Source organism: Zea mays, chromosome 5, assembly GCF_902167145.1.
Source record: "Zea mays cultivar B73 chromosome 5, Zm-B73-REFERENCE-NAM-5.0, whole genome shotgun sequence".
NCBI classification, from domain to species: domain Eukaryota; kingdom Viridiplantae; phylum Streptophyta; class Magnoliopsida; order Poales; family Poaceae; genus Zea; species Zea mays.
This window is the reverse complement of record NC_050100.1, coordinates 31723910-31795998: the sequence shown is the minus strand read 5'-3', so window position 1 is coordinate 31795998 and position 72089 is coordinate 31723910. Positions and strand designations below refer to the sequence as shown.

The following is a 72089-nucleotide window of genomic DNA, read 5'->3' as shown; positions in this document are numbered from 1 at the left end:
GAAATTTCGGCAGCATAACCCCGCTGTTCTCCAATCGCACGCCTAAAAATGGTGCAATTGGAGAACAGAGGGGTTATGCTGCCGAAACTAAGCAGGAGCACATGCCTTTGTCATAAACACGGACTCTGTCGGTCACCCCGAGGCTGTCCAATAAAGGGACAATTCCGGCCCAACATACCTCACATGCGTCGCATGTAAGGTGTGTTGGGCCGAAACGGGCGACGCCTAGGTTTCGTTAACTTAATTAGTTATGATTACTAATTAACCACACTAATACAATAGCCACTAATTAACCAAACTAATACAATAGCACTATAAAAAATCATTTCACGGGACCCTAAATCAAATAAAACAACCTTATTTCTGAGGGCTTAATAATTACCCTCGGAAATTAAAAGTTTAAATTATATAGCCACTAATAAATAAATTAAAACAAGCTAATTTAATTGCATAATTAAATTAAGCCGTCGGACATAACAAAACTAAACATTGCTACTAGCAAACAATGTATATTTATACACAAAATTATACTAAAATTTTTAAAATTGCTCACTTTGTCGGACGATGAACCGGTGAAGCGAGCTCCGGAGGGGTCGGGGCGGGCGCCGGTGGCGTCGGGGACGGGGGCAGAGGCTACGGCGGCCGCGGGCTGCGTCGGGGCGACTCCGGTGGCATCGGGGCGGCTCCGGTGGCGTCGGGCTTCGTCGGGGTGGCTTCGGTGGCGTCGTGCTCGGACTGCACGTCGGGGCGGGAGGAGAGGTCGTCGGGCACGGGCTGTGCTTGGGCGGTGGTGCCTGGCGGCGGCGGCGTAGTCACGGCGACGGCGTCACGGCGGCGGCTTGGGTGCATATGGCTGCGCACGTTAGAATGAAACGATGCGCGCTCGGGTGGCGTCGGTTAAATCTCCTTATTTCCGACGGTGCCCAGGAGGCCGACGGCTGTTAGACGGGCCGTGGGAGATAAGGTTATGTCCGACGGCCAATCTGACAGCCGTCGGCTGTTTGCTGTTATTTTTGACGGCCGCTGTTGGCCGTCGGAAATAAACTTATATCCGATGGTGGCCTAGGGTGCCGTCGGATATAACGTGGCCGTCGAACGTTTCCTCTTTTACTGTAGTGTACGTACTCCAGCTCGAAGCAGACAGAGCGCCTAGCTAGCTAGTTAGTTAGTGGCAAGAGCGTCCGTGACCTGTGACCTGTGAGAACTGTGAACCGACCGAGTGAACGATCATGGCGGCGGCGTCTCTGCTAGGCCCGTACACCGGGGGCAGCGGCTTGGGCGGGAGGCTCGTCCACGCCAGGAGCGGCGGCCGCCGGCCAGCTGCTGCGGTGAAGCGGCTGTGCTGTCGAGGTTGAGGCGCTCTTGGAGAAGACGCGCGGCGCGGCCGAGGCGAACCGCGGTGAGGTTTGGGTATGACCTGCATAGCTACTACCAGAACTTCGACGACGGCACTGCCTCCTGCGCCCACCACCGCTTGTAGCTGTAGCTCGTGCAGCAGTGCTTATGTTTGCTACAATACTAATTGCCGGTGACTATTACTAGCTCTAGCTGTTGCAGCCATAGACTCACTCACTGTACAGGATGATGCTTTATTGTGGAGCTATATATTTGAAGCTTGGAATAGAAATGTGTTTCTGTATATTATTATTATAAACTGATTCCGAGGGCTTTCGTCCTGTGTTTAGTCTCTGCCCCTCGTCCCCTCTACACTCATACGGCTCTCCAATCAAACAAAAAAAATGAAGAGGCTCTGTTTTTTTTCACTCATATAGCTCTCCAATCAAACAAAAAATAGAGCGGCTCTATTTTTTTAAATACAGAATAGAACGACTCCATTCTTAAATTCTTGAATTTAACCACTCCAATCTATTTGACTCTCCAACCAAACGCACCCTAAAGCCATCTACAGCAATACGCGCAACGGATGTGTGTAGATGCACTATTTATAAATTTAGTTTTAAATGAGGAGTGAGACAGTAAGACTGTTAAAGATAGCCTAATGTCGTTGCCAACAAATCGTGCATTGCTCTATAAACAACACTAGTTATATGTAAACAGTGTTGTTTGAAATAAGAGAGCAAATAAGATACTAGTACAAAAAAGCTCTATAGAGACAGTTCATAACTCATTTTCATTGACTTTTTTCACCACTTGTGCTAGGGATCAGTAGAAAGTGAGCGATTCTCTTTACTCAACTGAATGTGGAAATAAATTTCCACTAACGTTCTCTTATAACAACCGCTAGTGAAAATATTTTCAACTCTTTTTAAACTTAGCCGCTAGTGGTTATTTTTCTGTTTTTTACAGATTTCCCACCAAACCCAATTTTATATATATATATATATATATATATATATATATATATATATATATGGGCTTCCAATAGTTAAAGGAAGCCCAGGCCGACTACCCCTGTAACTTGGTTCAACCTAGCGCGACAACTCAAGCAGGCTGTCGGGTGCGCCACCCGCGCCACGTCTATGTGCGCAAAAAAGTAATGCATGCATGAGTCAAATATGTTCTCTTGCATGCGCGTAAATTTAAGAAAGATATGTGTGGCGGTTTCTATTTTAAAATGTTTTATTTCCTCCATAAATTTAGTATCGCTGCAACAGTCAAGCAGCTAGACTCGTAAGAACCATTTTATGATATATACTGATACTAAATATGCTACAATGTGTAGATAATTATGCAATTCGGTATACTGCGTAAAAATCTGTTACCAGCTGCATGCACACGAATTTATGATGGAAAGAATGTGAAATGAAAGAAAATGAATTGGCATGCATAGAAACAAAAAATCATATTTAATATTTTATTTCCTTCATAAATATAGGATCCCTTCAACAACCATGCAACTAAACACGTTAGAACTAGTTTATGATATATATTGATACTAATTATACTACACAGTGTAGGTTTGTTTCCTTCTGCATGCGCACAAATTTAGGATGACAAGATTTGCGATGAAAGGAAATCGATTGGTATGCATGGAAACAAAAAACTTATTTAAATGTTTTATTTCCTCCAACAACCATGCAACTAGGCTCGTTAGACCAGTTTATGATATATACTTATACAAATTATGCTACACGATGTAAGTATCTATACAACGCGGTACACTGCATAAAAAATCTGGCATGTTGTTCACTGGTGGACGCATCTCCGGGTTGAAGCGTAAAAACCTTAAGTTTTGAGCATAAAACCCCTCAATTATAAGCGTAAATATCGAGCCAATGTGAGAGGTTGATAGCTCTAGTAGGTTGTTATTACGATTCTATGTTTATGGTAGATCTGAAAAACATGGCGCCGCATGCATGAAGTTTCTGTTTTTATACAGATCCAAAAATTATGACAAATCGTGGGAGTTTCCATTGCATGTGTGTAAATTTTGGATTATATTTTTCTTTCCAGTGCATGCGCGCAAAAAATTAGATGACATGAGTCAAATAGAGCATAAATTCTTATACAACATCGCATAAATACTTACACCGTGTAGCATAATATATCGGTTCAACTAAGAACGCCAATGGAAATTAGGGACGGTTTTATGGTAGACGTAAAAATCTGGCATTTACGAACATAAGTGATTTGATTTGATTTTTTATGATAATTACCAACATGCGGGAATTAGGGATAATTTTATGACAGACGTACAAATCTGATATTTACGAAAATAAATGATTTGATTTCTTATGATAATTACGAACAACATGAATTAAGGAATTGCTTTTCCAATGTGCATGCAAAAAATATGCATGCAGTAAACTGATATACGAACTCCATGTTCAAGCATAAAATCGTACAATTTTTAGCGTAAATAATACATGTGGTAGTCATAAAACACAATAATCGAAAAGAAAACATGAATCGGAGGAGGTAGTGGCCGGAGGACGTCGTCGATGACACAAGCACAAATGTAGGTCATCACTCGGGTCACCCAAACTGCGCTAGATCGGAGGATGTCACGCGCGATCATCGCTGCGCGCACATCGCGCCTCCTGTGACGCCGCTCGCTCGAACCTTGCGCTTCATGCGTCGCCGTCACTACTCGCACGTCGAGGGGCACCGCTTGCTCGCCGGCCCTGGAAGTGCCGCCGCCTCGGGATCCCGGAGACGCCGCTACTTGCCCGCACAAGGGCCCCGCTGTCGCTCGCCATCTGGATCGGGGAGCCGCCGCCACCGACCTGGGAACCGCCGCCACTACTCCGGATTGAGGAACCGCCGCCACTGCACATCGAGGTCAGGGAGCCGCGGCCACCGACTGGGGGTCCATCGCCGCGCACGCTCTCGGGCAAGCGTCGTCGTCGCACACGCCGTCGCTAATGAATCAGTGTGGAGCGTAAAAAACCGAACCCTAGCACTCCAAATCTTGTTTTATAGACGTCCGGACCTAGGCTTCCTCTAGTTATTGGAAGCCCAGGGCTCTTTATATATATATATATATGAAAGGGATATTGGAAGCCCTAGGCTTCTAATGTTGATGGGAAGCCCCAGCCACCCCCTGGTCGGTCAGTGCACCATGTCAAACCTTCCCACGGGCACCAGTCAAACCCCTGGTCCAACACTCAATCCTCCACATGGGACACACGCTATAATTTGTTGTTCTATTTTTTTGTAAATAACATAAATAGTTCATAGAAATATCATAAATGGTTCATAGAGATAACATAAAACCGCGACTAGCCAGTGGACCACTTCCAACGCCGCAGGCGCATGCATACATATCCTATTTTTTATGGTAGTTCCGATAATTATGGAAGATCGTGTGAGTTTTCATCGCATGTGGGATAATTTTGGGTGGCATTTTTGTTTCCACTTCATGAGGCCGGTTTGATTTGAATGCTTCATTTCCTCCATAAATATAGGATCTCTCCAACAACCATGTAGTTAGCCTCATTAGAACAAGTTTATGATATATACTGATATCAATTATGCTACATGATGTAGTTATTTATGCAATGTGGTACATTGCGTAAAAAATTGTTTTCTGTTGCATGCGCACAAATTGAAAGTCGCCTAGAGGGGGGGTGAATAGGCAAATCTGAAATTTATAAAGTTTAAGCACAACTACAAGCTGGGGTTAGCGTTAGAAATATAATCGAGTCCGAAAGAGAGAGCGAAAACAAATCACAAGCAAATAAGAGCGGATGACACGGTGATTTGTTTTACCGAGGTTCGGTTCTTGCAAACCTACTCCCCGTTGAGGTGATCACAAAGACCGGGTCTCTTTCAACCCTTTCCCTCTCTCAAACGGTCACTTAGACCGAGTGAGCCTTTCTCTTCAATCAAATGGGACACTTAGTCCACTACAAGGACCACCACAACTTGGTGTCTCTTGCTTTGATTACAAGTGAGTTGGAAACAAGAATAGAGGAAGAATAAAAGCAATCCAAGCGCAAGAGCTCAAAAGAACACAAAAGTCTCTCTCTCTCTAGTCACTAATTTGTTTGGAGTGATTCCGGATTTGGGAGAGGATTTGATCTCTTTGTTTGTGTCTTGGAATGAAGTCTAGGGCTCTTGTATGAGGTTTGATGGCTGAAAACTTGGATGCATTGAAGTGTGGTGGTTGGGGGTATTTATAGCCCCAACCACCAAAATGGCCGTTGGTGAGGGCTTCTGTCGTATGGCGCACCGGACAGTCCGGTGCGCCAGCCACGTCACCAAGCCGTTGGGTTCCGACCGTTGGAGCTCTGACATGTGGGGCCACCGGACAGTCCGGTGCGCCTTCTGGCACCTGCTCTGACTCTGCACGCGCAGTCGCGCACTGTTGATCACTGTTCACCTTTTGCAGACGACCGTTGGCGCTGTTAGCCGTTACTCCGCTTGGCACACCGGACAGTCCGGTGCTACACCAGACAGTCCAGTGAATTATAGCGGAGTGGCTCCCCAAATTCCCGAAGCTAGCGAGTTGGAGGGAATCCACCCTGGTGTACTGGACACTCTGGTGCGCCAGACCAGGGCAGCCTTCGGTTGCTTTGCTCCTTTCTTTTTTTGAACCATTTCTTTGAACTTTGTATTGGTTTATTGTGAACCTTTGGCACCTATAGAACTTATGATCTAGAGCAAACTAGTTAGTCCAATTATTTGTGTTGGGCAATTCAACCACCAAAATCATTTAGGAAAAGGTGTGAGCTTATTTCCCTTTCAGTTACAGTTAGAGATAAGGCAGCCCAAAACGGTGCAAGATATTTGTTACACTTTAACAAGTGACCTATATTTTATGACATTTTTAAAAAAATAGGACACTTTTGGAGTATATTTTAAAATGTGTGAGCCTATTTCCCTTTCACAAATTTAGGATGACAATAATGTGTGTTGAAAGTAAATGGATTGACATGTATGCAAACAAAAAAACTGATTTAATGCTTCATTTCCTCATAAATATAGTATCTCTCTAACAGGCAAGCAGCTAGACTCGTTAAAAACGTTTATGATATATATTGATACTAATTATGCTACATGGTGAAGGTATTTATGCACTACGGTACAGTGCGTAAAAATCTGCCATGTGGTTCGAATCAATAGCCCCACGTCCATGCGTCCACCATAAATCAAGGAATTCGATTAGATGAGTTTATTAGGAAATTTAATGAGGTGTATTGATTAAGGAATATAATTTTTTTATGGTAGTAGTGGACACCATTAATCAAGGGATTGCATGTGTGAGATTTTATGAAATCATGGCAAATGGCCTTATTTCCGGGAGCGGTTACCTTTTTTGTGAATTTTTGTTTCGTTGTGTAAACGAGTGTGTCGTAAATATCTTATACATATGGCGTAAATGGTAGGAACCCAATATACACACTAGGTTAGGTAATGAGATAATACATAAAATCAATAAATGTTTGCTTAAAATGTGAATAGAAATATTATAGACAAACAATATATGGAAGGGGAGCCATGAACTGAAATATATGTCGTAAACACCTATTGACATTGGTATAAAATATGTATACAAAGTAGCATAAAAATAGGGCCGCCACTCGCGGAATCGCCACCTCGCCTCTGGGTTCGCCACCGCTCGCCGGGGGTGCTCGAAGTGCGCCGGATCAAAGAATGTCATGGGGCCCACGGTGCGGATGGCAAACCCCGCACGCGCCTCTAGGGAGCCGCCACCGCCAGGCATCTAGGAAGCTATCGATGTCGTGCCTCCAGATCGGGGAGCCGCTGTCGCCGTGCCTCTAGATCGAGGAACTGTTGCCGCCGCCGTGCCACCGGGGAGCTACCGCCGTAGTGCCGCTGGATTAGGGAGCCATGGTCGTCACGCACTAATATTGACATTAAATATGCTTAATTTTATCTTCTAATATGTCATATATTTTATTTCCTATAGACGATTCCTTATTTGTGCACAGTGCATCCATGAGTGCTGGGATCGGATGGTGCAAAGGAGGTGCTCCAACGAGTGAGATGAGACACACAACGCTTGTCGGGACCAGCGTTTGATGATGCAAGGTGCCTCCCACCACCAAGGCAGTGGCGGCGTCACCAAATACGCAGAAACATGGTTACACGATTTATTTTATTTAGTCTAGCTTTCGATTATGCATGATTTCTAACTATATCGTTGGTTTTCTCGCTGTCGGCATCACATGGTAGTCAACCTTGTTTCATTTTCTCGTTGTATGCTATGGCCCACAAGGGAAAGGCGACGTCCGACATCACCTACAACCCAGAGGATGGGTCCGAGGCGTACAACAACCTCAACGTGCAAAGACGCCTTAGTGAGTACACTGCCATGGCAAAAGAGTAGGAGGTCCATGGGCCAGAATACGATCTGAGGTCCGAGGACATAGACGGAGATGCCCTCATGAGGGTTGGAGGAGATAGGAGGCACGGACAGTACTGGATTGCCGACGAGGCAATTGACTCATTCTCTATTCCCACTCTATCTCAGGTGCGAGCAAGGAGCACGAGCGCAAGCCCAGCCATACGATCTCGGCAAGACAGCTCACATCATCGCATACAAGAACTCCATGTTAGTGCTTCTATGCCTCGTCAATTCACTGAGTTATATGCCTTCTCTTTACATTATCGTAACATTGGGGTGAAATATTGCAGGCTCAGCTAGAAGAAGAGAGGAGGGAATGTATGGAGATGGAGGCGAGGATGAGGGGCGGGAGGTGGAGCGGGTGACTGGCTTGGTTGATCAGTAGAGGATGGCAGAGATGTTTCAGTACATGCAGACCTTGGTACCACATCAGGTTTTGCTCCACCACCTCCATTATTCCCTGCAGGTGAACCTACTCAGTTTTCTACTCTTATAAGTATGAAAATTTTAGTCATGTATGATATATATTTCATTTGGTCTCACACATAAAATCTCTACTCTATGCAGAATCAATCGGCAGTGTCAAACAACCTTCATGGTTCGCCCAACCCTTCGCCGAATCAGTTCAGCTGGCCACCTCGCTGATGTTCTTCTGAACTTAGTTGTGGGACATGTTTATGGCATAGATTGGATGTTGTGGACTAATTTCTATGAGTACTTGTGAGTTTTGTGAACTATTTTGTGATACATGTGACATCAACCTTTTTGTTATCTTTGTGAAGAAACTTGTGAGATTTGTGGTCTTTGTGAGATATGTACTGTAACGCCCTGAATTTGGGGGTAGAATTTTTTCTTCTTTTCACTCACCAAATTCGGGCGTTACTCTCTTTTCTCTTCCCGTTTCACTCCTTCCTAATTTCAAACCAGTATAGTGACAGGTGTCCGTGTCATGTATAAACAAAACCTAAGTGTCATGGGTGTTGCATCATGTCGAAGCACATTTCTTTGTCTGATGTCGCGTGTTCGTCTCGTTCCGTTTCGGATTTCGGTTCGCGATTGGATTCCATTTAATGGTCGTGCGTGTCATGGGTTTTGATCCGTGGTGTGGCCTAGTCCGGCCCGCGCGCCCCTGGCGCCCCCTGCCCTCCCCATGCGCGCCCCCTCCCCCAGATCCGTTTGGCTCATTTGATTTCTCCCGCGCAGTAACCTCCTTCTCCCTCTTCCACCTCTCTCTCTCTCCCCGTGCTGCCCTAAGGTTTGGAGTCGAGATCGCTGGAGTTTGGATCCCCGGAGGTGAGTTTTTCCCCTCCCCTTCCCTTCTCTCTGTCTCCCTCCCCCTCCCTTTCTTCTTCCCGTAGCCGCGCGCGTCCCGCGCCCTGCTCGCGCGCGCTCCGCGCCCCGGCGAGCCCCCTCGGCCGCGCCCGCGTGCCCTCCCGCGGCCGTGCCGCCCTCGGCTCACACGCCCTGCGCCCCGGCGCCCTCCCGCGGCCTCGCCCGCGCCGCCCTCGGCTCGCGCGCCCCGTGCCCCGCGCCCCGGTGAGCCCCCTCGATCGCGCCCGCGCCGCCCTGGCGTCACGCGCCCCTTCCCCGCCGAGCGCCCCTCCCTGCGCCCGGTGAGCCTCCTTCCCCGGCGAGCCCCGCCCTCGCCGCGGCAACCCCCGCCAAACTGCCCCCACGCGCGCCCTTCCCCTGCCACGCGCCCCTCCCCTACCCGCGCCCTCCTCACCTCGACGAGCCCCCGCCCCCGTCGCGGCCCCCCTCTAACGGCCTCCCCGCGCGCCCTCCCCTGCTCCTCGGCGAGCCCCGCCCCCACGCCGCTCCCTCGACCGTGCCCTGGCCGCGCCCCGCCGTGCCTCGGCCACGCGCCCTCGGCCGTGCGCCCCCCTCGGCCGTGCCCCCTGCCCGCGCCCATGCCCCGGCGACTCGCGTCCCGCGCGTCTACACGGCTCGCGTGCCCTCGGCACGCGCAGCGCGCTCTCGCGCGTGCGATCGTAGTCGCACTGCGCTTAACCCCGTTTTAATCTATTTTAATTTGTTTAGTCGACGTGCTGCGTCGCGCGCTTCGTCGCGCGATGATTCTTTTAATTTATATTTATTGAAGTGCTGCGTTGCGCGCTTCGTCGCGCGATGATTCGTTTAAATGTAGTTCAGTTGACGTAAGCCGTCGTGCATTTCGTCGCGCAACACTTAACGTATTACTTTTAATTAATGCAAGAATCTCGTTGCACGCTCTATCGCGCGGCGAGTCGTTTACTTCTTAATTCAATCTAAATGTTGTGTCGTACGTCTCGCCGTGCGACCACTCCCTTTCATTCATCTTTATCTATCTATAATGATTAAAACATGAAACATGTCTTTACTTTATGCTAAATGTAGTGTCCAAATTAATGCCCTTCTGTTAAGCGAGTGGTTTAATTTATAATTATGTAACATGATCGTTTCTCGACTGTCTTTTCCTTTTTCTCTCTCTTAACCATAGTTGCGATCCCCGCGTGGAACGTCTGTTTATTTATTGCATTCTATTGTATGGTGTACTGTTCTTTTGTATTAAATATGTGGATGTATGTATGTTTGTGCTCATATAGAGAACGATCTGGTTGAAGAACCTGAGGAACCCAAAGGAGAAGCCCCTGAGCAGCAGCTGGTTGGTGGAGGCAAGTGTCCCTTAACCCATCTTTGTCCTATACATTCTTAATTCACCTCCCGCATTTCACATTTATACCTAAGGATTGACTAGCTTTTGTTATCCATGTCCTTGTTTACCCATGTGGGTTGGATTATTATTGTTTAGCTTTATGCTATTGCTCAACTCTAATCAATGAACATGATGAGAATTATTAATGATACGTTGTTTTCTCCTCCTTTATTATGATGTTATACTTGTGGTATTCAAGGGGGGCTCGAGCGGTTTCTCGAGTGCCTCTCCGTAAGGACCTGTTTGTTGGATGACCGCCCGGGAAAACAGTGCAACCATGAGGGTGGAATGGGATGCCCTTAGCTGAATAATTAGAAGAACTGGGGTGTAGTTCGCTTAGCCGTCGTGCCGTTAATGGGGCTCGGTGTATGCGGCTCGCTCTGCCAAGTTTGGGTTCGCCCCTTGGGGAGGAGTGCGGTGCATTTAGGAAACCTAACGGGCGGCTACAGCCCCGGGAAATCTTTGTAAAGGCTACATAGTGAGGCCCTGCTGGGTCACCTTGGTAGTGATCAATGGAGAGTCATGATCTCCGGGCAGAAAGGGAATCACGGCTTGTGGGTAAAGTGCACAACCTCTGCAGAGTGTTTGAAAGTTGATATATCAGCCGTGCTCGCGGTTATGAGCGGCCAAGTGAGCTCCAGTGATTAGTGGTACTTGATTAGAGATGTTCGGATTGCAGGTGGCAATGAGATTGATGGTTCTTGGTATTGACTCTGGTAATGGTAAGTGGTACCCTTTCCGTTTGGAAAGGAGTACATTTGGGTTAATAACGTGGGTTAATTCTAAAACCTGGCTTTCTACTAGTAATAATAACCTGACCAACTAAAAGCAACAGCTTGACTTAACTCCACATAAAGCTAGTCCACCTCAGCCAAACAGGACATTTGCTAAGTATGTTGATGTGTACTCACCCTTGCTCTACACACCAAACCCCCCCCATCCCCAGGTTGTCAGCATTGCAACCCCTGCTCAGGAGAGGATGAAGCTGTGGAAGGAGACCACCAGGAGTTCCAAGATTACGACGGGTTCTAGGCGTGGGTTAGCGGCAACCCCTAGTCGGCTGCCTGTGAAAGCCGCGTTTATCTATGTTTCGTTTTCGCACTTTGATTATTGTAAAGACTATGTGGATGTCTCAGACATATGATGTAATCGATTATTATTCCCTTTTTTAATACTATTTGAGCACTGTGTGATGATGTCCATGTTATGTAACTGTTGTGTACGTGAATTGCTGATCCTGGCACGTACATGGTTCGCATTCGGTTTACCTTCTAAAACCGGGTGTGACATGTACTGTCTATGATGTATGTGATGATTCTGTGATATCTGCAATATACATGTGATGATTATGTGATATATCTTTTATTTGTTTGGATGGAATAATAAAAACAAATAAAAATGGGGACTCTAGTCGCTTTGCTGAATGTCACACTCGACAAAGAGTGCCTTTGCCGAGTACAATGACCATAGCACTCAGCAAATAAAGCACACCTAGGAATTAGTAAAGCTTCTTTGCCAAATGTTATGGTCCTAACACTCCGCAAAGAAGTTACCTTTACCGAGTGCCAGACCGCACACTTGGCACACAGACTGGCGTGGGGGGCACTGGAGTTCCCTTTGTCGAGTGTCAAGTCAGCAGACACTTGGTAAAGACTTCGTCACCGTCGCTTGAATAAACTGTTCGTCGAGTCCTTTTTACTGAGTGCTCGACATAAAGTACTCTGTAAATAGACCGTTGTCGATAAACTGTTCATCGAGTCCTTTTTACCGAATGCTACACTCGATAAAGCTTTTGCCGAATGTTATGCGTGGCAAAGTACTTTGTTCTAGTAGTGTAAACTTTAGACCATAGAACACCCCCTTAAGACTCGCCACTCACACTAGTACACAGAAGCTCTATAGTGGCGGTCCTAGAGCTATTTGCACTGGCGTTTTTCAGTGCCGCCAGTGCTAGGGGCCAATAGAAATCAGTCTTTTTTCACAGGCGGTTGTTTGCCAACCGCCATTGTAAATATCATTAGCACTGGCGGTTTTCTTTAGCAGCCCGCCAGTGTAAATATCATTAGCACTGGCGGTTTGCTTAAGAAACCGCATGTGGAAATATTATTATCACTGGAGGTGTCTTAAGTAGCCCGCCTATGAAAATGTTGTCTCCACATGCGGTTTCTTAAGAAAACCGCCAGTGCTAATATTATTAGCACTAGCGGTTTTCTTTAGCAGCCCGCCAGTGTAAATGTTGTCTTCACATGCGGTTTCTTAAGAAAACCGACAGTGCTGATAATATTAGCACTGGCGGTTTTCTTAAGTAGCCCGCTAGTGTAAATATATTTAGCACTGGCGGTTTGGTTAAGAAACCGTATGTGGAAACATCATTTTCACAGGCGGGCTGCTTAAGACACCGGCAGTGGAAAGATTATTATCACTGGCGGTTTTCTTCAGCTTCCCGCCAGTATAAGTTTCCTGCCTTTTTCAATTTTTCAAACAAAACTGAATTTTCACTGGCGGGCTGCTTAAGAAAACGCCTGTGGAAACATTATTATCACTGGCGGTTTTCTTTAGCAGCTCGCCAGTGGAAATAATATTAGCACTGGCGGTCTGCTTACCATTTCAAACAAAACTGAATTTTATACATCAAAACTGAATTTTATACACAGATCTGTTTACAATATATTGTTTACAACACATATTTTTCTGTTTACAACTATACATTTTCAATCAATCAAAACTTAATTAAATTCGATACATTCTATACATCAAAACTGAACATATAAGTTTTCACATATGCTCTAGCTAGTAACTATCTCGTTTAAGAGATAGTCTACTAACTTCTGTTAATATTCTAAACTCTGGTATAGCTAATGTACTGGAAGCGTCGTGATATTTCCCTTCAGCTGGAATGACCTCTTTTAATATGAATGTGCATAGGTCTTCAACTATACCATGCAATGCAGCTTCGGTCAAGTTCTCCGGATTTCCTTTTTGAAATTCCTGTAAAGGAAGCTTATAAACATCATCTATTCACATTTGCATCGTTAATTTACAAATACAAACATGACTATTACTAATAATACCTTGCTAGGGTTTGTGATGTATCGTCCGTTCATTCTCATAAACTCGCACGCATAGAACCCACATAGGACCGATCCTTGTGGTTGCTTGTGGCACTACATACATAACAGGAGAGATTGGTTATTTGGTTGCAGCATTGTGTATGATATGTATTCATAAATTCACATACTTACCGGCCAGTGATGATGGATGTCTAGTGGAACACATTTTTTGGTCTTGTCGTACTTTCCACCTTTAAACTTATAGAACCTAAATGCTCTGTGATCTCAAGTAGAATCTCCATGTTATTTCAAAATTTTCTCAACGATATAAGTATGCATGCATGCATAGAAAAGACTTACTGCTCTAAGATACTAAGGAATTTTGCATAGGTTGAAGGGTCATAGTTCAAGGAGTCGAGCACCAGCACCTTTCCAACCTTAGGATAAATGAGGAAGCATATCCAGTGGTCCCTGTATGAATAAAATTAATTTGTGATGCATGTGTATTGAAATTATTATTTTTTATGCAAAATCACACTTAATTAAAGTTGTAGGGGGCCATTATAGCTTCCCTGTCTTGAAATTTAAGCACTGCATTTGCTATGTAGGTGGCGTATCTTGCTTCAAAATCATTCTTCATAGTATTTATGCGATGCTCAACTTCTTCGTCCGTCTTTCCCGTTAACACTTCATTGTCTTTGCCGATTCTGAAAGTGTGGCTTTCCTCACATATCAGTATTGGGTTCAGATACTCAATCCTTTTACCGGCATTAGCATCGGGCTTGGTACCGTACAGGATCTCTTGTTGGTCATGTTGCATTCTACAAGTCACACGTGCATGTGTCAGATATTGAAAATTAATAACACATAATGTGGAAATATGAGCGACACTTACAGTGCAAATAGAGTCACAAGTTGCACGTCTAGTTTCTGAAGGTTCATCATTAACCACATATCCTCGAATGCAAGAAAGGTCTTTTGGTCCGAACCAATAAAAGCATGGTCTGGTATATGCAAATGGCGTCAATGCCAACTGATGATGCACGCATGTACCAGTCATGTAACCTTTTAATACCAGCAGGGACCTTCCTCAATTTCTCAAGAGTTAGTAGAGGTCTGGCCAGCACATAATGTTTAGGCACATTTTTATAATCTGCCTTAGTTGGGATCTTTATCTTTGCTGCCATTGCCTTAGCCTTTTCTGCAGACTCCTCGTGCTCGGCCAAATCAATAGTACGTGGCGTGAGGTCCCGTCCAATCCCTTTCAAAAATCGAGCTGTGCCAGCAGTAGTAGCTTTACTCTTCTTTTTCTCGAATGTGGACACCAATTTTGGTAGAGGGAATTTAGATTTCTTTGATTGTCGTGAATCCCTTGATGGCTGTGGAGAAGGTGGTGGTGTCCTAAATGTTGATGCCTGTGGTGGAGACGGTGGATTAGAAAGAGGATGAGGAGCGGCATGGGAAGATTGTGGAGGTGATGATGGATGTAAAGGTACTAAAGTTTGAGGAGGCGGAGATGGTTGGGGATGAGATGACGACGGCGTTGGTGGATCAACCAATTCGACATCCCTTCGAGGCCAAAGGATGAAATTTTTGATGGCTTGTCCAAGTGTCTCGATTCCTTCGGGCCTAGGGATGTCTAGCATGTCATTCTCAGATCCTTGGATGACCATCGTCACTTCTACCCTGCAATAATCATCCGGTATGTCGCTTCCATGAAACTTACGTCCTGGGATCGCAATGTCTGTTGCTATCTGCCCTCGTGCCTCCATTTTAATGTATTAAATCACTCTTCTTTTTCGGCGCAGTTCGTGCATAAGTTTGCCCAATCTGGCACATTCATTCACTGATTCTTGTTCCCCGGAACCTGCACGTGACAAGAGAACTGCACCTATTCAGTACAACCTACGCAAGAAGCGTGCCAAAACCACTTCCATGGTAAGTTCTTTTGTGCATAACTTATCTTGTTTCTTATGTCATCTGTTTCAGAAATTATTAAATGTGTCTTTGTATTCATTGACTTACAGCAAGTTCTTATCTTGTTTCTTTAACCACGACAAGTTCTTGTTTCTTTTACTACATGTCCTCTGTTCCAAATAGTTACGTGCATGTGCAACTTGCCCACAGATGAGTTCGTCGGACCGTGCCAGTTGGGATCCGATGACAACTAAAACATTCATTGACCTATGCATCAATCAGAAGAACCTTAATAACTTCAATAGCATGGGCTTAACTAAATATGGATGGCAATAAGTGTATCGCAGCTTTAGAGAGCAGACTGGTCTTGATTATGACAACAAAAAACTGCAAAACAAATTGAACTTGCTCCGAAGGTCTTTCCAGCAGTGGCAATACTTGCAGAACCATATTGGGCTTGGCCTTGAACCAAGGACTGGTGATATAGCAGCAGATGATTCGTACTGGGGACCCAGGAAGGGGTACATTGTTCATGAATTGATTACAAGTTTTTTTATGGACCAATACTAAATCTGCACTATGTTCAAACGCAGGATCCTAGTCCTCAGGGCAGTCGAGGAAAACCACCACCCTTTCTTGATGAGCTTTACACTTTGTTTAGTTGAACCACACACGACAGGGGCAATTTGATTAGTGCTGGAGGTGTCCGTGAACCCTTGCGAAGCTATGGCAGCCGCGGTACTCCTGATGACGGTGTGGGTTGCTCGTCCAAAAGGATCAGAGAAGCCACAGTGGATAGCCCCCTAAGGCAAAAAGGATGAGTTTGGAAGATCACATTGCTAATATTTCTGATTGCATTAGCATCAGAAGCCAGCTGGACTTGAAGAAGACTCTTAATCGTGGAAACGAAGAAGTTGTCAAGGTTGTGCGACTTTTAAAGGAAGATGGAATTGAAGAAGACTCTGATTTGTACTGCATGGCAAATATTCTTTGCAAAAATGATATAAATAGGAAGTTTTTTCTTCAACTGACAAGCAAAGAGGGACGCCTCCATTGGATTAGGTTCCAATGGAATCATATTAATAACAAGTAGCTTGTCTGTGTGGTGTTGTAATAATGCTTTGATACACTGTTAAGTTTTCTCGTCTAGTTTTGAATGTGTGTGTTGTAATCACTCTGGTATTATTTGATGTTTGCGGACATATTGTAGTTCAATTTAATTTATGTGCTTGTGCACTTTAGTTTTATAACATTGTATGTTAAGTATTGTATTTCGATCTGTTTTGAATGGTCTATAATCAAATTGGTGAGTATTGCATTTCTGTTAAATGTAGGCAACTCCGAGATGAGTAGTGCAGAAGACTCCAGCCATAGCGACACGGCAAGTGATGATAGCTCCAACATATTCCAACAAGCTGGTGCAGCGGCGGTTCTAGCTGCTTTCGCTTCTAGTTCGTATACTCTTGCTCCTATGATCAATCTTCATACTCCATTGCCGCACGTGACAGGACGGCAATGGGTGGAACTTAATATGAGGGACTCTAGGAGGTGTCACGACAATTTTTGTATGACTCCAGATTATTTTAGAGAATTGCATGATACTTTAGTGAGGTATCATGGGTTAAGGTCAACACAAGAGGTGGAGTCATGTGAAGCATTAGGGATGTTCTTATGGGCATGTGGGACACAACAAGCAACACGACAAATTAGAGACAGATTTAAAAGGTCTTTGGATACCATCCATAGAAAAATGGCTATGGTGGCAGATGCACTGTATAGTTTTGCACAAACCACTATATGTCCCAAGGATCCAACATTTTCTAAAGTGCATAACAAGCTTAGACCTTATGCCCCTTTCTTTGATGGGTGCATAGGAGCCTTAGATGGCACACACATTCCAGCTCATGTATGTCATGAGTCGAGGCTTGAACACATAAATAGAAAAGGGTGGCCTAGCTACAATGTATTAGCTATAGTGGACATGGATATGCGGTTCACTTTTGTAGGTGCTGGGTTGCCTGGTTCTTGCCATGACATGGCAGTACTCAGGAGTTGTATGGGAGAAGCGAACTATCCACACCCACCAGCAGGTATGGTCGCATGCATGTTTTGTTGGCGCCATTGCATACATGCATTACGATGTAGTAAATCTTTTTTTGGGTTTATTTTTTTGTACAGGGAGGTATTATCTAGTGGATGTGGGTTACTCAATTCGCGAAGGTTACTTGCCACCATATCGGAATCAGAGACATCACTTAGAAGATTTTAATCAAACAGGAGTAGAGAGTGTGCAGGAAAAGTTTAATTTCCACCACTCGAGTCTACGTAATGTAGTTGAACGGGCTTTTGGACTACTCAAATCAAGGTGGCATGTGCTACGAGGACTCCCATTTTACGAAAGAAGCATGCAAGTTAAGATTATAATTGCTTGTTTTGCTTTGCATAACTATTTGTTGGACCGAGGCCACATAGGAGGATCAGGGAGTAGTTCGCATGGCCAAGCTGATTACGTTGTAAATGCAAGTCTAGAAATGACATATTTGAGAGATTGGATCGCTGCTGGAATATCAATGATGTAGTGTATGTAATGAAGTAGTTAGATGTAATGAAGTAGTTAGTGATATATTGTTTATCTCAGATGTATTGATCACCTCTCTGGTATTGATGCAATGTATTGGGGGTACCGATCACTGAGTAATCACGCAATGTATTGGGGTATGGAATCCTCTCTAGTACCGATTATTCATGCAATGTATTGACGGTTTCGATAATAGGGTGTTTGGTTTGAGGAATTAGCTAATCCATCATCTTCTCACTCCTCACTATTTTTGTTTGGTTTGTAGAATGGAATGAGTTGATCCATCACCACCTCATTCCTCATAATTAGTTAGTTAGAGTGTGTTTGGTTTGAGGAATGAAGTGATACATCTTATTCTCACTCCTCACTTTTTTATTTGGTTTGTGGAATAGAATGGGTTGATCCATCACCACCACATTCCTCATATATAAGCTAATAAATTAGTATATACATGAGGAGTGGGTTGATTCCACCAAAATTGATGGAATGAATTTATGATGCATCACCTCATGAAGCATAGAGTGACTCCACAAACCAAACACACCAGTGTATATGAATTAGTACTAATATGAGGAATAGGGTCATCCCACCAAATTTGAGAAATGAACCCATGATGCACCACCTCAATTTGGATGTAGTGATTCCTTAAACCAAACACCCCCTAAGTGACTGCCAGTGTATATACATCCTTCACACTGACGGTGTACTTTATACAGCCGCCAGTGTATATGATATTTTCACTGGCGGCGTACTGTATACAGCCGCCAGTGTATATACATCCTTTACACTGACGGTGCACTTTAATCAGCCGCTGGTGTATATGATATTTTCACTGGCGGCGTACTTTATACAGCCGCCAGTTTATATACATCCTTTACACTGACGGTGCACTTTATACAGCCGCATGTGTATATGATATTTTCACTGGCGGCGTACTTTATACAGCCGCTAGTGTATATATATCCTTTACACTGACGGTGCACTTTATACATCCGCCAGTGTATATGATATTTCCACTGGCGGTTTACTTAATATAACCGCCAGTGTAAATGCATCCTTTACACTGACGGTTATGTTAAGTGAACCGTCAGTGTATATATATTTACACTGTCGGTTCGTTAAGGCGGGCCCTGTTTTTTTCACTGGCGTGTTGTAACTGAAACCGCCAGTATAAATTTCTACGTGCCGCCACCTTAGAGCTCTTTTCTACTAGTGTCATCCTTGTACCATGATGACTTGGATGATTTGTACTACCACAGTCCCCTGCATATATCTGTCGATTATCCGTTCAAGCTGAAGACGAGCGCAAGTAAGTAGAAGCTTCGCTTCTCTAAGAAAAGCCTAGAAGCTTTTGTCTTTTCTAGAGATTTTCGCTTTAGCATAACACTAGTGCGTTCCCTTTCCATTTCTTTAGGATGTAGAAATTCATTGATGACTCAGCTCGACGACATCTTTTCTCTTTTTTTGGAGATATCAGAAGACCATACATCATACATGCATGTTCCAGCTGTAAAAAAAATGTCCACGTCCTAAGCTTAGTCATCTTCAGTGCAAGGCTAAGATTATCCAGAAATAAACAGTGATTACCCGTTATTATTATCCATAGTGAGTGGTTTGGAGTGCTCTTTGCGCGCATCCTTCCTCACTGGAGACTGAAACCCACCACCCATCTTTGATAACATCGTATCTTAGATCCCTAGCTAGATCATTGTTGCAAATTTTACCTCTGTGTAATTTAATATAAAATTCAGCGTCAACAATAAGTCAATAATACACTGGTTGGAGAGTCAACTAGAATGGAGTGACACCATTCCGGTTTTTTAGAATAAAACCGTTTTATTTCGCGTTTGGCAAATAGAATAGAGCTGCTCCATTTTTTGTTTGGTTGAAATTTCGTTGTAGAGCCATATAAGTGTAGATGGTAGAAGAGTGAGGAGAGCGATCGCATCCGGTCGTTCTTTTAGAGCGGGAGCATTATAAATTATTTATGGTAAATTTTCATATGAAGACCGCTCTTCTTTTATTTGAAACCAAATTAACATCCAAAAAATAGGAATAAAACCATTCCATTCTTCTCCATTTCTCAACCAAACATACACTTTCTCTATCTCTACTATATTAAAGCATCAGTTTCAACGGTCGCCCGCGTCATTTTTTTTTAAAAAAACTACATTTGTTTAGAATCAATCCGCACTACTATAATCTCTTCTCTACTGCTATAATAGAAGAGTTTATATAAAAAATAAGGTGAAATTATGTATAAGGGAGTATTTAAACCTTAGTTGTTGGCTCTACATTCACAACTACTTAATCAATAGAAAATATATATATTATGCTTTATTAAAATAAAATTTATCCTATAAAAATTGTAGCATTGCACGGACACATAAACCGTAGCATTGCACGGAAATATGGCTAGTTGTCTCTGATTGGACGCTGACTTCTGCACAACTAACATCCATATCCAACCTCGGCCGCATGCATGTGGAACACATCCATGGTGCCGGCGGCCATGGGCCATGTAGCTAGCTAGCTCCCTCCACACATGCGTGCATGCATTGGACACGCCACGTGTCTAGCCGCTGACCTACCGGCCTGTATCTCTACAGTAACAGAGGTGACCATTCACTACCGGAACCGACGGCTTTGCCGAGTGCCTGAAACACTCGATAAAGCCTTAAAAACACTCGGTAAACGCTTTGCCGAATGTCGCATTCGACAAAAGGGCTCGGCATACAGTGCATCGGTAAAACCGTCTTTGCCGAGTACTTTTTCGGGCACTCGACAAAGTGGTTTGCCGAGTGCCAGAGAGCACTCGGCAAAGAAAAGCATCCGTTACGGCGATGGGTGACGGAGACGGAGTCTTTGCCGAGTGTCCCAGGCAACACTCGGCAAAGAAGTTACCTTTGCCGAGTGTGTGCCTAACAGCACTCAGCAAAGAATCCGCCAGAGAGGTCCCCATGTCAGGTACTTTGCCGAATGCCTGGTATGGCACTCGGCAAAGTGTGCTTCTTTGCCGAGTGCCAGAGCCACTACACTCGACAAAGAACTTATACTGGTGCTCAGGTCTTGGTTTTTTACCGAGTGGTATAGTTCCGAGTGCTATACTGGTGCCCGGATTCCGGTAGTGACTCCGAGTCCGACATGCATGATCCAGCGGCAAGACGGGCAGGAAGCCGCCGACCTTATCGGCAGGACGGATAGGAAGCAGATCAAGTGAGTAGGCGCCGCCAGTTGCCATGGCCAACCTTTGATCCTCTAGCTGGCTACCGAGGTCCGATTTGCGTCACTAAAGCAAATATGCACGTGCGTCCGTTGTTGCTAGTTGACAGTTATGTTTCTTTCGACTGCACGGCGGCGACTTACATAAACATGCATGGAGCTGCTTGGACCTTTCAGATGATCGCCGTAGTGGATGCCTCGTCGTCACCATGTACGTGAGTGCGTGCTGGTGGGACCGGGTGGCGCACTAGTAGAAAAGAGCTTAAAGCCTGCGACACGTTCAACTTTTCACTGGCGGTTTCCGTTATCAAACGTCAGTGAAAGAAACAGGTGGGCCCGGCTTAAGAAACCGCCAGTGGAAACCTATTTCCACTGGCGGTTATCTTAACACAACCGCTAGTGGAAATAGGATGTTTCCACTGGCGGTTGTGTAACACCAACCGCCAGTGAAAATTGATTTCCACTGGCGGTTATCTTAACTTAACCGTCAGTGGAAACATCCTATTTCCACTGGCGGTTGTGTTAAGATAACCGCCAGTGGAAATAGGTTTCCACTGGCGGTTTTTAAAGCCAACCGCCAGTGAACTGTCTGTTATAAATACCCCTCTTCTTCCCCCGACAGTGAACTGTATGCTCGCAGCCAACTTCCATTGGAGGCGATTTTGGAGGTCCAGATTTCACAAAATACATGGGGAGAGGTTTTGATCTTCATTTTTTGGAAGAAGATTGCTAAGAAAGGTTGGTTTATGTTGCTAATGTCAATTTTTATTCATTTTTGCTCAATTTTAGCCACATTTTGGATCTAGGGTTTCACCATTTGAGAGAAAGTGTATAGCTAGGTTATTTTCTCTATTCTCTCAAATAAAGTTGTTTAATATGGTTAGATTTTGTCTATCCTCTCTCCTTTTTCATGTTTAGTTCTCAAATCAGTTTATCCATGACATATTAAGTTGTTTAATGAATGGTTCATGTGTTGTGTGGAGAGAGAAGAAGATAGGTTTGGTAATTAAGATTGTTTTTATTATTAGTTGCTATGAAAGGTTGGTTTAATTATGTTTTAATTGCCAATTATTGTTCATCTTTGCTCAATTTTGGAACTAGGCCTTCACCATGTGTTAGAGAGAAGAGTATGGCTAGGAAAGTTTGGTTTTATGTTCCTCTTGCTAATTTTTGTTCATTTTCCTCAAATTTAGCCACATTTTGGATATAGGGTTTCACCCCTTCATCCTTCCCGACAAGAACTATAGCTCGCAGCCCAACTTCCATTGGAGGGCCAGATTTCACAAAATACAAGGGGGGAGGTTTTTATCTTTATTTTTGGAAGAAGGTTGCTAAGAAAGGTTGGTTCTTGTGTGTTTATGTTACTTTTTTACAGGTGGTGATGGAGAGGACATCCTGGATGTATAACTTATCAAGGCTAGATCCATCATACATATCTGAGGTCCATAGGTTTATTGATGTCGCTACGAACCATGCTTGGAGAACAAAGACAAAACACATATATTGTTCATGCATGGACTGCAAAAATGCTGCTGTATTTAATGACACAGAACAAATCATATCTCATCTGGTATGCCGAGGATTTATGAAGGATTACACAATTTGGACAAAGCATGGAGAGGGTAGCTCTTCGCCTTATACGACTGGAAACCCTGAGAACATCGACGACAGATTTCAATTCGTTCACGAGACACACCAACCTCTTCCACAGAGCGAACATGTAGTGCAAAATGTTACTGATCATGGTTACGCTGGAGGAAATGAACATGATAGACCTCATGTTCTGCCAAGTGTTATGGATGAGGAAGATGCAGAGTTGCTAGAGGCAATGTTGCGTCGTCATACAGATCAATCGATGTTCTTCATGAAAGGTATGGAGTCCCTGAAGAAGGCAGCAGAAGAGCCTTTGTACGACGAGTCTAAGGGTTGTACCAAAGAGTTCACGACGCTCCGGTCTGTGCTAAAGCTGTTGATGTTAAAAGCTAGATATGGTGTGTCTGATGCTGGCTTCGATGCGTTCTTGAGTATTATCGCAGACATGCTTCCAAAGGAGAACAAAGTGTCTGCTAACACGTACTATGCAAAGAAACTAATCAGTCCGCTCACTATGGGTGTGGAGAAATCCACGCGTGTAGAAATCACTGCATCCTTTATCGAGGTGATGATTATAAAGACTTGGAGAGCTGCCCAAAGTGCGGTGCAAGTAGGTACAAGACGAATAAAGACTATCGAGAGGAAGAGTGTGTTGCATCCGTGTCTAAAGGGAAGAAGCGAAAGAAAGCCCAAAAAAAGACTTCAAAATCCACGAGCAAAGAAAAAGAAGTAGACTATTATGCGCTCAAAAAGATTCCTGCTTTGGTGATGTGGTACCTCCCCGTCGTCGATCGATTGAGGTGTTTGTTCGCTAATCCTAAGGATGCCAGACTTATGAGCTGGCATGCTTCTGATGAGCACAAAAACGATGGGAAGCTTCGACATCCAGCCGATGGGAAGCAGTGGCAAGATTTCAATGACAACCACCGAGACTTTGCCGATGAACCAAGAAATGTTAGGTTCGCACTGAGTACTGATGGAATGAACCCATTTGCTGAGAGGAGCAGCAAGCATAGCACATGGCTGGTGATCCTCACCATATACAACCTTCCTTCATGGTTGATGCAGAAACGGAAGTACATTTTGCTAACCATCCTTATTTCTGGACCTACACAACCTGGAGTTGACATGGATGTATTTTTGGAGCCCTTAATGGAGGATATGAAAATATTGTGGGAAACGGGTGTTCAAATGTTGGATGAGTATCGTAAAGGTTCATTCACGCTGAGAGCAATTCTTTTTGTTACGATCAACGATTACCCTGCTCTCTTCACATTATCAGGCCAGTTTAAGGGAAAGGTTGGTTGCACAGTATGCATTGATGGAACTGCTTACGTATCCCTTGCTGCATCTAAGAAGATAGTTTACATGAGGCACAGACGCTTTTTATTGGAAGGACACAGGTACCGCATGCGAAAGATGGATAAGTACTTCGACAATAATGGTGAACTACATTCTACTGCTCCATCGGGTAACAATAGAGGTCATAGAGTTTTTGAAATAGTCAGGAATATCAAGTTTGTTTTCGGGAAGAAGACAAAAGACGGAAAAACAAGGAAGGATGCCAAACCAGCTCCGGGGGCTATATTCAAGAAGAAGTCTATTTTCTTCGAGTACTTGCCTTACTGGAAAGAGTTAGATGTGCGGCATGCGATCGATGGTATGCACGTTCAGAAGAACGTGTTTGAAAGCATAATGGGCACCTTGCTAGACATAAAGGGCAAAACAAAAGAAGGGCTCAATTCACGCATGGACTTGGTAGATTTAGGCATAAAAAAGGAACTACATCCCGTTCTTCAAGAAAATGGGAAGTACCATCTCCCAGCAGCAAGCTACAATCTCAATGTAGATGAGAAACATGCGATGTGTGTTTGGCTCAAGAATTTGAAAGTCCCATCTGGATTCTGCTCTAGCATACGGAGTATTGTGTCAATGAAAGACCTGACAATCACCAACTACAACTCACATGATTGCCATGTCATGCTGACTACATTCCTACCTATTGCCATCAGGGCTATAAATCCTTTGTTTTTAAAGATGGCAATCACACGGTTGTGCTACTTTTTCAACAGGATTTCACAAAAGGTAATTGGCCGTGATGAGTTGGCATCTCTTCAGGAATTCGCAGTGGAGACAATATCACAGTTTGAGATGTGTTTCCCTCCATCGTTCTTTGATATTATGGTGCACCTTGTGGTGCACTTGGTGCCACAAATAGAGGCATTGGGTCCTATGTACTTGCATGAAATGTGGACGTATGAGCTTTTCATGTCAATACTGAATGGCTATGTATCAACCCGTGCTTGTCCCGAGGCATCCATGATCAAGAGTTCTCCGATCAAGGACCAAGGATTAGTGCCCGACCACATGGACAAGAGTGTTGCTCAAGAACAATCCAGCAGTGAAGGATATGAAACGCCTAGCGACCCTTTTCCTACCACTAGCATAGATAGGGCCGCTCTCCGTGAGTTGCAACGTGACCCTACTTATGATCCACGAGAAGCTGAGGTAAAAGTACGCATCTTTAGCTTCGTATGTGTACCCTACTGATTTCACATGCATGATCTCTTGTGCATTTTATTACATGAATAGAAGGTCGTGTCTGAATTTCGTGCGATACTCGAAGAAGCCGTGGCACGATATGAAGACGTACCGGAGCCGACCCAAGACGCACCGGAACAGACCAAGACAACAACCGAGACGTCAAGGAAAAGGAAGCAGAGCGATCAAAAAAGAGGTGACAGGGGGCTGAACAAGTTTCCCGACAAAACATACAAAATCTCAGACGTGAGCCCGAAAGGTCAGCCCCTAGCTCCAGAAGAGGCACTACCTAAGTTCCGGAATGCACTTGGGTTTTTAGTTAGAGATAATCTTGACATAACAATACGACAGTGGAGAGATGTGTCAGATGATGTCAAGAATCAAATATGGAATAAGCTATTAATGAGGTTCGTTCTGCCTCGGGGTTCAGAAGAACTCGTGAAGGAATACACGATGAAGCAGCTTGCAATCAATTTCCGAAACTGGAGGTCTGAGATGAACACAAAGTTTGCAAAGAAAGGTCTGGAACCGACCAAAAAATATAAAATCTCAGCAGGTCAGTGGGCAGTATTTCTAGAGCAGAGGAGCAGCCCTGATTTCATATCTCTAAGTGAGGCAAATTCGGAACTATCAAAGAAGAACAAGTACCGCCACCACCTAGGCACAGGTGGTTACAAGCGTCAGGTTCCTAAATGGACACAAGAAGACGCCGAGAAGAAGGCCGTAGGGTTGCCGACGTTGTCCGAGCAACTTGGTGAAAGGGCGGCAAATTGGCTCCGTGCTAGAAAACCAAGGGAAACCGAGACCGGTGTATCTTTTGATGATCCCATTGTCGAAGAAGCGGCAAAAAACATATATACAATGGCAGCTAAGCAGAGCCAAGGAACTTTTAAGCCACAAAGGGAAAGAGACATCCTAACGGCTGGTCTCGGTAACCCTGAGCATCCTGGTCGTGTACGAGGAATCTCGTCTAAGGAAGGATGGAAGGAAGGATTCAGACCACAGTGGGAAGGTCTGTACAAGAAACGTGATCGATACAAGGAAGAGATGGCGGATTATTTTAAGGAGGAGGCCAAGAAAGAGTTCAAAGCCATGATGTCTCAAATGCTATCGAATCCTCCTCCAGAATTGATGCAACAGTTGGCGAGTGCGATGTCTGTTCAACAGATGACCACTCCACAGATACAAATAATTCCAGCAGCTCAACCGCCGGCTTCCACCGATTGTACGACATTCCCAAGCTCTGTTGCTTCAACGGGAAATAAGGTCAGTTATCCAGTTGATGACATCACAAGGCCTGTGGCGTGCACACTGGTTATAAGATATGGTATTAACAATAAACGTACAAAGAAAGTAGCCACAGGCCTTGCGATCCCAGGACGCAAGTTCCATGGAAACGATATTCCAGATGATTATTGCAAAGTAGAAGTGACGACGGTCGTCCAAGGATCCGAGGACGACATGCTAGACATCCCTGGGCCCGAAGGTATCGAGAAACTTGGACAAGCTATCAAGAATTTTATCCTTTGGCCTCGAAGGGATGTCGAATTGCTTGATTGGTCGAATTCGTCACAGGCCCAACCGTCTCCTCCTTCTCAAATTGATGTTCCTATTGTACATCCATCATCACCTCCTCAAACTTCACATGCTGCTCCTCATCCTTTTTCTGACCCACTGTCTCTGCCACAAGCATCACCATTCAGGGCTCCACCACCTTCTCCTCCCCATCCTCTTGGTGACCCACTGTCTACGCCACCATCAAGGGATCCACCTTCTCCACAGCCATCAAAGGATCCACGGCCATCAAAGAAATCTAAACTTCCTATACCAAAATTGGTGTCCCCGTATCAGAAAAAGAAGAGTAAAGCTAGTACTGCTGGCACAGCTCGATTTTTGAAAGGGATTGGACGGAGCCTCACGTCACAAACTGTTGATTTGGCCGAGCACGAGGAGTCTGCAAAAAAGGCTGAGGCAATGGCCGCAAAGATAAAGAAGCCAACTAAGGCAGATTACAAAAACGTGCCTAAAAAATATGTGCCGGGCAGACCTCTGCTACCTCTTGAGAAACTAAGAAAGGTCCCGGCTGGTGTTAAAAGGTTGCATGACTGGTACATGCGGGCATCATCGGTTGGCATCGACACCATCAGTGTGCATATACCAGACCATGCTTTTATTGGTTCGGACCAAAAGGCCGTTGTTACATTCGAGGACATGTGGTTAATGATGAACCTTCAGAGACTCGACGTGCAACTTGTAACGATGTTTGCATTGTAAGTGTCGCTCATACTTCCACATATGTGTGTTATTATTAGTGAGCTGTATAAAATTTCAATATCTGACATGCACGTGTGACTTGCAGAATGCAACATGATCAGCAGGAGATCCTTTACGGTACCAAGCCCAATGCTAGTGCCAGTAAAAGGGTTGGGTATCTCAACCCAATACTTATATCCGAGGAAAGACACACTTTTAGAATCGGGAAAGACAACGATGAAATACGGGGAAAGACGGACGAAGAAGTTGAGAAGCGTATAAAGGACATGAAGAAGGATTTTGAAGCTCGATACGCCACCTACATAGGACATGCAATGCTTCAATTTCAAGACAGGGAAGCCATAATGGCCCCGTACAACTTTAAGTAACTGTGATTTTGCATAAATAAAATTAATAATTTCAATACACATGCATCACAAATTTGATTCGTACAGGGACCACTGGATATGCTTCCTCATTTATCCTAAGGTTGGAAAGGTGCTGGTGCTCGACTCCTTGAACTTCGACCCTTCGACATATGCAGAATTCCTCAGCATCTTAGAGCTGTAAGCCTTTTCTATGCATGCATACTTTTATCGATTAAAATTTGAGAATAACATGGTGATTCTATTTGAGATCACAGGGCTTATAGATTCTATAAGATGAGAGGTGGAAAGTACGACCTGTCGAAACAACGCGTGCCACTAGACATCCATCATCACTGGCCGGTAAGTATGTGATTTTACGAATACATATCATACACAATGTTGCAACTAAATAACCAATCTCCCGTTATGTAGTGCCACAAGCAACCACAAGGATCGGTCCTATGTGAATTCTATGCGTGCGAGTTCATGAGAGTGAACGGACGATACATCACGAACCCTGACAAGGTATTATTAGTAATAGTCAAGTATGTATTTATGTCATTAAAGATGCAAATGTGTTATTATTGAGTATAAATAGATGATGTTTATAAAATTCCTTTACAGCAATTTCAACGAGGAAACCCGGAGAACTTGACCGAAGCTGCATTGTATGGCATAGTCGAGGACCTCTGCACATTCATATTGAAAGAGGTCATTCCCGCAGAAGGAAAATATCACGATGCTTCCGGAACATTAGCTTTGCCAGAGTTTAGAATACTAACAGAAATTAGTAGATTATCTCTTAGCCGAGATAGTTATTAGAGCTTAGGTGAAAACTTATGATGTGTAGAATGCATGAAGCATATATGGTTGTAAAAAGAATACTTTGATGTATATAAATGTATGATAGAATTTAATTTCATGTTGCTTTCAATATCAATATAGATCTATATATATATATATGTTTGTGTGTGTGTAAATAAATATATATATATAATTCAGTATTGTTTGAAATTTTGAAAAAAGGCGGGAAAACTTCCACTGACGGCTAAATAAAGAAAACCGCCAGTGAAAAGTGCATTTCCACTGGCGGTTTTATAAAGCAAACCGCCAGTGGAAATTCTATTATCACTGGCGGTTTCCTTAAGAAAACCGCCAGTGGAAATTCTATTATCACTGGCGGTTCCAAAATAACCGCCAGTGGAAATGCTGATTTCCACTGGCCCCTAGCACTGGCGGTACTGAAAAACGCCAGTGTAAATAGGTTTAGAACCGCCACTATAGAGCTTCTGTGTACTAGTGGCGGTTGGATCGACACGTGTCGGAATGCTCCCAGCATCCGAGCTTATAAAGCTGCGGGCATGGAGTATCGTTTTGCTTGCACAAGATCTTCAGAAGCTACACTGCAGCACACAGCAGATACCTACGACGCCAGCTCGGAGCAGATAGAGCACCTAGCTAGCGCTAGCTAGTTAGTCGCAACGTAAGAGTGTGTGACTTGTGAGAACCGAGTGAACGATCATGGCGGCGTCTCTGCAAGGCCCATAGATCGGGGGCAGCGGCTTGGGCGGGAGGGTCGTCCACGCTAGGAGCGGCGATCGCCGGTCAGCTGCGGCGGTGAAGCTGCTGCTGTCGAGGTTGAGGCGCTCTTGGAGAAGACGCACGGCGCGGCCGAGGCGAACCGTGGTGAGGTTCGGGTATGACCTGCATAGCTACTACCAGAACTTCGACGACGGCACTGCCTCCCGCGCCCACCACCGCTTGTAGCTCGTTGACTCATTGTACCGGAACCCTCACTTGTAGAAAAATAACTGAAAGTCTATGGTGAAGTTTAATTTGTAGTACGGTTTCAGTTATCATACGTTAGTGTTATTTCTATTGGTAGTTTTTTTTTTAAAAACCGTCATTATAAATCATATTTCTATATTGTTCGGCTGACTAGCAGCCAGCAATATTGTAGCTATTCGGACTGCTGCACCTGCAAACATGTATGGAGCTGCTTGGACTTATAGATATCCAAATGGTCCGCTCCGGCCCGGCCCATTCGGGGCGTGCCAGGCACGGCACGGGTAACATCTGGATCGTGCCGGGCTTACCTAGCGTGTTGACCCTTCGGTCTAGGCACGACTCGCTTGCTACTCAGGTAGGTCATGCCGTACCGTTGGCTTGGATAGCTCATTAGTACAGGGGCGGGTCTGGCCCGAAAATCACATATATATTGGTATATAACAGAATTCACAAAAAACACTAAAGGCCACACAAGAATTGAATGACAAAATATTATTTGAGTTGTTTATGCAATGTCGCCTTATTAGAAACCTTCCTAGATAAAAACTCACACCTTGTGAGAAAACCCTAAAAAGGGAAAAAGGTACAACCAGCTCAAAGTTATAACGTATGCAACTGTGTTCAGAGTTCAATACAACAATTCACCAGAGATAGAGACAGAGGACAATATTACAAGTTACAATAATTCACTCGTTCACCCTTAACTCTTGAGTCCTTGATTGGCTTTCTTCGTCTCCTCCTCCATCATTGTTCAATCTTTCAAGGACAATTCTATTTCTATGTGTCATTCTCAAGATTGTGTTGCTTGTGTAAATCTGCTAACTCCCGGTCTTTGATACATGATAGAACCTCCACCATGTCCGGTATGAGCCGTCGACGATGTTCCTCAATAACCCTGCCAACCAAACTAAAAGTAGATTCTAGAGTAATAGCAAATATTTTATCACTTAAACCACACTCATCAGCAACCATGTTAACATGTTCTGCTAAATTATTACCAGAATGTTTCACATATATGACCCTAAGACCAATCAATCTTTTTTCTAGCTCCCAATTGGAATTCAAAAAGTGAGCAACAACATAAATGTAGTCTTCTTTAGCTTTAACATTCCAGATATCAGAAGTTAGAGCAACAGATGAAACAGATTGAAATGACTCAATAAGCTTAAGCACACGTTCATTGTAAAGCTTAATTAGATCTCAAGTTGTGGTTTGCCTAGAAGACTTCACAAATTTAGGATTATGTGCTTTAGTAATGTACTCTTGAAAAGCATCAGATTCACCAAACCAAACAATTAATGAACAGAAGACAAATGAACAATAGATCTATGCAAAAGATCTGTGTCATGATAAACAGAAATTGCATATCTACTTATAGTGCTTCCCACAACTGGATTTGAAGAACATGAACATACGTGCGTGGTGCACTTCCCAGAAACCTAATTTCTCAACGCCCGTGCAGGTCGTCAAAATATCTGTGTTGGTTCGAATACACTGGTCTTCCTTGATTTGTTGCATGGCAGACGCAGGGACGATAGAGTAGAGAAGCGGTAACACATAAAGTTCAGAATGAGAAGACGAGTAGGTTGATTGTTGTATGCCTTTCGTCTAAAGGACATCTCCCCTTTATAGAAGAGTCGCCGCAATTGTTCCAGATTCGATCTACTAAATTCCAGTAACCGTCCTCTCAAATCTCTCTAAGTACAACCGCACGGAGTTCACGCAGTGCGCGCCTAATTACTCTCGATTGACATGGCAGTCTAGCTAGGTGTGGTACTTGATAACCAAATAAATAAAAGACAAAAAATAAACTGCTATTTAGAACATGTCACGACGCGATCATTCATCATCGCAAGTCACAAGCCACGCGTTAATTTCGTGAAAAACCTGAAATGCGAGTGAGCGCGTGTGTCAGTTCATACCAGTCTCCACAGCCCTTTGTGTGTCACATGTGAAGAGTAGTGCACACCCTCACGTTTAAATTGGTTATCTCTTACCTGGATAAGTAATGTACGACTAAAGTCCCTGATGCTATCCCTACACAGCACCTTGGATTTCTTATATGAATTGGACCACCCATAAGTGGGCTAAAGAGGCCAAATTCCAATAAGTATTACGTAATGCATTTAAAGTTGCTCTAAGTTAAACTATTATAAGATTCACATTTAAAGTTGCTCTAAGTTAAACTATTATAAGATTCACCAAGTTTATAGAAAATAAGTATTTTTTTAGATAATGGAACAAAATCCGGCTTTCGCCTCTTTCGAGGGTAGGGCCAAAGTCAGACACCAAATAACAACTCCAAGTACTCGCATAATAAGGCAAAAACATTTAGCCTAAAAGACTTAAACTCTCCCTTACTCCTCACCGATTCAACACTCACTTAAAAAGGAAAACGATCAATACAATGTAATCCTATTAGAAAACCTCCAACCCCGATAAGCAAAAAAGTGCATGGCCATCGTCTCCAGATGTCGACAAGCTCTTCTTAACAGATTCGCTGAATCGTCACTTCTTTGCAGCTGCGTCCAAAGTCTGAGCCAATGAGTTCCTCTGAATAGAACCTGCAAATAAGTAAACATTTGTGCTCTATTAAATACTAAGTCATTTCTACTTATCCAGATAGCCCAACACAATGCTGAGACACCTGTAATAATGAGATTCTTAGTATTTAAATCCACCCCCATCAACCAGTTCCCAAAGAAATGTTTAACAGATCTAGGTCCTGGTAAACCAAAACAGATTGATATCAACCGCTACATAAAGTGAGCAACATGACAGTCAATAAATAAATGCTGATTGGTTTCATCCAAATTACAGAAGCCACACTTACTGCTACCTTGCCAGTTGCATTTTGCTAAATTATCTTTCGTCAGCACTACTCCTTTTAATAAGTACCACATAAAGATTTTAATCTTAAGTGGCAGTTTAAGTTTCCATATTTCCTTATGGTTAAAAACATTCCCATTATTAATAAGACTCATATACATAGATTGAACTGTAAACTGCCCAGAATTAGTTAAACTCCATTTAAAAATATCCCTATCGACACTCAACTGAACATGTAATATACTTGCCACTAAATTATACCACAAAGTGAGGTTTTGACCGACAAGCACCCTACGGAATGATACATTTAAAGGTACTGTAGCCAAAACTGTAGCAACCGTGGCACTTTTATGTCTTACAATATGATAAAGAGACGGGTAACAAATCATAAAGGATTGAGTACCCATCCAAATGTCCTGCCAGAACCTTATTTGTTCCCCATTTTTAATAATGAAATTTCCTAGGTTAAGGAAGGTATCATTTACTTTCATTAACCCCGACCAAAAATGTGAATCACCATGTTTAAGTTTCACATTCCACAACGGATATCTCTTAAGATATTTGTTACGCACCAATTGTTGCCACATCCCATCCTCATTAATAAGCTTAAAAAGCCATTTGCTTAGCAAGCATTTATTTTGAACTTCTATGTTCTGAATTCCTAACCCTCCTTGATCCTTAGGTTGGCATAGGATGTTCCATTTGGCAAGTCTGTACTTCTTCTTATGATTCCCTCCTTGCCAAAAGAACCTAGACCGAAAGCAGTCTATTCTCTCGAGAACCCCTCTGGGTATCTCGAAGAAAGATATCATAAACATAACTAAACTGGTAAGCACTGAATTTATTAGGACTAATCTGCCTCCAACAGACATAAGCTTCCCTTTCCATCTGCTGAGCTTCTTTTCGAATTTTGCCTCTACTATTTTCCAATCACTATTGTTTAACTTCCGATAATACATTGGTATCCGTAAATATTTAAACAGATAGTCCCCATTTCTGCATGCAAACAACAATTGATATTGATCCTTAACATCGGAGGCCTGACCAAAGCAAAAAATCTCGCTTTTGTGATAGTTAATTTTTAACCCTGAGACTTGCTCAAAAGACAGGAGAAGTAATTTCATATTCTTGGCTTTCTCCAAGTCATGCTCCAAAAACAGGATAATATCATCTGGATATTGCAAGATAGATAATCCGTCCTCCACTAAATGAGGCACCAATCCTAATAGAAAATAAGTATATTGAATGGAATTGTGAAATATATTTCTGTAATGCAAATACTCGTGTATATAAATTTGGTAAAATTTAGGATAATTTGATATAGAACAAACTAATTAAGTATGCAAGTACTAGAAAGTAGAAGTTTATTGTGTGTGACCTTATAAGCCTACATAATTTCTCAAAAAGCTTCATATAGTTAGCCAGGATTACTTGATCGGCATCTTTATGAAATTTTCTAGAGTCTATGTTAAAGATATTCTCTAAATCATCATTTAAAGAGTTATTTTTATCAAAAAATTTATCACTATCAATTATAACACTGCTAGATTACTGGATTTGAACTCAATATCTTAAGGTTCCATCGAGCTTCTATACCGGTTAAGCTATATAATAGTTGTCACTATACAACCGATACTATTTTTCAACTACAATTTTTTTAAATATTGTATTGTATATTTAATATTATAGATGATCTTGAATAAAGAAGTCATTAACTGAAAAGTTGTAGATGCGGAAGAGAGTTTTTTTAGACGCTTGAAAGTTAAATGGAGCTACTGATATCAAGACAAAAAGTAAAGGCAAACTGGCATCGAGTAAGGCGAAACCTCACTCATCGGGTAAGGCGAAACCTCACACGTGTGTTTGGTTAGCGTGATGATGCGGGTTGGAAAGGATTTAACCCACAACAATCCATGTTTGGTTCAAAAGTCTCGTGGATTATGTTGGTTCTGGATCGAAATACTTCTTGAAAATGTGGGTTCTACGGATTCCTCAAAAACAAGCGAACTATTTCGACCCACTTGCTCTCCAGCCTTCTGTCACCCATGCTTTATCCACTCGAGACCAGCACAGAGCAAGGTTTTCAAAAGCCAGCTAATAGCAGCTATTTAGCCGGTTATAGCCTTTCAGGAGATCTGGAGCTAAGAGATGCATTATTTAGCGCTGATCAAAATTAGCCGCTAATAGTCATATTTAGCCCGCTAAATACACAAAATTAGCTCGATTTAGTTGCTAAACCTGCACTCCTTTTACTGGTCGAACCTTTGAAGCATTGAGACCCAAAAACAAGTTATGGGTAGGCCCTTTAACTTATTGTTTATGAGTTTGTTAGATAATGTAACATCCCAAAATCCCACCCAAGGTTTGAAACCCTAACCTCCTAATTCCCCCCCCCCCTTATTTTACCTTTCCCCCTTAACCCTACCCTTAGAACCCCTTCTCATGTGCATACACTTGAAATAATTAGAGCACCTCACATAGACTATGTTTCTCACTCAAGATCACTTAGAAAATATTTTTGGTCTCCAAAGAAAAAGAATCAAAAAGAAACAAAAATAGAAAAAGGAGAAGAAAGGGATTAGAATTAGAAAAAGAAAAAGAAAAGCTTCCCCCCCTCCCACGGCTAGGCCGAATTCCAGCCCAACCCGCACGCGCCCACACTTCCTCCCCCTCTCTCCCCGGCCCAGGCGGCCCAACCCGCGCGCGGCTCCCTCCCGCTGACACCCGGGCCCCGCCCATCAGCGCCTCACCCCCTCCCTCTCGCGCAGCTTCCTCTCGCTGGCAGCCAGGGCCCACTCGTCAGTTCCATCCCCCTCGCCCATCCCTCACCGGCGCGTCCGCCGCCGAGCGCCCCCTCGCCTCGTCGCCTCGCCATTAATGCTCGCCAGCCTCCGCGACAACCCCGCCACTGTGCTTGAGCCGACCCCTCACCCCCCAGCCTGCCCGAGCCATCGCATCGGCGTTAGCACCATTCCCGCCATCATGGCGAGCTCGCCGGTGCTCGCCGTCTCCCCCATCCCCCTCCCTCCCCCGAGCGCCTATAAAAGGACCCGCCCGAGCCCCGTATTCGCCACACAGCTCCGGCCACCCCCACTGCCCTCCTCCCCGAGCCGTTCAAGCTAGCGCCGCCGTGCTCCCTTCACCGCTCCGATGAGCTCCCCTCTCCCTCTCTAGCGATCTTCCGTTCAATTAAGTTATGCCAAGAGCTCCGCCATACTCTCACGGTCACGACACGCCACTTCCCCCACTCTATTGTGGCCGGAAACCTCACCGGCGGCATCACCGCCGCGGGCACCCGCCACCGTGCCGCGGACCGGCCGCCATAGGCCCCCGCAGGCGAAATTCGCCCCACCCCCGTGACCCCTATCAACCGCCCATGCTCCGCCACCGCTTCCCCACCGCAAAACTGGACCGACGGCGGAGAACCGCCGCGGGGCTCGCCGCCGACCGGCCCTGGTCGAGCCCTCACCCCCCTCCGTGCCGTTAACGCCGTTCCCTCCCCCCTCTCTCTGGCGTGCGGGCCCGCACCGCAGCGCCGTTCCCCCGCCGTCGCCCCGCGCGGCTGGGCCAAGTGGGCCGAAAGCACGCCCGCCCGCTCGCGCTGGCGCCTTTTGGGCCAAAATCCCCCCCGGCCCAGTTGGCTGGAAAATTCTTTCTCTTTTTCTTTTCCCATTTTCACATATATATTTAGATGCTAATATTTTATGCACCAAAAATTGTCTAAATAAATTATTAGGGCACAAAAAAAATAAAGTATAAAAATTTGCACACCCCACAAAGGTCACTATGTTTGATGTATTGTTATTATCTATGTTTAATTAGCGGAAGAGGGATCCGATCCTCCGGAACTCTTAGCTCCAGAAGAAGGGCAAGAACCCGACCCGTCCGAGATTAACCTCTTATGCCAGGAAAGCTTCGACGAAGGCAAGTTCATCCTTCCCTTGATGCATTATTTACCTATTTCTCTCTACCACTGCCTAAGCCTGGATTATGGGATGGGAATCGAATTGCATGGTGAGCATGAGAGAGCCCGCATTAACTATTACTTTGATTAAAAGATATGGGGCAAGTGAAAAGGGTACAAGTGGAATGTTTTCCAAAAGTGTGCGATGAAGGGTACTCACCCTCATCACCTGGTGAGTAGGATGATCAGGGACTCCCTGGTTTAGGGGAGGGCCTAAGGTGTTGGCTCAGCTGGTTTAGGCATGAGCAGAAGGATCGTCCTCTCGTATAAGGACCGGTTTGTCATCTTTCATTACCTGTACTCACAAAAAGTACAACCACTCGAGGCTGTGTGAGCAGCCACTCGATCTAAACTCGTACGGTCCAACCCCAGGGTTATGAAGGCTGGGGTAGCACCGGGAGGATAAGGAGGGGGAATGTTTTGTCCGGTTTGGACATGGCAGTGGCCTGACTCCTTCCGGTATAACCGTTAAGGTTTGGACGTACAAGGAAGGAAAGAGTTTCGGATTCGGGTCTCATTGGCCATGAGATCGCAGAGCCGGACTAGTGGGTAAAGTGTACCCCTCTGCGCAGAGTATAAACCTATTCGAATAGTCCGTGTCCACTGGTATGAACGAGTCTGGAATGGTATGACAATTAGTGTTTCTACTACAACCGGGAACAGGGAAATGTGTGTGTATGTCTGAAAAGAAAGTGGTACCACGGGAGCGGGAAGCTCAGTGGTGGTCAAGCAAGTGTTACTCCTATTGTCTTGGGAAAACCATAAACAACGAATACTGCCTTTCTCTGAAAAAGTATGAGTGACTTCAACTCCACCATAATAAGCATGTACCATATAGGTCACTTTCTCTTTACGGGAGCCGGGTGGGCTTGCGGAATACCTAGTGTATTCACCCAGATTTATTTATGTTTTTCAGCAGCTGAAGACTTCTTTTCTGCTATGCTTGATTGATGGGGTTGTGTCTTCACCCAGTTCTGCCTGTGGCCTGGGCTATTTTATCTTCCACTGCGCTTTATGTTTTTCGGCTCACTTTCGAGCTTGTATCCCCCGGTATTGTAATAACATTATTCAGACTCTGTAACTATTTGAAGTAATGAATGTGGTTACTAGCCTCCTGGGACTAGTAATTATATCACATTTGAGTCCCAAAGGATCGGGACGCTTCAGGTGGTATCAGAACCTATAGGACTGGCCGTAGACCACAACCCTGACCTTAAAAGTTGCCTTAACAAGAAAACACCTCTTACCCCCCAAGAAACACTCTTTCCCCTTTTCCCCGATATTAATAGACCTCTCTTTTCGTCTACCAGATGGAAAACCCCTGGGTGATTAGGACATCCTATTGCTCAGAGGAGGAAGGCTTTCCTCACCTTCTTCGGAGTTGCGCGCTACGCATGGGGATCCGCAAGAAGCCCGAATATGTCTGGAAGGAGTACCGTGAAAATGGAATAGAAAAGTGCTCTATGGCGGTCTACTTGGGAGAAAGCCGGAACTACCCAAACCACCCTCCCTTCCAAATTACCTTCATCGGGCACCGCTTCCCAGACACTTGCTAGAGCGTTGCTCGAAAAGCCCTCAAACAACTGTGCCAAAACTATAGCCGAGAGATCTCTGAGACCCCCCTCCGATATTTCCCACCTAGCAACAAAAACACCCCCACCTGGAGGAAAAGACTCCAGGCTCTGTCAGAAGGAGATCCCACAGAAGATGACCCCACTATCGTCTACATGGCCGGATACCTCCACACCCTCGACAACCACTACGATGAGCTCTCCTCCCACTGCACCCACCTAAACTCTCGAGTGGAAAGCCTAGAGCAGCAAGTCAAAGAGCTTAAGCAAGAGAAGGCATCTCTCCAGGAGAGTCTCGACATAGCAGAAGGCGAGGAAGCCAACACCCGTGAGGCCTATCGAACCTTGAAGATGGACTATGACAAGAAGCTAAAGAAGCTCGCCCCCAAAAAGAAAATCCAGAAGAAGACCACCAACCAAGGATGCCAAACAGAGAAGAAGAAGAAGGCCCCTCTAGCCCTACCTCCCCCCTAGAATAGATGATTGGTCCGACGACGAGGATATATCCCTAGCAAGCCTTGATGATCTTCTCAAGGCATTTGGGGACACCTTAGAGAAGGAGTTCGTTAGTACCTCGGGGAACGCTCTCGTGTAGTCCCACCTGTAGTAGTCTTATGCTTGTAATGTGATGGTGTAATGAATAACATAACTTGGTTGAAAACAATTTGCATGTGCATAATAGTGACTCTCTTCCCTGGCAGATGGCTTCGGATAAAACCACGCCTACCGCCTCCGGGATTGGAGCAGGGTTTCCCCTGAGAGCTGAAGGGGAAGCCGTTAGAGAGGAAAGTGAAACCCACCTCCCCGCACCTCCACCACTACCCTTAGACCTAGCCCAAGTTCTAGCCAATCAAACCTGACTCATCGAGGTCCTCACTCGAAATCTGGAAAATCAACGGCCGAATGGTGGAAGACCACAAGACAGAATGGGGGATTTCCTGAGACTCAAACCTCCCACGTTTGCCGAATCAAGCAACCCCCTCGATGCAGACGATTGGATGTGCACGATCAAAAGAAAACTGGAAGCCATTGGTTGCCCAGAAAATCAGCGTGTTCAGCTGGCTGCCCACCAACTTTCCGGGATGGACTTAGCCTGGTGGGACACCTTCAACATCACCATCAGAGATGCTACCTGGGCGGAATTTGAAGCGGCTTTCCAGGAGCACCATGTGCCCTAAGGACTTGTACAGCTTAAGGAGGACGAGTTCCGAGAATTGACTCAAGACGGAAGATCTGTCAGCGAATATGTACACAAGTTCACAGAGTTAGCCCGCTACACGCCAGATGATGTCAGTACCGAGGGCAAGAAGATGGCCCATTTCCTGAAGGGACTCAGGCCAGAACTCAAGACAATTCTGGCTAGCCAAGACTTCCTCAATTTCTCTCACCTTTCCAACAAGGCCATGCAAGTTGAAAGGCAAAGGAGGAAGAAAAGGGGCATCTCAAAAGGAAGTTCTAGGTTCTCCGGGCACAGCAGCAGGACCGGCACCAGAAGACTCGATCATTTGGGTTTCCACCCAAGGGACCAAACTTCAGTAGACCAGCTGGACCCACTCCGTCACGATTCAGCCAGCAAAGTCAGAGCTCTTTCCATTCCCCCTCAGTGGCAAGCAACCAACCCCCGGCAAATGCATGTTGGCACTGTGGTGATCCCAGTCACTTCAAGAACAATTGTCCGCAGCTAAAGCCACCAGGACCCGCCTACTCCAACTCGGTGAATGGCCCCAAGAATACCTCGGCATCCGCCCCCAAGGCGCCCTCCGCCGTCAGCCAGCAGAACAAGGCTCCGTACCAAGGAAGGGCACGAGTAAATCACGTCGATGCCGAGGAAGCTCAGCAGGCTCCGGGAGTAGTACTCGGTGAGTTCCTTGTTGAATTTACTCCCGCTACCATACTTTTCGATTCTGGAGCATCCCACTCCTTCATAGCCACTAGCTTTGTGGAAAAGTATGGCATTCCCTCTACTCCTCTAGAGATTCCCTTGGTCACCCAAACCCCAGGGTCCGACCTTCTATGCCAGCTCAAATGCTCCCAAGTCAGAATCCTTTTAAGTGGGGTAGTATTCCTAGCAGACTTAACCGTCTTGCCATCCAAAGGAATTGATGTGATCCTAGGGATGGATTGGCTAACTAAACACAAAGGCATCATCAGTTGCGCAGACAAGACAGTCCTCCTCATCGACCAGCAGGGAAAGTTAGTCTCTTGTCAGGCACAGCCACCCGCCAGTGACCCAATGATGTTCAATCTAGCAACGGAAAGTATATCAGTTGTAGAAGAATTCATGGACGTGTTTCCAGAAGAATTGCCAGGAATTCCACCAGAAAGAGAAGTGGAGTTCTACATAGATCTGATCCCTGGAACGGCACCCACCGCGAAGAGACCATACCGCATGGCTCCGATCGAGTTAGCAGAACTGAAGCTTCAAATCGCAGATCTTCAGCAAAAGGGATACATTCGTCCCAGCTCATCACCTTGGGGAGCGCCAGTCCTGTTCGTCTATAAGAAAGATGGAAGCATGAGAATGTGTATTGATTACCGATCGTTAAATGAAGTTACCATCAAGAACAAGTATCCACTTCCTCGGATTGACGACCTCTTCGATCAGCTTCAAGGAGCCAAGTACTTCTCCAAGATAGACCTAAGGTCTGGTTACCACCAATTGAGGATCAAGGAAGCAGACATCCAAAAGACTGCATTTGTCACCCGGTACGGGCAATATGAATTCACAGTGATGCCGTTCGGACTGACAAACGCACCCGCCTTTTTCATGAACCTCATGAATAAAGTGTTTATGGAAGAGCTAGATAAGTTTGTCGTAGTCTTCATTGACGACATCCTTATCTACTCCAAGAACCACGAAGACCATAAGCGTCACCTTTGGATCGTCCTCGGAAAACTCAGAGCACACCAACTTTATGCTAAACTCAGTAAATGTGAATTTTGGTTGGAAAAGATAGCCTTCCTTGGGCATATCTTAACCGCAGAAGGGATAGAAGTGGACCCTTCCAAGGTGGAAGCAGTATCAAAATGGAGGCAGCCAACCAACGTCAGTGAAGTTCGAAGCTTCCTAGGAATGGCAGGGTATTACCGCGGCTTCATCAAAGGATTCTCCAGCATAGCAAGACCGATGACAGAACTTCTCAAGAAAGACCATAAATTTGTGTGGACCCCAAAATGTGAAGGGCGTTTCCAGGTCATAAAGGAGAAACTCACAACAGCACTCGTTCTATCACTGCCAGATATTCATCAAGATTTTGTCGTCTTCTGTGATGCCTCGAGGCAAGGCTTAGGGTGTGTGCTAATGCAAAACGAGAAAGTCATTGCTTACACATCACGCCTACTCAAGCCGCACGAATAGAATTACCCCACCCATGATTTGGAATTGGCAGCCATAGTGCATGCCTTGAAGATATGGAGGCATTACCTAATCGGAAACAAATGCCACATTTTCACCGATCACAAGAGTCTGAAGTATATAATCACTCAACCAGATCTCAACCTCCATCAGCGAAGATGGTTAGAGCTGATCAAGGATTACGACCTAGAAATTCACTATCACCCCGGGAAGGACAACGTGGTAGCCGACGCCCTCAGTCGAAAACCATTCGGAATAAAAGGAACCAACTTTTTAGAAGATTGGAAGAAAGAATCAGCGCAACTAAATGCATGTTTGGGAAACAACGATAGTCTCGAAGTCAAACCAGTGCTGGAAGACCTCATATGCAAAGCTCAACGTCTAGACTCAGAGACAGCAAAACTTGTGGAGAAATCCCACAAGGAACAACTCCCGGACCTCAGGGCAGATGACCAAGGAGTCCTTTGGTTCAAGCACCGTCTGTGTGTACCAAAAGGGGAGGCCCGAGAAGTCCTACTCAAGGAAGCTCACGACTCGGCCTACTCCATCCACCCAGGAACTACCAAGATGTACCTGGACCTCAAAACCAGATACTGGTGGAAAGGGATGAAGAAAGAAATAGCTCAGTATGTGGCCCGATGTGACATCTGCCAACGGACGAAGGCCGAACACCAAAAACCTGCAGGCCTATTACAACCCCTTCCAATACCTGAATGGAAGTGGGAAGAAATAGGCATGGACTTCGTAACCGGACTGCCTCGGATGCAAAAAGGGAATGATTCCATCTGGGTAATAATAGATCGCCTCACCAAGGTAGTCCATTTCATCCCAGTGAAAACTACCTTTGGAGGAGCCACCCTTGCCCGGATTTATCTCAAGGAGATAGTCAGACTCCATGGCATCCCAAGGAAGATAGTGTGAGACAGGGGAACCCAGTTCACATCCAAATTCTGGACAAGCCTTCAGAAAGCTATGGGCACCAAGCTAGATTTCAGTACCGCTTATCACCCTCAGACAGATGGGCAGACAGAAAGAGTCAACAAAGTCCTTGAAGATCTGTTAAGAGCATGTGTGCTAGCTTTTGATAGAAGTTGGGAATCCAGTCTACCCTACGCAGAGTTCTCATACAACAATAGCTATTAGGCCAGCATCAAGATGTCGCCATTCGAAGCACTGTATGGATGGAAATGCCAAACCCCTCTCATGTGGTCCAACGTGGGGGGAAAAGCACTAGAAGGACCTGCCTTTGTCAAAGAGGCGAAAGAGAAAGTTGCACTGATCCGCAGAAGGTTACTCGAAGCTCAGAGTCGACAGAAGAGTTATGCAGACAACAGGCGGAGGGAACTCCGATTTGAGGAAGGAGACTTCGTCTACCTCAAGGTTTCTCCAATGCGTGGTGTCAGGAAGTTCCAAGTAAAAGGGAAGCTAGCCCCACGTTTCGTAGGTCCCTATCCCATCATTGGCAGGGTAGGACACGCAGCATACCGTCTGGAATTACCAGAATCCATGTCCGACATCCACAATGTGTTTCACGTATCCCAGCTCCGCAAATGCCTGCAAGCACCAGAAAGTCACCTCGAAGAAGAGACAGTACAGATTCAGAAAGACCTTCAGTACCGTGAAAAACCAGTGAAGATTCTTGATTCAGCAGTCAGAAAGACCCGCACCTCAGAAGTAAAGCTCTGTAAAGTTCAGTGGAGCAGAGAAGGAGAAGAGGAAGCTACCTGGGAGAGTGAGGACTCCTTGAGGAGGGAATACCCTTATCTTTTCTCAAATCCAGTCTAAATCTCGAGGGCGAGATTCCTTTAAGTGGGGTAGGTTTGTAACATCCCAAAATCCCACCCAAGGTTTGAAACCCTAACCTCCTAATTCCTCCCCCCTATTTTACCTTTCCCCCTTAACCCTACCCTTAGAACCCCTTCTTATGTGCACTTGAAATAATTAGAGCACCTCACATAGACTATGTTTCTCACTCAAGATCACTTAGAAAATATTTTTGGTCTCCAAAGAAAAAGAATAAAAAGAAACAAAAATAGAAAAAAGGAGAAGAAAGGGATTAGAATTAGAAAAAGAAAAAGAAAAGGAAAAGCTTCCCCCTCCCACGGCTAGGCCGAATTCTAGCCCAACCCGCGCGCGCCCGCACTTCCTCCCCCTCTCTCCCCGGCCCAGGCGGCCCAACCCGCGCGCGGCTCCCTCCCGCTGACACCCGGGCCCCGCCCGTCAGCGCCTCACCCCCTCCCTCTCGCGCAGCTTCCTCTCGCTGGCAGCCAGGGCCCACTCGTCAGTTCCATCCCCCTCGCCCATCCCTCACCGGCGCGTCCGCCGCCGAGCGCCCCCTCGCCTCGTCGCCTCGCCATTAATGCTCGCCAGCCTCCGCGACAACCCCACCACTGTGCTTGAGCCGACCCCTCACCCCCCAGCCTGCCCGAGCCATCGCATCGGCGTTAGCACCATTCCCACCATCATGGCAAGCTCGCCGGTGCTCGTCGTCTCCCCCAACCCCCTCCCTCCCCCGAGCGCCTATAAAAGGACCCGCCTGAGCCCCGTATTCGCCACACAGCTCCGGCCACCCCCACTGCCCTCCTCCTCGAGCCGTTCAAGCTAGCGCTGTCGTGCTCCCTTCACCGCTCCGGTGAGATCCCCTCTCCCTCTCTAGCGATCTTTCGTTCAATTAAGTGATGCCAAGAGCTCCGCCACACTCTCACGGTCACGACACGCCACTTCCCCCACTCTATTGTGGCCGGAAACCTCACCGGCGGCATCACCGCCGCGGGCACCCGCCACCGTGCCGCGGACCGGCCGCCATAGGCCCCCGCAGGTGAAATTCGCCCCACCCCCGTGACCCCCATCAACCGCCCATGCTCCGCCACCGCTTCCCCACCGCAAAACCGGACCGACGGCGGAGAACCGCCGCGGGGCTCGCCGCCGACCGGCCCCGGTCGAGCCCTCGCCCCCCTCCGTGCCGTTAACGTCGTTCGCTCCCCCCCCCCCCTCTCTGGCGTGCGGGCCCGCGCCGCAGTGCCGTTCCCCCGCCGTCTCCCCGCGCGGCTGGGCCAAGTGGGCCAAAAGCACGCCCGCCCGCTCGCGCTGGCGCCTTTTGGGCCAAAATCCCCCCCCGGCCCAGTTGGCTCGAAAATTCTTTCTCTTTTTCTTTTCCCTTTTCTTTTTCCCATTTTCACATATATATTTAGATGCTAATATTTTATGCACCAAAAATTGTCTAAATAAATTATTAGGGCACAAAAATAATAAAGTATAAAAATTTGCACACCCCTCAAAGGTCACTATGTTTGATGTATTGTTATTATATGTGTTTAATTAGTGGAAGAGGGATCCGATCCTACGGAACTCTTAGCTCCGGAAGAAGGGCAAGAACCCGACCCCTCCGAGATTAACCTCTTGTGGCAGGAAAGCTTCGACGAAGGCAAGTCCATCCTTCCCTTGATGCATTATTTACCTATTTCTCTCTACCACTGCCTAAGCCTGGATTATGGGATGGGAATCGAATTGCATGGTGAGCATGAGAGAGCCCGCATTAACTATTATTTTGATTAAAAGATATGGGGCAAGTGAAAAGGGTACAAGTGGAATGTTTTCCAAAAGTGTGCGATGAAGGGTACTCACCCTCATCACCTGGTGAGTAGGATGATCAGGGACTCCCTGGTTTAGGGGAGGGCCTAAGGTGTTGGCTCAGCTGGTTTAGGCGTGAGCAGAAGGATCGTCCTCTCGTATAAGGACCGGTTTGTCATCTTTCATTACTTGTACTCACAAAAAGTACACCCACTCGAGGCTGTGTGGGCAGCCACTCGATCTAAACTCGTACGGTCCAACCCCAGGGTTATGAAGGCTCGGGTAGCACCGGGAGGATAAGGAGGGGGAATGTTTTGTCCGGTTTGGACATGGCGGTGGCCTGACTCCTTCCGGTATAACCGTTAAGGTTCGGACGTACAAGGAAGGAAAGAGTTTCGGATTCGGGTCTCATTGGCCATGAGATCGCAGAGCCGGACTAGTGGGTAAAGTGTACCCCTCTGCGCAGAGTCTAAACCTATTCGAATAGTCCGTGTCCACTGGTATGGACGAGTCTAGAATGGTATGACAATTAGTGTTTCTACTACAACCTGGAACAGGGAAATGTGTGTGTATGTCTGAAAAGAAAGTGGTACCACAGGAGCGGGAAGCTCAGTGGTGGTCAAGCAAGTGTTACTCCTATTGTCTTGGGAAAACCATAAACAACGAATACTGCCTTTCTCTGAAAAAGTATGAGTGACTTCAACTCCACCATAATAAGCATGTACCATATAGGTCACTTTCTCTTTACGGGAGCCGGGTGGGCTTGCGGAATACCTAGTGTATTCACCCAGATTTATTTATGTTTTTCAGCAGCTGAAGACTTCTTTTCTGCTATGCTTGATTGATGGGGCTGTGTCTTCGCCCAGTTCTGCCTGTGGCCTGGGCTATTTTATCTTCCACTGCGCTTTATGTTTTTCGGCTCACTTTCGAGCCTGTATCCCCCGGTATTGTAATAACATTATTCAGACTCTGTAACTATTTGAAGTAATGAATGTGGTTACTAGCCTCCTGGGACTAGTAATTGTATCACATTTGAGTCCCAAAGGATCGGGACACTTCAGATAATGATTCAATGCCTTTTATATGTGTCATTGAATTTGCATGTATGTTGATTTATTATTGAACATTTGAACTACTAGTTTGAACTATCAGATTTAAATATTGAACATTTAAACTATCTATAAAGTTATATCATGCTTTTTTTAAACGGCTAAATGGTTTAGCTCACGGCTATAGCCTTTATAACTTATAAAAAGCTCACCGCTAAGGCCCTTAGTCGGACATTTAAAACATTGGCACACGGGCACGTTGCCACGGCCGGCAAGCTGGGACGAGGGACCCCCGCCGACCTACCATCCGACGTTCATCCCCCGCCTACCTCCTGTCGTCAGTCCCTCACTGGTCTGCCCTCCGTCAGCGCCGTCAGACTCCCCCACCGGCTTGTTGCGCCTCCCACCGACAGTCACTCGCTGGCCTGCCCTCTGATGCTGGTGTGTTCTCCAGTAGGCACAACCCGCGAGCCTTGCTAGTGCTGTCGTCGAACAGGTAAATGTCTGTGCTCGTTATTGCCTAGACAAGCCTGCTAGTCATGGCAAATGTTACAAATTCACTGAAATGCATCTTGATGTTGTTGGGAGGTTCCTTTAATTATGGCTGAAATGTAACAATGAGACCTCATCACTAAAAATTTATGACTTGGTTAATATTGGCTTTAATTTATGTATATCTTATGCTTATGGATTTCTCAAATATTAAAATAGTGTCGGTTTCATTTATTTTGATTGTTGTCATCTTATTGAATTGAATGAATTGAAGATACCATCCTGAATGTGGTAATATGACCAGGAAGGAGACCATATTCAGTTCATCCCTCATCGCGAAACAAACAAGAGATGGTACAACTCCAACCCAGTTTAACCCTGTAATCAAACAAGATAATAGGTTTAACCTGTCACTTAAACCAAATAAGGAACGGATCTGACCCAATCCAGAAAAATGGGTCGACTTCGACCGGATCCACGTCGTTCCGAAACCAAACACATGTCAAGTGACTCATGACTCATCCTGATACCATGATGACTTGGATGATTTGTACTACCTCAGCCCCCTTCATATACACTGCCATTCCACGACCGCCATTTTACTGACCATACATTTTCGTGATATTTCCAAAATAGAAGCTTCGCAATATTCCCTAAAAAAGGCTCTCCGCCTTTTCTGTAGATTTTCACTCTAGCATAACACTACTAGGACTAGTATTCCATTTCCCTTTCCTTAGGATGTGGAAATTCATTGATGATGACTCAGCTCGACGACATCTTTTCTCTTCTTTTTTGGAGATATCAGAAGAGCATACATGCATGTTCCAGCTGTAAAAGAAATATCCACGTCCTAAGCTTTAGTCATCTTCAGTACAAGGATAAGGTTATCCAAAAATAAATAGTAATAACCAGTTATTATTAATTATCCAATTTGGTGAGTGGCTTGGAGTGCTCTTTCCAATAATACTCTAGGTTATTAATATAACCAGTTGTTATTATTATGATTCAGCGTCAGCAATACACTCTACTAGGTTCCTAGTCTCGATGTGACGGGGTTCCGAGAGTTCTGCAGAACGAACATCCCCGTCAACCTCTGCCGCATGCATGTCGATTAGGTCGGCCACGCAACAGGCAACACAAACACATTGTGCACGTGGCATGATCCAGCGGCAGGACGGGCAGGAAGCCGCCGACCTTATCGGCAGTTCGGCTATGGACGGGCAGGAAGCAGCTCAGGTGCCGCCGTGTCGCCGGTTGCCATGGCCGACCTCTCTCATCCCTCTAGCTAGCAATCTAGCTGGCGATCGAGGTCGTCGTCACTAAAGCAAGTACACATGCTTCCATTGTTGGTGGTCGACGGTTGTCTTTCTTTGATTCTTTCGACTGCACGAGCATGACGGCGGCTTACAAAAGCATGCATGAAATGAAGCTGCTTGGACCTTTCGAACGATCGCCGTAGTGGATTGCCTCGTCACCATGTACGTGAGTGCGTGCTGCTGGTGGGTCCGAGTGGCGTCTTCGGTCGACGCGTGTCGGAATGCTCCCAGCATCCGAGCTTATAAAGCTGCGCATGGGAGGCTTCGTTTTGCACAGTATCTTCAGAAGCTACAGCTGCAGCACACAGATTCACAGATAGACCTCACCTACCTACTCCAGCTCGAAGCAGACAGAGCATCTAGCTAGCTAGTTGGTTAGTGGCAAAGAGCGTCCGTGACCTGTGAGAACCGACTGAGTGAACGATCATGGCGGCGGTGTCTCTGCTAGGCCCGTACACCGGGGGCAGCGGCTTGGGCGGGAGGCTCGTCCACGCCAGGAGCGGCGGCCGCCGGCCAGCTGCGGCGGTGAAGCGGCTGCTGTCGAGGTTGAGTCGCTCTTGGAGAAGACGCGCAGCGCGGCCGAGGCGAACCGCGGTGAGGTTCGGGTATGACCTGCATAGCTACTACCAGAACTTCGACGACGGCAGTGCCCCCTGCGCCCACCACCGCTTGTAGCTCGTGCAGCAGTGCTTATATGTTCGCTACTGTACTAATTGCCGGTGACTATTACTAGCTAGCTGTTACAGCCATAGACTCAATGTACATGATGATGCTTTAGTGTGGAGCTATATATTTGAAGCTTGGAATAGAAATGGATTTCTATATATTATTATAAGCTGATTCTGAGGGCTTCTGTCCCGTGTTCAGGCTTACGCATGTGCCACACCTGTATCCAACTGCCTGATGTTTTATTTCTTCTCGAACACGACGCGACCAGAAGAGCTCTTTAAAGCCATCTACAACGGAAAAAATTCTGTAGATACCCGATGTAACACCATCTTTTACATACTGTCGGCGTTTCGACCCCGGGGCTCCCTAGACAGACGAGAAAATTGTCGCTGCGTGTCCCAACCCAGATGGGTCGGCGCGAGACGGGACACAAAAGGGGAGAACAGTAAAGGGGAACCCGCGGCCTTCGTGTTGTCCTGCGCCCAGGGCGGATGGATGCGCTTGCAGTAGGGGGTTACAAGTGTTCGCGTGGGAGAGAGCGAGAGCCTTATGCGCCGGCCCGTTCTCCCGCGCGGCCAACCTTCTCATACGAGAGCCCTGGACCTTCCATTTATAGGCGTAAGGAGAGAGTCCAGGTGTACAATAGGGGGTGTAGCAGTGTGCTAACGTGTCTAGCAGAGAGGAGCTAGAGCCCTAAGTACATGCCGTCGTGGCAGTCGGAGAGGTTTTGGCACCCTGTTCATGTGATGGCGTGGCCGTCGGAGGAGAGCTGGAGCCCTGCGGAAGGACAGCTGTCGGGGCTGTCGAATCCTTGCTGACGTCTCCTTGCTTCCGTAAGGGGCTGAGAGCCGCCGTCGTCATGGAGCACGCGGAGCGCCATCATTATTTGTTTACTGGGGCGAGCCAGATGGGACGCCGGTCTTGTTCCCCGTAGCCTGAGCTAGCTAGGGGTAGGGTAATGATGGCCCCCCTGGCGACGTGGCCGGTCCGGACCCGAGTTTGGGCGAGGTGGCGGCTCCTCCGAGGTCGAGGTCGTGTCCGTCTTCCGAGGTCGAGGCTGAGTCCGAGCCCTGGGGTCGGGCGAGGCGGAGTCCGTCTTCCGAGGTCGAGGTTGAGTCCGAGCCCTGGGTCGGGCGAGGCGGAGACCGTCTTCCGAGGCTGAGGCTGAGTCCGAGCCCTGTGTCGGGCGAGGCGGAGTCCGTCGTCCAGCATCGAGGTTGAGCCCGAGCCCTGGGGTCGGGCGAGGCGGAGACCGTCTTCCGAGGCCGAGGCCGTGTCCGAGCCCTGGGGTCGGGCGAGGCGGAGTTCGTCGTCCATCGTCGAGGTTGAGCCCGAGCCCTGGGGTCGGGCGAGGCGGAGCTTCCTATGGCGCCCGAGGCTGGACTTAGCTGCTGTCAGCCTCACTCTGTCGAGTGGCACAGCAGTCGGAGTGACGCAGGCGGCGCTGTTTTCTTGTCAGGTCGGTTAGTGGAGCGGCGAAGTGACTGCGGTCACTTCGGCTCTATCGACTGAAGAGCGCGCGTCAGGATAAGGTATCGGGTGATCCTTGCATTAAATGCTCCTGCGATATGGTCGGTTGGCGTGGAGATCTGGCCAAGGTTGCTTCTCTGCGAAGACTGGGCCTCGGGCGAGCCGAAGGTGTGTCCGTTGCTTGAGGGGGCCCACGGGCGAGACGTGAATCCTCCGGGGTCGGCTGCCTTTGCCCGAGGCTGGGCACGGGCGAGGCGAGATCGTGTCCCTTAAGTGGACTGAGCCTTGACCTTAATCGCGCCCATCCACAACAACACTATGCAACATTTTCGGCGGCCCACCTTATTTTCGGCGGCCGGAGGTGGGCCGCCGAAAATACCACCTTATTTTCGGCGGTCTGACACAGCCACCGAAAATAGGCCTATTTTCGGCGGCCACTGACACAGCCGCCGAAAATAAGCCTATTTTCGGCGGCCTGATCCCTGGCCGCCGAAAATTAGGTTTTTAAAAACTGTCGGCTCCTTCTCTGTTCTGTTTCTTCTCTCTTCTCTCTTCTCTCTCAACACGCCGCCGCTCGCCGTCGCTCGCGCCGCCCCTCGCCTCGCCGCACCTCGCCCCGCCGCGCCGCCCCCGCAGCACCGCCCAACCGCGCCGCCCCCGCCACGCCGCACCTCGCCGCGCCGCCCCGGCAGCGCCGCCCAACAACGCCACCCCGTCGTGCAGCCTGTCGCGCCGCCCCCGCAGCGCAGCCCACGGCCCGCTGCGCCGCCCCACGCCCCCGCAGCGCCCCCCCCCCCCGGCCCACCACGTCACGCCCGACGCACCCGCAGCGCCGCTCGCCCGTGCCGCCGACGTGCCGCCACCAAGCTCGACGCCCCACCAGCCGCGTTGTGCCCCGTTCCATCGACCTTGGCTCCCGTCAACCTCGCCTTCATTAAGGTATTTTATTTTGCGTATTTTATTTTGTATTTTCGGCGGCCTTTTATTTAATTGCCACCGAAATTAATATATTTTTGTAATTGTGTTTGTTGATTTGTGCGTTTGATTAATATTATTGATTAGTGCGTTTGTATATGTGTTATATGTTTAGGGAAGGCATATGTGGTATATGTGGAATGTATTAGTGGTATATGTGTTTGTTGATTAGTGCGTGTGATTAGTATTATTGTTTAGTTCGAGACATATTTTATATGTGGTATATTTGGTTTAGTAAAGGCATATGTGGTATATGTGTTATATGTGTTATATGTGGTTCATTCTTATATTGTTTAGTGGCAGCGAGGTTATGCTGCCAAAATTATTGTGGGTCCTGGTAGCTTGCTGTGGTTTAGAATCTATCCTTGCCTATACATATAGGACCGATACACTTGATGAAATTGAATAATGGTTTCACGATATGGTTCGGTTTAACAGTCTCAGGCATGGCTGAAGACCGTGCATGGATGTACAATGGCTGGAGTAGGAATGGACGTCATTCTGATGAGTGGGTAGCCAAGACCAAAGATTTTGTGGACCACGTATTCGCCTTGTCCTTAACCGGCATTGTCAGATGCCCTTGTAGGCGGCACGAAAATAGTATATTTCTTAATAAGGAAAGAGTTAGCCTAGATCTTTGTCAATTTGGATTTATGCCCGGATATGAGGTGTGGGAACATCATGGTGAGGTAGTACCCAACCGGAATGTAGAAGAGGAGGAGAACAATGATTGGGCTGGCGATGATGCGATGCATGAGATGCTAGATTCGCTACGTCCAGAATTCAACCTAAGCTCCGAGGATCCTGCCACACCAGAGGTTTCCAGATTTTTTAAACTACTAAAAGCCTCTGAAGAGTCGTTACATGAACACACAGATGTGAGTATACTCGCTTTTGTGACTCGGCTCATGGCAAGGCGCATGAAGTTGTGCATTCACTTGGAGGCAAGGCGCATGGACGGTATGAACTTGTGAATTGTTTTCAATAATGTTGGAACTACGACCGAATAGCTAATTTTCTTGTTTTTCAAGATATTCTATGTTTACCGGTGTTATCGATTCGACGGAGTTGCGTTCTCGTGGCGGCTCTTCGTCGCAGGCGGGCTGTGGTAGTAGCAGCCGTAGTCGCCGCTTTGTATCTAGCATGGAGGAAGCTATGAGGGAGCAGCAAGAAAAGTTTCGTGAAGAGCTGCGGCAACAACAAATGGCATTTCTCCAACAGCAATCAGAGTACATGGCTGCTTACAACACACAGGCGCAACAAGCAATGAACGTGAGTGTCTTATTTATTCTCAACACGCTCGATATTGGTTCTATAACTAATATATTATATTTGCAACAGTCTTGGTTTCCACAGCAGGCACAACAGCAGCCATTTGTTTTCCCTCAGTTTCAGCCGCCGATGCCTCAGTGGGGATTACATGCTCCACCACCTCCACCTCAGGTGCTTCAATTTAGTTAAGACTTGTCGTTTGTATCAACCTAATTTCAAATCTTTACTAAACTTGATTTTGTAGGGATCCGGGGTCATGGGCCACAACACGCCACCACCGGTCATACCAGCACCAGGAGGAGCTTATGCAGGGGAGGGAGCTTATGCAGGAGAGGTTAGTTTGAGAAACAATTTGTTTGAATAGTCGTTATACATGTAACCAATGTCGTTATTAATGTCTTTTTTTTCTTTAGGATCCAAACCCGTTACACGACTTCGTCAACCAGTTCTTGGCTTCTGGAGGTAGTGGACACAACTCCAACGACCCCAATGTGTGATTAAGTTAGCTTTGTGACGCACTGTGTTGTAATGAACTATTTGTGGATTTTATGTTTGTATGGACTATTTGTGGACTTTATATTTGTATGGACTCAAGTTTTATGTTGTGAACTCAAGTATGAATTTTCTGTTATTGTATGAAATTTCTGGTATTGTATGAATTTTGTATGAAATTCTGTTATTTTTCGCATTTTTCAATTTTTTTGCTCTGAAATTAGTAATTTTCGGCGGCCTCCCTGGCCGCCGAAAATAGGTATATTATTTTCGGCAGTATTAATTTCCGGCGGCTGACTACGTGGCCGCCGAAAATAACAGTTTATTTTCGGCGGCCAGGTCCTGGCCGCCGAAAATAAAGCCTTATTTTCGGCCGGATTTTTTTGGGGGCCAGACGCCGCCGAAAATAGCTTATTTTCGGCGGTAAAGGGCTCATTTTCGGCGGCTTGGCCGCCGAAAATGCCTGTAGCTGTCGTAGTGATCAGTCCTTTGCAGCTTTGTGCTGATGGGGGTTACCAGCTGAGATTAGGAGTCTTGGGGGTACCCCTAATTATGGTCCCCAACAGTAGCCCCCGAGCCTCGAAGGGAGTGTTGATACTCGCTTGGAGGCTTTTGTCGCACTTTTTTGCAAGGGGACCGGCCTTTCTCGGTTGCATTTCGTTCCGGTGGGTGCGCGCGAGCGCACCCGCCGGGTGTAGCCCCCGAGGCCTCGGAGGAGTGGTTTGACTCCTTCGAGGTCTTAGCGCGTTTCGTGATGCTTCGGTCGGTCTGGTTCTTCCCTCATGCGAACTAGCCGTAGCTCGGGTGCATAGTTGAGTCCCAAGTTCTCGGGCTGGTATGTTGACGTTGTCAACGGTTTGGCCGGAGCCGGGTTTGCGAGAGCAGCCCCCGAGCCTCCCGCACAGAGCGAGAGGACGGTCAAGGACAAACTCGGCTTTTTCATACGCCCCTGCGTCGCCTTTCCGCAAGGAGGAGAGGGGGAAAGCACCATGTTGCCCTCGGAGGGCGCCGAACATGGTGTCTCCAGCGAGTTGCTAACGGGTAATCCGAGTGGACGCCCGTGCCCCATTCGTTAGGGGTCGGCTAGTGGCCCGGAGGCGCGCTCCAAAAGTACCTGCGGGTGATTCGCCGGACCCGGTCCACTTTTGACGGGGTCCGAGGGCTCGATGCCTCCCTCTGGTGGGATTCCGTTACAAAATCGTTCCCGTCGGTCTCGGAAATGTCCTAGGGTACCTCGGGAGCGTAGCCCGAGCCTTGGTTATGTATCGAACGTACCCAGGGTCATCCCTCGCTCTGCGTGCTCTGAGGCGGCTGTCGAACCCTTCGGGGGCCAGCCTACGAACCCCTGATCAGTAGTGGGCGCGGAGCCCGAGTGGCCTGAGGCGGCCGTTGAACCCTTCTGAGGGGTCAGCCTTCGAACCTCTGACCAGTAGTGGGCGCGGAGCCCGAGTGCTCTGAGGCGGCTGTTGAACCCTTCCGAGGGGCCAGCCTTCGAACCTCTGATCAGTAGGGGGGCTCGGGGCCCGCTTCCTTTGCGGAGAAGGATCCCTTTCGGAGTATCCCCTTTACCGGTCCCTGTAGCAAGAGAGAGAAAGAGGAAGTGGAAAAGGATGCGAAATCGAATGACGTGACACACCTTTTTTGACGCGGTCATCATGGCGAAGGTGAAGCGTTGTCTGCTTTGCCTGCCAAAGGTGCCGCCTGTCCTGCCGCAGAGTTAATGCGATGTGACGAGTGGTTCGCGGGGCAGCCGTTGTGCGTGCGCGAGCCGTTCGAGGAACGGAACACGGGCGCGTCGTCTTCACTCCGTGGGACAGGGCTCTCTTGCTGTCCCAGGAGGGGACGTGAGTCTGCAGGCGACTTGACTGCTGCTTCCGCCCGCCTGCCACCGCCATTACTACCGGCCCATTTCTGGCCATATCGACCGTCGCGCCTTCTCCCGCGGCTGACTGACCCGTGACCGATGTGCTCGGTTGGCACTGTTGGGTCATGCGCAGGGTCGCCTCGAGTCGCAGCACCGGTTCCGCAGTCGAGGAGGTGCGGTACTGGCGCGAGTGGCGGTGCAGTTTCTCGCACGTAGTAACTGGCGAGCCGGTTACATGACGTGTGGGCCTGGGCCTCCATGCTGGACGCGTCGAAGTCGAAAGGGTGCGCTCCCTTGGTGCGGTTGCATGCCGCCTGCATGGCGGTTCGCCCTTTCACCCGTTGGTCCGGGCGATAGTGGAGGAATGCTTGTAACCGCTGGGCTGTTGTGCGCTCCGCGCGCGGCGGTTTAGCCTCTTCTGTCCTGGGCCAGCTTGCATGACGCGTGGGACCCAGCCCCCGTGTCGTAGGGGGAGGACTTTGGAGCGTGTTGGAGAAGACTCAGTCCGCGCCGGCTGAGGACGCAGGTGGGGAGAGTCGCCTTTAAAAGGAGGGTGACCCCCTTGGATGGCAACCATGTCTTCGCACTCCCTTCATGCATCGCGTCCTTCCACCTTCCGAGCCCCCGGATGGGGAGCACTCGCGTCGCCTTCGTCTTGTCGTCGTCGGGGGAACGCAACTTCGCGGAAGTTGGTACCTTTCAGCCATCGTTCGGCTTTAAGGATTTTCATCAGGCAGCTCGGCTGCATCCCCTCGCCGGTGGTCACCCAAGACGGTGACCACCAGTTTGATGGTGGGGAGAAGCAAGCCGGGCTGCGACCTCTGCCTCGCCCTCAGCTTCAAGGATCTTCATCATCCTGGCTGGGGCGGAGGCCGGACTGAGCCGGAGCTCTACCTCCCGCGCGGGTTCGTGGGTCACCTTCTCCCTCAGCATTCAGGGGAGAGGGCGCTCACCGGCCTAGCGGGAGGGTCGGACTTCGACAACGCGGGGCTGGTCGGCGGCGAGCGTCGTCTGCTTCAGCGCGTTGGGCTCGCTGGCTCAGCTGGCTCTGGCTCGGCTCCCGGTGCCCCCTCCCGCCGCGAGAGCGGTTGTCGCACCGCGCGCACCGGAGGACCGCCCAAGATGTCGCGCGCTGCTAGGGCGGCGTTCGTGTTCTTGGGCTGTCCTGTCTTTGCTCCGGTACGGCGCCTCTACGCGGAGGTCGGTGCTCGCCCGTCCGGGAGGATTCGAGTGGGGATCTGCCGGTGGGCAGATGGCTTCCGTCGTCGGCGCGGAGGTGGTGGCGGCTGAAGAATTCCTCATCGCCGACGGGATCACCGCCACCATCCGCGCTCCAGGCCTCCGGCTCTTTGGCTTTGATAGCTTGTCCTCGCCCCTCGAGTGGGGACGTGGGCGAGGGCCTTGTTGCAGCAGCGTCCGCCCTGAGGCCATCGCTGTTGTTGTTTGGCCACCTGGAGCGGAGGTCGTTGTCGCTGCTGCCGGAGCGGGCGGCGGTGAGCCACCTGGGGTTTCGTCGCCCCGCAGGCCCTCCAATGTGGGGGGTTGTTCGTACCTGCGGGGGTGGAACCGGAGTTCCGTTTGTAATGGCACCTTGAGTGCCGGTGTCTGTTCATTGTGGCTGTCGGGGCCTGAACATGTGGGTATTTTTGGTGTAATACCATGTTTTTCCTCCTTTCGAGCACTAGGACTCGCCAGTCGGCTAACTGAACCGCTTAACCAAGTGTGAGTTGCCTCGTGCGAAGGTGACGAGTGAGGTATCCGTATCCCGGAGGCGTAGGAGTCCCTCGGCTCGGTCGGCCTTGCCGCCCGAGGCTTCTCTTGCTTAGTTAAAGGAACCCTCGGCCGCTCTGCGATGAGCCGGAGCCAGAGGCAGCGGTGTCAGCATGGACAGAGGCAGAGTTGGCTCGAAAAGAAGACTTCGTCGGCCAGAGCCTGGCCAGGCCGTCCACTGGCGGGACCAGCGCCGGAGTCAGGTTGCCGAGGCCATGAGCCGGGCTGGTGTCCTCGGGGGACAGCTGGCTGAGGCTTCGGGGTGGCCGGCCGAGCCGTCTGCTCGGGCCGGGTTCCTGAAGGAGACCCTGGCGGCGATGGCCCGGGCGTGGTGCTGACGTCGTCCTTCGGAGTGGAGATCCTTCGTCCGTGTTGCCGTCCGAGGCTCGGTCGGACTTCGCCGAAGGTGGAGTTGACGCCGAGGGTGCTGCTGCTCCCCCTCCATCGACGTCTGAGCCTGCAGGACCGGTTCGCCTGTAGTATGCATATGTTTTTTGTGGCCGCTGAGGCCCAAACATACTGTCGTCGCGTTGTAAAGCTGCATTTCTTTTCCTCTTGTTTCGAGTATCAGGGCTTGCTCGTCGGTAGCAGAATCGTTTATCCGAGCTAGAGTTACTTTGTAGCATCCCAAAAATTCAAATCCTGAAACTTTCTCAAACTTGCTCTAAATTCAAAATGAATTTCAAATTTCATTTCAAAATGTTTGTTTGCGAGTTGATATCAACAAATAAAGTATAGTGGTCTATATTCTCTCTAAAATCCTCCTCAAAATATCCTACAAATATTTCCTCAGTGATCCCCCTCAAATTGTTTACAGAAATATTGCCCAGATATTTCCCTAGTGATCCTCTTCAAGTTCTTTCCAGAAATACTGCCCAAATATTCCACCGATATATCTCCAGATATTTTCCTCCTGAGAAATACCTTCAGAATCATTTTTCAAGTCCCTATAAATATTTTCTTCATAACTTTCCTCATGCTCATACGTATACGTATGCCTCCAGTGTCATACGGTGAGCTCTACAAGCTAATTACACTTATACAAGACAAATACATGCTAACCTCCCACTAATCCTCTCATCCTCCCACTAATCCTCTCATCCCTCCCCCTAATCCCCCCCACCATGGCTATAAATAGAGGGGCAAGGGCCTCCTCTCATCCCACCCCAAGCCATTTCATGGCAACTCTCTCCCCCCCACACACACCCACTCCATGTTCCACACAAGCACACACTAGCACAAGGATCGTTCGGTCGTTCTTCGATCGTTCGTCCCCTGTTCTTAGTTTGTTCGTTCGTTCGTCTGATCGTTCGATCGTTCATCCGATCGTTCATGGTTCGTTCGTCCATTCATCCGATCATTCGATCGTTCGTCCGTTCGTTCGTCCAAATAATCTTTTTCCTACCGTTATGCTACCGAAATTCCGATCGTTCGTTCATTCGATCATTCGATCGTTCATCGTTCGTTCATAGTCCCTATTCATCGATTCATCGTTCGTTCATAGTCCCTATTCATCGTTCTTCCAGATAATCTTTGTCCTGCCGTTATGCTGCCGAAATTCCGATCGTTCGTTCGTTCGATCATTCGATCGTTCATCGTTCGTTCATAGTCCCTATTCATCGATTCATCGTTCGTTCATAGTCCCTATTCATCGTTCTTCCAGATAATCTTTGTCCTGTCGTTATGCTGCCGAAATTCCGATCGTTCGTTCGTATGATCATTCGATCGTTCGTCCGTTCGTTCGTCCAAATAATCTTTTCCTGCCGTTATGCTGCCGAAATTCCGATCGTTCGTTCGTCCGATCATTCGATCGTTCGTCCGTTCGTTCATAGTTCCTATTCATCGTTCGTTCAAACTGTTCACTATCACTATTCACCATTACTATTCACCATTACTATTCATCGTTACTATTCACATACACTATTCATCATCGTTACTATTTATCATTACTATTCATCATCGTTACTATTCATCGATGATATCTATAATTTCTTTTCCATCGCCACTATTCATCGTTACTGATCATCGTTACTATTCATCAGTCATCTAGTCATCCCAAATTTCAACTACTCGTACATCATGTTGTCCAGTCCACCTAAGACCAGCCAGACCCATATTCCAGTCATACGAACTCCGGTGACTGTGATTTTTCTTCCAGTAGGGAACTTCCCATCTGGTCACCCATCCCAGGTTTCTCCAAGTTGAGCACGCTTAACTTTGAGAATCCTTCGAACCAGGCTCCCAAACTCAGATTCCAATAAATCTCGTTTCTAAATTCTTATCAAACTATTCCCTACCCAGCCATGTCATCCCTTAAGCATGGTCCATATTCCAGAAAACTCCCAAAATACTCTTGTCCCATATTCTGCCTATAACTCTCCTGTTCATACTAAGTCAGACAATTCATTCGTCACTATTCTCACCAACAGTGAACTTCACTGTGCTACACCACATACACCCAGCTATAAATACACCCAGCTACCCTCTCCCTCTCCACACACACTCAACACCCTCAGCCAAGGCAAACACCCCACCCACTCAGTTACTCTGCTCTGCCGGCTACACACATAGTGTCGCTTCGCCTCCAGTCCACCCTCCTGGTAAGCACCTCCGCTCCACCACCAGTAATATCACAACACCACATGACACAGATTCTACTCAAGACTCTACCCATCCATATATCGCTATTATGACCACTATACTAAATATTTGTTGGTATACTTGTTGGTTTGTATGTTTGCTTGTTCATGTTGCATAGTTATCGGAGCGTTCGTGCCGTCTCGTGGAGGCCAGATCTGCAAGTCTACGCTAGGCGGTGGAGCCAGAAGCCAGTTCCGCGAGCTCCCCTTCCCCCTTCGCCGAATAAGCACGGCAAGCTCACTGGATCCCTTTGATGCATAAATTACCTATGTTTTTCAACCACAACCCTCAGCCTGTTATTTTATGCATGATATGATTTTGTGACAAGTTATTATGGCCACCCAAGCCGCTTGCCGCAATCACTCCTTAATATATTTGTTACAAATGATTTGAGAAAGGGTGTGAGTTTTCAAAAGAAAATGCTTTTCAAAATGTGTATGATGAAGGGTTTTCACCCTTATCACCTTGTGAGTGGGATAATCAGGGACTCCCTGGTTTAGGGGAGGGCCTAAGGTGATGGCTCAGCTGGTTTAGGCGTGAGCAGAAGGATTATCCCCTCGTATAAGGACCGGTTTGTCATCTTCACTACCTGTACTCTTTAATAGTACAACCACTCGAGACTGTGTGGGCAGTCACTCAATCTGAACTCGTACGGTCCAACCCCAGGGTTATGAAGGCTGGGGAGCACCGGGAGGATAAGGAGGGGGAAAGTTTTGTCCGGTTTGGACATGGCGGTGGCCTGACTCCTTCCGGATAACCGTTAAGGTTAGGACGTGCGAGGAAAGAAAGAGATTCGGATTCGGATCTCATTGATCATGAGATCGCAGAGCCGGACTAGTGGGTAAAGTGTACACCTCTGCGCAGAGTTTGAAAACTTATTCGAATAGTCTGTGTCCACAGGAATGGACGAGTCTGGTATGGTATGGCAATTAATGTTTTGTTTTCCAAAAAAAAGAGATGTTTTTGAAAAGTGGTTTTTAAAAGGTTCGGCGGTTGAGCCGTGAGCTATGGTGGACGGGAAGTCCAGTAGCTGTTTTTGAAAATGAAAACCAGTGGGAAACTGCTGAGATACCTGGATGGTTTAGTCCAGGGGATTTTATTATAATACTGAAAAACTCCTGCTCCTTTTGGAGAGGATGCGCTTTGCAAAAATACAAAATGTTTTTCAAAACAACTCTGCATAAAATATTGTTGTTTCTGCAAAATATCCTGAGCTCCACATATTCCATGCATTATATCTGATTTCCTCATTCCGCGGGTGAAGGTGGGCTGCTGAGTACGTTTGTACTCACCCTTGCTTATTTGTTGTTTTTCAGAAAAAGGAGATCGGGTAAGAGTTACGACTGTTCCCAACCTTGCCTGTGGCTGTTGGACCGCTGATTTGCTTCACTGCGTATATCGGGCTGCTTCAGCCCCACTCTGATGATATGTCCCGAGTTGTGGACCAACTCTTAAAGTTGATCGCCACCTTTATAGGTTTGTCTCGTTTAAGTAGATCTGGAATCATCTGATGTATAAATGTGTTTACTAGCCTCCTGGGACTAGTAATTGTATCACATTTGAGTCCTAGAGGATTGGGGACGCTTCAGGTGGTATCAGAGCTGTTAGGTTGTCCGCAGGACGTAACCCTTAGCCTGATCAAAAGTTTTTGAGTCAAAACTATTTTCTTAAAAAAAAATTCTTGCTCTCATCCCTTCATTTCAAAAATGTTTTCCCCCTTTCCTTCTCTCAGAAGTCAGATGGAGGTTCAGTGCCAAACCAGCTTTTGCCAGAATGAAGATGGTTTCCCCAAGTTGCTGAGAGCATGCACAGTTCGCCTCGGAATCAGGAGCCAGCCAGAGTATGATGGTCGTGAATTCGTCGAGCATGGCACAGAGAAGTGTGTCGTGACTATATACATTGGATCCAGTCCACACCATGTGGAATGGAGTGTCACTGCTGCTGGGCACAGATTCAGAGACACCTGCCAAGACGTCGCCCGTAAGGCATTGAGGGCCCTGTGTCAGATCTATGAAGAAGAAGTGGCCGACACTCCGCTCAGATTCTTTCCGCCCTTTCAGAGAGACCGTCCCGCTTGGATGGCCAGGATGCGTGCATTGGAAGGGCAGCAGCTGCTTGAGGATGACCCCACAGTCGTGTACCTCACTGCATACCTGCTCACCCTTGATGCACAGTATGATTTCTTGGCTCGGCACCACCGTCAGATGATTGCCCGAGCAGAAGATGCAGAGAAGCGCAACCGTCAGCTGCATGTGGATCTCACCGCAGCTCAAGCCCGTGTAGCTGCCTTGGAAAGTCGTGAAGTCATTGTTGTGGAAGCCCTGAAGCAAGCCAAGGATGAGCACGTCTAGAAGTTGATGGAGGCCTACTTGGTCACCCATAACCAACGTAGAGCCCTGCGGATCCAAGAGCCCGCTCCATCCAACCCTGTTGAACCCATCAAAACTGAAGACCCCCAGATTCTTGAAGGTCACCTGGTCTCTATCAGAGGAGAGAAGAAGATTTGGGAACTACCGGAAGGAGCCATAGTCTTGGAAGGAATTCCAGTCTCCCCTCAGGCTATGGATAAGCAAGAGCACCCTGAATCCTCCCAAGATCCCCCGCCAGAGTTGTTTGAGCCCCTCACCATGAAGAAGATTCCAGCACCATCCCTTGAGGTCAAGGAAGAAGCTGCAAGCACCCCGCCAGCACCGCCGCCCTCAGAGGAGCTACAAGAGCCAGTCCCGCTTGAAGAAGAGTTCGACCCTGTCCTGCCATCTCAGTCGCCGCCAGAAGAAGTCATCAACGTCAGCTCCCTCTTGACCCATCCAGGAGATGTCTCGGATTGAAGTTGTGTGCCAGCCCTGCCAGAAGAGAAGTTGTCTGGTCTGAAGTTAGTATGCCCAGTCCTCTGCATGCATTGGGTAGTGAAGTTTTTCTTCACTTTGGCTAGAGCCCTGCATGTATGAGAGTTAATCGTGTAGTCCCGTGCTTTGAAAAACTCTATTTGTGTTGCCCCCTAGGGCATTTCAAAATGAATTTCGCTTGATGTTTTCCTCCCTTTTGAGTGCATATGTGATGCTTTAACGTTAGTGCTCATAAGTTGCATTTAGCATAGTTCTCAATTCAGGAGCCAAGCAATAGTAGTTATGCTTAGCCCCCGAATCTGAGTAGTCCGTGCTTTGGAAAAACTCTATTCTTCCCTTATTCAAAACATTCGATTTGTTTGTGCTTATCATTGCTGAGCTTGTGTGTTTTTTAAGAAAGGTTTTCTCTAAAAAACATAGATCACAAATTAGATCTAATCCTCACCTTATGCTTCCATTCTCATCTTAACCCATCCCAAGAGAAAAGTGCCTTACCCAAGAAGATACCGGGAAGCTTACCCTTGAAGCCTGGAACAAGCTACAGAAGAAACCAGTCCAGTCGCTCAGTCAAAAGGACCGACCGTAAGAATCAAAGCACTGCCCCTGAGTCAAAGTAAACAGGAAAAGAGGACAGAAGGAGTTATTACCATACAGAGAGGCAAAGATTCTTGGAACCAGAGACCACAAACATCAGGGTCATTGACCCCACCACTCACCCGTGCCCCTCGCACGCGTGCCTGCCTCCATGCGCACTACCATCGCCCCACGCCCCCTTTGCAGCGCACTACCACCGCCCACGCCACCTTTGCAGCGCACCCACCGCCACCATCATCGCCGGCAACACCAGGCCCCCCTCCCCTTATCGCACCCGCTGCCGCGTAGCACCTACTCCATCACCACTGCTCCGCAACCGAACACCCCCGCTCGCCTATAAAAGCCCCCCACCATCTCCCTCAACTCCCATCTCGCTCAAAGCAAAAGCACACTCCAGATAAATCCCCTCTGCCAAATCGCTAGCAACTCCATTTTTCCACCCCTCGCCCCTGAGATCACAATGCTTGGTGATTCTTGGGTTGAAGACTGTTGTATATGGTTCAACATCTTCGGTTTCCTCCTCTGTATGATGGTAATACTCTTTGATAGAATCCTCGAGTGGGAAGAGCAAAGAGAAAGAAAGAGGCAGTGAAAAGTGAAAAGTGAGAAGAGAAAAGAAGATAGTGAAGAGAAGATGAGAAGAAGGTTGTCCCAGAATAAACCCTGTGTCAGTCATTTCTCCGCAGCCTGCTCAAGCAGCAACAGCAGAAGAAGGCCCCGTAACACCTTTGTTATGAGGTACTTCAAGGAGTTCAAATCCCCAAGATTCAAGAGTTCTACCCTCTTTCTTTTTAAGTGGGGTAGTGTTCCAGTAAGGTTCCTGCTATGGAGAAAAAGATGAAGGCATGTAGCAAGCTTGTGGAGGACCCGATCGTCCAAGCATATAAGTTTCTGGATGAGAAGTGGTCACCCAAGTTTTGTTGATGAAGCACCAGAAGACCAATCAAGGAAGGAATCCATGTGGAAGTTCGCAAGAGAAAGGTTTGCGTGTTGGCATTGATGCTTCTTCAATAAGCTAGCTGCCAAGCGAAACCTAGAAACCTGAAGATGATCTTGAGTAGCGAGAATCAGCGCTTGCAATTAGCAACCGGATGCCCCTCAAGGCCAGATTTTGTTGAAGCTCTATCTCCTCGAAGAGTCTGCAAAGTGAAGATATGTAGCTGAAGTAAAGCTATACCCATAACCCTTCTAAGCCAAATCTCGAGGACGAGATTCCTTTTAAGTGGGGTAGATTTGTAGCATCCCAAAAATTCAAATCCTGAAACTTTCTCAAACTTGCTATAAATTCAAAATGAATTTCAAATTTCATTTCAAAATGTTTGTTTGCGAGTTGATATCAACAAATAAAGTATAGTGGTCTATATTCTCTCTAAAATCCTCCTCAAAATATCCTACAAATATTTCCTCAGTGATCCCCCTCAAATTGTTTACAGAAATATTGCCCAGATATTTCCCTAGTGATCCTCTTCAAGTTCTTTCCAGAAATACTGCCCAAATATTCCACCGATATATCTCCAGATATTTTCCTCCTGAGAAATACCTTCAGAATCATTTTTCAAGTCCCTATAAATATTTTCTTCATAACTTTCCTCATGCTCATACGTATACGTATGCCTCCAGTGTCATACGGTGAGCTCTACAAGCTAATTACACTTATACAAGACAAATACATGCTAACCTCCCACTAATCCTCTCATCCTCCCACTAATCCTCTCATCCCTCCCCCTAATCCCCCCACCATGGCTATAAATAGAGGGGCAAGGGCCTCCTCTCATCCCACCCCAAGCCATTTCATGGCAACTCTCTCCCCCCCCCCACACACACCCAGTCCATGTTCCACACAAGCACACACTAGCACAAGGATCGTTCGGTCGTTCTTCGATCGTTCGTCCCCTGTTCTTAGTTTGTTCGTTCATTCGTCTGATCGTTCGATCGTTCGTCCGATCGTTCATGGTTCGTTCGTCCGTTCGTCCGATCATTCGATCGTTCGTCCGTTCGTTCGTCCAAATAATCTTTTTCCTACCGTTATGCTGCCGAAATTCCGATCGTTCGTTCATTCGATCATTCGATCGTTCATCGTTCGTTCATAGTCCCTATTCATCGATTCATCGTTCGTTCATAGTCCCTATTCATCGTTCTTCCAGATAATCTTTGTCCTGCCGTTATGCTGCCGAAATTCCGATCGTTCGTTCGTTCGATCATTCGATCATTCATCGTTCGTTCATAGTCCCTATTCATCGATTCATCGTTCGTTCATAGTCCCTATTCATCGTTCTTCCAGATAATTTTTGTCCTGCCGTTATGCTGCCGAAATTCCGATCGTTCGTTCGTATGATCATTCGATCGTTCGTCCGTTCGTTCGTCCAAATAATCTTTTCCTGCCGTTATGCTGCCGAAATTCCGATCGTTCGTTCGTCCGATCATTCGATCGTTCGTCCGTTCGTTCATAGTTCCTATTCATCGTTCGTTCAAACTATTCACTATCACTATTCACCATTACTATTCACCATTACTATTCACATACACTATTCATCATCGTTACTATTTATCATTACTATTCATCATCGTTACTATTCATCGATGATATCTATAATTTCTTTTCCATCGCCACTATTCATCGTTACTGATCATCGTTACTATTCATCAGTCATCTAGTCATCCCAAATTTCAACTACTCGTACATCATGTTGTCCAGTCCACCTAAGACCAGCCAGACCCATATTCCAGTCATACGAACTCCGGTGACTGTGATTTTTCTTCCAGTAGGGAACTTCCCATCTGGTCACCCATCCCAGGTTTCTCCAAGTTGAGCACGCTTAACTTTGAGAATCCTTCGAACCAGGCTCCCAAACTCAGATTCCAATAAATCTCGTTTCTAAATTCTTATCAAACTATTCCCTACCCAACCATGTCATCCCTTAAGCATGGTCCATATTCCAGAAAACTCCCAAAATACTCTTGTCCCATATTCTGCCTATAACTCTCCTGTTCATACTAAGTCAGACGATTCATTCGTCACTATTCTCACCAACAGTGAACTTCACTGTGCTACACCACATACACCCAGCTATAAATACACCCAGCTACCCTCTCCCTCTCCACACACACTCAACACCCTCAGCCAAGGCAAACACCCCACCCACTCAGTTACTCTGCTCTGCCGGCTACACACATAGTGTCGCTTCGCCTCCAGTCCACCCTCCTGGTAAGCACCTCCGCTCCACCACTAGTAATATCACAACACCACATGACACAGATTCTACTCAAGACTCTACCCATCCATATATCGCTATTCTGACCACTATACTAAATATTTGTTGGTATACTTGTTGGTTTGTATGTTTGCTTGTTCATGTTGCATAGTTATCGGAGCGTTCGTGCCGTCTCGTGGAGGCCAGATCTGCAAGTCTACGCTAGGCGGTGGAGCCAGAAGCCAGTTCCGCGAGCTCCCCTTCCCCCTTCGCCGAATAAGCACGGCAAGCTCACTGGATCCCTTTGATGCATAAATTACCTATGTTTTTCAACCACAACCCTCAGCCTGTTATTTTATGCATGATATGATTTTGTGACAAGTTATTATGGCCACCCAAGCCGCTTGCCGCAATCACTCCTTAATATATTTGTTACAAATGATTTGAGAAAGGGTGTGAGTTTTCAAAAGAAAATGCTTTTCAAAATGTGTATGATGAAGGGTTTTCACCCTTATCACCTTGTGAGTGGGATAATCAGGGACTCCCTGGTTTAGGGGAGGGCCTAAGGTGATGGCTCAGCTGGTTTAGGCGTGAGCAGAAGGATTATCCCCTCGTATAAGGACCGGTTTGTCATCTTCACTACCTGTACTCTTTAATAGTACAACCACTCGAGACTGTGTGGGCAGTCACTCAATCTGAACTCGTACGGTTCAACCCCAGGGTTATGAAGGCTGGGGAGCACCGGGAGGATAAGGAGGGGGAAAGTTTTGTCCGGTTTGGACATGGCGGTGGCCTGACTCCTTCCGGATAACCGTTAAGGTTAGGACGTGCGAGGAAAGAAAGAGATTCGGATTCGGATCTCATTGATCATGAGATCACAGAGCCGGACTAGTGGGTAAAGTGTACACCTCTGCGCAGAGTTTGAAAACCTATTCGAATAGTCTGTGTCCACAGGAATGGACGAGTCTGGTATGGTATGGCAATTAATGTTTTGTTTTCCAAAAAAAAGAGATGTTTTTGAAAAGTGGTTTTTATAAGGTTCGGCGGTTGAGCCGTGAGCTATGGTGGACGGGAAGTCCAGTAGCTGTTTTTGAAAATGAAAACCAGTGGGAAACTGCTGAGATACCTGGATGGTTTAGTCCAGAGGATTTTATTATAATACTGAAAAACTCCTGCTCCTTTTGGAGAGGATGCGCTTTGCAAAAATACAAAATGTTTTTCAAAACAACTCTGCATAAAATATTGCTGTTTCTGCAAAATATCCTGAGCTCCACATATTCCATGCATTATATCTGATTTCCCCATTCCGCGGGTGAAGGTGGGCTGCTGAGTACGTTTGTACTCACCCTTGCTTATTTGTTGTTTTTCAGAAAAAGGAGATCGGGTAAGAGTTACGACTGTTCCCAACCTTGCCTGTGGCTGTTGGACCGCTGATTTGCTTCACTGCGTATATCGGGCTGCTTCAGCCCCACTCTGATGATATGTCCCGAGTTGTGGACCAACTCTTAAAGTTGATCGCCACCTTTATAGGTTTGTCTCGTTTAAGCAGATCTGGAATCATCTGATGTATAAATGTGTTTACTAGCCTCCTGGGACTAGTAATTGTATCACATTTGAGTCCCAGAGGATTGGGGACGCTTCATACTTCTCACGAAAGGTGATGAGTGAGGTATCCGTATCCCGGAGGCATAGGAATCCCTCGGCTCGGTCGGCCTTGCCGCTTACGTGTACTCTTGCTCGTCTGCGGGATTCTATTATCAACGTAGCCGAGAAAACCCGAAAAACCATTTCGGCAGAAAGTCTTTTGAGCGTTAAGGCTTGTTCGGTCAGCAGGATCGCTCATCTGAACGCGAGTTACTTCTCATAGAAGGCGATGAGTGAGGTATCCGTATCCCGGAGGCGTAGGAGTCCCTCGGCTCGGTCGGCCTTGCCTGCTTACGTGTACTCCGTCGTTTTCATGATCCCACTACCAAAGTAGTCGAAAAGCACGAAAGATATTCTGGCAGAAAGACTTTTTCCGAGGAAAATTTTGACGCGGAGGGGGTTCCCCCCCCCTTCTAGCCCCGGAGGGAGGGTCGGGCTTTGCCGAGGCAAGGCTGACCCTTCCTTGATGGTTAGACTTTATATGTAAACGAGGTATATGAACGGCTTGAAAACATCTTAAGGGTAGAAGCGACGTAGCTGTCGGATGTTCTAAGCGTTGATGTAGACCTCGCCTTGACTGTTGGCCAGCTTGTACGTCCCGGGCTTCAGAACCTTGGCGATGACGAACGGCCCTTCCGAGGGAGGCATGAGCTTGTGCCGCCCTCGGGCGTCTTGTCGTAGTCGAAGTACCAAGTCGCCCACCTGGAGGTCTCGGGACTGAACCCCTCGGGCGTGGTAGCGTCACAGGGACTGCTGATACTGCGCCGAGTGTAGTAAGGCCATGTTCGGAGCCTCTTCCAGCTGGTCCAGTGAGTCTTCTCGGTTGGTCTGGTTGCGTCGGTCGTCGTAGGCCCTCGTCCTTTGGCTCGACTTGGCGTCGTCCTCAGGCTCCAGACCACCAAGGGGAGTTCCTTCATCCATCGCATGCCGAACTTGTGGAGGTCGTTGTAGATCCTCGGCTTGAGTCCTTGCAGAATCATGTCGTTGGCACGTTCTACCTGCCCATTCGTCATGGGGTGAGCCACGGCGGCCCAGTCCACCCGGATGTGGTGATCCTCGCAGAAGTCCAGGAACTTTCTGCCGGTGAACTAGGTGTCGTTGTCGGTGATGATGGAGTTCGGGACCCCAAAGCTATGGATGATGTTGGTGAAGAACGCCACCGCCTGTTCGGACCTGATGCTGTTTAGGGGTCGGACCTCGATCCACTTGGAGAATTTGTCGATGGCGACCAGCAGGTGCGTGTAGACCCCGGGCGCCTTCTGCAAGGGACCGACGAGGTCCAGACCCCACACAGCAAACGGCCAGGTGATGGGTATTGTTTGCAGAGCCTGAGCAGGTAGGTGGGTCTGCTTTGCGTAGAATCGACACCCTTGGCAGGTGCGGACAGTTCTAGTGGCATCGGCCACCGCGGTCGGCCAGTAGAAACCTTGTCGGAAAGCGTTTTCAACAAGGGCTCGAGGCGCTGCGTGATGACCGCAAGCCCCCGAGTGTATTTCTCGTAAGAGCTCCTGGCCTTCGGCGACGGATATGCATCGCTGGAGGATGCCGGAGGGGCTGCGCTGGTAGAGCTCCTTCCCGTCACCCAGCAAGACGAATGACTTGGCGCGCAGCGCCAGTCGCCGAGCTTCGGCTCTGTCGAGGGGTAGCTCTCCTCGGTGGAGATATTGCAGGTATGGGGTCTACCAGTTTCGATTAGGCGTGACCCCATTCCGCTCTTCCTCGATGCGCAGAGCCTCACCCTCGGGGGCCGAGGGTGCCTCGGGCTGAGTCGAGGGCACTTCGGGCAGGGCCGAGACCTTTTCGGGCTCGGGTGTGTCGTTTGTCTTGACTGAGGGTTGATGTAGGTCCCAGGAGAAGACGTTCGGGGGAACCGTTGTTCGCGCCGAAGCTATCTTCGCTAGCTCGTCTGCAGTCTCGTTGTACCGCCAGGCGACGTGGTTGACCTCGAGACCGTAGAACTTGTCTTCCAGGCGCCGAACCTCGTCGCAGTAGGTTTCCATCTTCGGGTCGCGGCAGTGGGAGTTCTTCATGACTTGGTCGATGACAAGCTGCGAGTCACCGCGAGCGTCGAGGCGTCGGACCCCTAGCTCGATGGCGATGCGCAACCCATTGACCAGAGCCTCGTACTCAGCCACGTTGTTGGACGCCGGGAAATGGAGGCGCAACACGTAGAGGAGGTGCTTCCCGAGGGGCGAGATGAAGAGCAGGCCCGCGCCTACCCCTGTTTTCATCAGCAACCTGTCTAAAAACATGGTCCAGAGTTCCGGTTGGATCGGAGCTGCTGGAAGCTGGGTGTCGACGCATTCAGCCACAAAGTCTGCCAAGACTTGGGACTTGATGGCCTTCCGAGGGGCGAACGAGATCGTCTCGCCCATGATCTCCACCGCCCACTTTGCAATCCTACCCAAGGCCTCTCGGCACTGGATGATCTCCCCCAGGGGGGAAGGATGACACCACAGTCACCGGATGAGACTCGAAGTAGTGTCGCAACTTCCGCCGCGTCAGAATCACCGCGTACAGCAGCTTCTGAATTTATGGGTAGCGGATCTTGGTCTCAGACAGTACCTCACTGATGAAGTAGACCGGCCTCTAGACGGGCAATGCATGCCCTTCTTCTCGTATCTCAACCACGATCGCGGCGCTGACCACCTGGGTGGTAGCGGCGACGTAGATCAAGAGGGCTTCTCCGGCAGCGGGGGGCACCAAGATGGGCGCGCTGGTAAGGAGCGCTTTTAGGTTTCCGAGGGCTTCCTCGGCCTCGGGGGTCCAAGTGAAGCACTCGGTCTTCTTCAAGAGGCGGTACAGAGGTAGGCCTCTTTCTCTGAGGCGCGAGATGAAACGGCTCAGAGCCGCAAGGCATCCCATGACCCTCTGTACGCCTTTCAAGTCCATGATGGGCCCCATGTTGGTGATGGCCGCGATTTTCTCCGGGTTGGCCTTGATGCCCCGCTCTGAGACGATGAACCCCAAGAGCAAGCCTCGGGGGACTCCGAAGACGCACTTCTCGGGATTGAGTTTTACGCCTTTCGCCTTGAGACACTGGAATGTCGTTTCAAGGTCAGAGAGGAGGTCGGAGGCTTTCCTCGTCTTGACTACGATGTCATCGACGTAAGCCTCGACCGTTCGACCAATGTGCTCTCCGAACACGTGGTTCATGCACCTTTGGTACGTCGCACCCGCATTCCTCAAACCAAATGGCATGGTAACGTAGCAGTACATGCCAAAGGGCGTGATGAAAGAAGTCGCGAGCTGGTCGGACTCTTTCATCCTGATTTGGTGATACCCTGAGTAGGCATCGAGGAAAGACAGGGTTTCGCACCCAGCAGTGGAATCCACGATTTGATCGATGCGAGGCAAAGGGTAGGGAACCTTCGAACATGCTTTGTTTAGACCAGTGTAGTCTACACACATCCGCCATTTCCCTCCTTTCTTTCTCACAAGCACAGGGTTGGCAAGCCATTCGGGATGGAATACCTCTTTGACGAACCCTGCGGCCATCAGCTTGTGGACCTCCTCGCCTATGGCTCTGCGCTTTTCTTTGTCGAATCGGCGCAGAGGCTGCTTCACGGGTCGGGCTCCAGCTCGGATATCCAGCGAGTGCTCGGCGACATCCCTCGGTATGCCAGGAATGTCCGAGGGACTCCACGCGAAAACTTCGGCATTCGCGCGGAGGAAGTCGACGAGCACTGCTTCCTATTTGGGGTCGAGCTCGGAGCCGATCCGTATCTGCTTGGAGGCGTCGTTGCTGGGGTCGAGAGGGACGGATTTGACTGTCTCAGCTGGCTCGAAGTTGCTGGCGTGGCGCTTCGCATCTGGCGCCTCCTTGGAGAGGCTCTCCAGGTCGGTGATGAGGGCCTCGGATTCGGTGAGGGCCTCGGCGTACTCCACGCACTCCACGTCGCATTTGTACGCGTGTCGGTATGTGGGGCCGACGGTGATGACCCCGTTGGGGCCCGGCATTTTGAGCTTGAGGTAGGTGTAGTGGGGACGGCCATGAACTTGGCGTAGCATGGCCTCCTCAGTAATGTGTGGTAGGTTCCTCGGAACCCGACCACCTCGAACGTGAGGGTTTTCCTTCGGAAGTTGGAGGGAGTCCCGAAGCAGACGGGCAGATCGAGTTGTCCGAGGGGTTGGATGCGTTTCTCGGGGATGATCCCGTGAAAAGGCGTCGCGCCTGTCCGGATCGAGGACAGATCGATCTGCAGGAGCCCGAGGGTCTCGGCGTAGATGATGTTGAGGCTGCTGCCTCCGTCCATGAGGACCTTGGTGAGCCTGACGTTGCCAATGACGGGGTCGACAACGAGCGGATATTTCCCCGGGCTCGGCACATGGTCGGGGTGGTCACCCTGATCGAAGGTGATGGGCTTGTCGGACCAGTCTAGGTAGACTGGCGCCGCCACCTTTACCGAGTAGACCTCCCGACGCTCTTGCTTGCGGTGCCGAGCCGAGGCGTTCGCCACTGGCCCACCGTAGATCATGAAGCAGTCGTGGACCTCGGGGAACTCCTCTGCCTTGTGATCCTCCTTCTTGTCGTTGTTGTGGGCCCTGCCACCTTCCGCCGGTGGCCTGGCCTTGTGAAAGTGGCGCCGAAGCATGACGCACTCCTCAAGGGTGTGCTTGACGGTCCCCTGATGATAGGGGCACGGCTCCTTGAGCATCTTGTCGAACAGGTTGGCACCTCCGGGAGGCTTCCGAGGGTTCTTGTACTCAGCGGCGGTGACAAGGTCCGCGTTGGTG

General features: G+C 47.6%; 1 protein-coding gene and 2 pseudogenes across 1 annotated transcript; all 3 read left to right on the top strand.

Moving 5' to 3' along the window:
- The first annotated feature begins 1229 nt into the window (after window positions 1-1229).
- LOC103626184 (uncharacterized) lies at window positions 1230-1551 on the top strand (annotated as a pseudogene).
- A 27961-nt stretch (window positions 1552-29512) lies between these two features.
- LOC109939535 (uncharacterized) lies at window positions 29513-29758 on the top strand (annotated as a pseudogene).
- Window positions 29759-48196: 18438 nt separating this feature from the next.
- Window positions 48197-48757, top strand: LOC100278716 (uncharacterized). Its single transcript, NM_001328336.1, has one exon. It carries the CDS (start codon window positions 48352-48354, stop codon window positions 48598-48600), a length of 249 nt encoding a protein of 82 aa, NP_001315265.1. The 5' UTR covers window positions 48197-48351; the 3' UTR covers window positions 48601-48757.
- The last annotated feature ends 23332 nt before the right edge of the window (window positions 48758-72089 follow it).

Excerpts from the sequence above, each read along its gene's own strand:
- LOC100278716 (NM_001328336.1), top strand. The coding sequence starts at position 48,352 with ATGGCGGCGGTGTCTCTGCTAGGCCCGTACACCGGGGGCAGCGGCTTG.